The sequence below is a fragment of the Chelonia mydas genome, chromosome 9 (genome assembly GCF_015237465.2).
Source record: "Chelonia mydas isolate rCheMyd1 chromosome 9, rCheMyd1.pri.v2, whole genome shotgun sequence".
In the NCBI taxonomy this organism is placed as follows: domain Eukaryota; kingdom Metazoa; phylum Chordata; order Testudines; family Cheloniidae; genus Chelonia; species Chelonia mydas.
Genome location: NC_057855.1, coordinates 19,835,468 through 19,907,556, shown reverse-complemented (window position 1 = coordinate 19,907,556; position 72,089 = coordinate 19,835,468). Strand labels below are relative to the sequence as shown.

The 72,089-nt window shown below is 42.2% G+C and overlaps 1 long non-coding RNA gene across 1 annotated transcript; it reads right to left on the bottom strand.

The window, feature by feature from the left end:
- Positions 1-26,155: 26,155 nt before the first annotated feature.
- On the bottom strand, positions 26,156-54,442 carry LOC119567148. Its single transcript, XR_005226942.2, has 5 exons — positions 54,411-54,442; positions 44,220-44,321; positions 33,838-33,883; positions 32,032-32,098; positions 26,156-26,259 (listed from the first exon to the last, which is right to left on the bottom strand). It is a non-coding gene; the product is annotated as an uncharacterized LOC119567148 (long non-coding RNA).
- Between the last annotated feature and the right edge of the window lie 17,647 nt (positions 54,443-72,089).

The following is a 72,089-nucleotide window of genomic DNA, read 5'->3' as shown; positions in this document are numbered from 1 at the left end:
GTTCTGGAAATGATATTGACAAACACACTTGAAGCAGATTCAACCTTAATTCTCGAGTATGTTATGACTTTGCAAAAGGAGACAAGGGTGAGAATTAGTAACCCAACAGAGTAAACAAAGGAATGCTGGATGCTGAATGATTCCGTTTTGATCCAGGTTGGGGCTAGCACTAGTTTTGTGGGGACAAACTCAAAAGTCTGATGCTTTTGGGGCCATACTCCAATAAACAAGAAGAAACATGTTGATTGTGCTGTTTTTACAATATATTTTGAGTACATTAATGGAGATTAAACACACAGATAACTACTATTTCCCTGCATGTTCTAGGAGATGCTGTGATAAACCCAACTGCTATTGAAATGATCAAGCTTTTCACATTTTAGCTGAGTTATCTATACTGCACAAAAGCTCTTTCATTAGGCAGGTGGAGAGGAGCCAGCCAAAGAGCCACATTAAGAAGCACCTGATTTTCACATGCAGACGTTCGCTACAAACAGCTGGTGAAGTTATAGATGTAATTACTATTCAATAAAGTCAATAACCAAGTTGCAGAGCAAATAATTTAGTCCTGATACTTGATCAATGGAGAAGCATTCTTCTTAAGGACTTAGGTTTGAAAGAGAGGAGATTCTTGAATACAAGAGCCTTTTATCTGTTTGCACCTGACACATTTTAGAAAAGGAGCAAAGACATCTATTGAATTATAAAATCATAAAAAGAAAAAAATTGCATAGGCTTATCTTTCATGTGGTTGTCATTGTAGAGCAAATGGAAGTTTTGGGAAAAGGCAGTGAGAAACTTTCAGAGGTGGCAAGCAATCCTCCCGAAGTAGAAGAAAAAAGGTTTGACTGCAGTACTGGGTCAGAAAAACTGAGACCATACCAAAACCATTGTCTGAGCCCAAAAAACTACACGGAGACACTTTGTCTGAATAAGTCTGCTACCCGGTAGCACACTCATTATTGCATGAATAAATTCCTATACACTCCTTATGATGCTAATGATTTTTATACCTATGCTGCTATGTGCAGCACTCCATATCTCATCTATGGAATAAAAAAAATGGTAATTTCAATACCTAAGAAAGCAAATCATCAAGCTAATGAAATATAATTTAAAAAACAGACATAAAAAAGTAAAGACCTGTTACTAACACACATCTCAAATACTCCTCATTTGATGGAATGGCAGTAATTTTTGTCCAACACTTGCCTTTGTTCCACAAATTTTTGGTATCCTTTCACTTTTGCAGTTGAAAAGTTATTCACATAAAAAATAAAGGAATAAGTAGCTGAGGTTACCTAAACTATTATTTTTACTATAGGAATGACTTTTTCAGCATTTGTTTCCCATATAGATTTCAACTCTCATTTTGGTCTGTGTCAGGCAGAGATGAGGTCCTTGGCAGCTTGGGAAGTATGCTTGCTAGTAATGTTCTGGAAGTAGTGATAGGATTACAGACAAAAAGGAGAAGAATTAAAACAAAAGAGGTTTGATGTCTGGGATGTTCCTGACTTTATGAAAAATACGACATTTGTGATAAGGATCATGTAAGTGGAGTCACACAACGCATATCTGAAAAGATTTTCTTTTCTGTGCTCATTTTCAACCTGTTTCTCCTTCAGTGGGATTTCCGGGCACTCATAGTTTTTCACAAATGTCTAAGGACCTCAAAGATTAGGGCCTTTTGCACTTTCTTATTTTGCAAGCATTGATTTTTTTCTTCTTCTTTTTTCTCCCAAACAAGCTGTAATTAACACAGCTGGACGTAAAAGCTTCAATCTACAGAACACCTTATCTTCCCAAAATATTTTTCTTTGTGTACCAATATAATCAATAAAGCTTGCTCAGCTGTAGGAATAATGTCAATTAACTTGCAAAAATGTAGTGTTTTATAGTGTCAACAGAACTAGCAGCTATTAAAATCAGAGAACCCCAGTTTCCTCCCATACTTAAAATAGGAAATATCTGTGGTACCTGTACGGTAACAGTTGGCAAATGTTGACTTTTTAATGACTATATGTGAATTGCTATGGAGAAACAGAAACAACTAATAGACATTTCTAACTAAGTGACTTTTACAATGGAAAAGCTTTCTACTTAGACTCTCTCTCTTTTTTTTTCCCCCAAAAAGGCTTCAGTTTGGTTTTTGAGTTTGCGTGCCCAAGTTAGCATCCCCAAGTTTGCATCCCCAGTCAGTTGCACATACAAGTTCTACGTCCATATGCATCTAATGGAGGATGGATCCAGCAATGGTTATTAGCCAGGATGGGCAGGGATGATGTCCCTAACCTCTGTTTGCCAGAAGCTGGGAATGGGCAACACAGGGGATGGATCACTTGATGATTACATGTTTTATTCATTGCCTCTGAAGCACCTGGCATTGGCCACTGTTGGAAGACAGGATACTGGGTTAGATGGACCTTTGGTCTGACCCAGTATGGCCGTTCTTATGAACAAAATGATGTTCATAACATTGTGCTCATAAGTCGTAGTATCTCCAAATTCAAAGTTTTGAAAATCTGGCCTCTTTTATTTTTAGGGCAGTCTCCTTATTTATGCAGTAATACATTCCAAAAATGTGTGTTTAAACAGGTATTGGAATAGCACCATGTAATGAATTGTACATTATGCACACACACATGCGCGCGCACACACACAATCACATTATTGATAACAGAATACCCCTGCCTGCTCCCCCTTCCCCAAAACCTTTCACATATAATACATTGTGGCATGGGATAAAGATTATCAGCAGTCTTTACTCAATACCCTGAGCTTGAGATGGTGTGTAATAGCACTGCCTCAGGAGGAGCCCAAGGAAAGAATTGAGACTCAGTATACCCCGCCAAACTGATTCAGTAGAAGCATGTGTAAACACACACACACACACGTGAATGGAGAACTTCACATTTATATGATTAAACAGTTCTGAGCCTGCCCCAAGGGAATTGTAATAGGGAATAGGGTTTCCTTGATGATCCTTACTTCATACTGAGAAATTCAGTCCAAATTGGTAGTGGTCAAAAGTTATTACGATCTAATAATTATTTCTTACCCATATGCAGTAAATTTTTGTGCTTATTCTAGCTTTTAATGGATACATGTTCATATCATAAAACCCAGAACTTCTATGACATTTGGCACTAATCAACACTTTTGTTAATTGTCCGAGATACCAACAAATGACTGAACATGGCAAATAAATTCCCTTCGCAGTCCTAGAAGCCATCCCTTCAGAATAGGATAGAGGAACTTTGGTGGGTAAATCCACACTGTCATTGTCTATGCTGTACATGTTTGGTGGATAAATAGAGGATTTAACTGGTTTTCATCAAGCAGTATTCAAAAGTAGTAAATTCTTTCCTTTCCTTTCCTTTCCTTTCTTTTTGTAAGTCAAATTTGGGGCCTATCCCTTGGTAGTGATCCTTTACATAATTTATGCTTTTCTGGAGATTTGTTTTGTTTTACTATATTTGTCACCAGTTAGGCAAAAGCTTTTTGGGAGCCCAAATCAAAAGTAAAGCAGAACATTGGGTGCTTTAATATTATGTTCTTCAAGATTGATTATGTTGTATATTTGAGAACACAACACTCAGCATAACTTGTGGACAGCCGTAGGCAGGGAGTTTTCAGTTCATACATCATTCGCAACTTTCTGTAGTAATTCAAAACATTTAATCTAACCTTATTGGACAAACACATTAACACAGATACTTTACCTTTCTTCCCTTCTGTTTAGAAATTCTCTACACTGCAATAAAACACCTGTAGCTGGCCTGTGTCTGCTGACTGCGGCTCATGGGGCTCAGCCTGAGGGGGTTATAAAACTGCAGTGTAGACATTGGGGCTTGGGCTGGGACCCTCCCACCTCACAAGATCCCAGAGCCCTGGCTCCAGCCCAAACCCAAATGTCTACACTGCAGTTTTACAGACCCCCAGCCTGAGCCCTGCAAGCCCCAGTCAGCTGACGGAGACCAATCACGGGTGTTTTATTGCAGTGTAGACACATCCAAAGTGACTTAATGCTTAAAATACAGCTGGCTTTTCCATCTAATAAGTATGCTTGGCTATTGTGTAGTATCACCTTAGCCCTATCTCAGTTGTTCAGGCATATACAATATAGTGGGCAGGGATTTCATTTCTTTATATCAGAAGTGAGAAATAAAATGTTGTCATTATTTTCATTTAAATCTCATTTTCCAAGCTACTCTCATCAGGAACAAAGCTTAAACTACACTCCCCAATCATTAAAAAGGCAGAGTCAAAAATATGAACACAGCTAATGTATGAGATTTAGATCAGCAAGCTTTTCAGTTCTATAATGGCAGCCCAAGAACCCCACTGGCATTGGAAAGTAATAGTAAAATTATGTGTTGCATAGTATTGTCTTCCTCATACCGGGGACTGAAATAAATTTAGTTCCAAAGTTGTGTCAAATAACAATTTGTTGAATTTACTGTTAATTTATTAGGAGTAAGTGTTCTGTGTTGTTATTTATTTAACCAGATCATTGTGTCCAGTGCTATGCCAATAGAGTGGGGGGAAATGTATGCTTTACCTCAGGAAGCATACAGTCTAAATCAGAGACATGGTGACATATGATACATGGCACAGATTTGGATTTAATCTAGTTTTCCTGAATTACCTTGAAACAAAGATAATATAATGTACTTGTCTATATGAATAATATTCATCTAAGACAGACTAAAAACAAAGATTCAGATCCACCAAAATGGTTGCTTTGGAGGTATTCATTATTGTGTTGGAAGTACAGTATTACTATTATGAGTGATGCTGCTGCTAGTGCAACTATCAATGCCTTATGCAGTCAGATGTATAAAATCTCTCTCACACCTTCTTGTTGAACTGTCCAACCTTTTGAAGATGAAGATAACATAAGGATTCTGTAATGTTTATAAAGTCAACTAGCAATTCTGCTATAGGTCAGCTTCTCCCATTAAAAAAGCAGCGATATAGAGACCATTGGTCTAATTTTCCTAAAAGGGGTTAGGATGACAGAGATTCAGTGAGGCGCACAGTAAAGAGTGCATAAGCCTTTATTCAAAGAGAAATGGTCTCATTGTTAAGGCTCAGACTTAAAGGAACAGAAGGGTTTTGTTTTAATAAAAATATGCATATGAAAAGAATCTGAAATACTTTTTTCAAACATTTTTTCTGTTTAGATATTTTCTTTGTAACGTCTTACAAATCATTTTAAGCACATTTAAGTCCATTGGGGGTATTTAATAAGACCATAACATAGCTGAAAAAGAAAACATGGCAAAGTATGTGAGTAGAACATATTTCAGTCAACCTTACGTGAGTACAGTCGGTTGTCTTTCCAATTACACATTTTCAACCTAGTCAGCCAAGGCAGTGTGTGTAGGCTCTTCACCGTATCTCCTGCAGCAAGCCATCTGACCAGGCACTCTAAGCATATTTATTTGCATCATAATTTTTAGAGTCTCTGGCTAGAGTGCTTTCCTTTTTAAGATATGGCAAGGTGCCTTCACATGCAAGCATTGTTGATTGGTCTATGGAGAGTTAAGGAGCCTTATCCAGGTGTTTGGCAGAGAAACCTAGTACAAAGGCATTTGTTACCATTGCCCAGGTTATTTTGGCCAGATAGTGTATTTGTTTTAACCACAGTGTGGTGCTATTTCTCTTGTATATCACCCTCTTGGATCTAAATGTTCCTGCATGGTTTGCAGATTGTAAGATACCAATTAAACAGTGTGCTAGTGACAGTTAGTGGTGGGTAGTCCTTGAAATGAGGCTAGATAAATTGGTCAAATCTGGGGAGGTTGGGCCTCCCAATTTATTTATTTTTTGTTGTTTTTGAGGTTGGAAGTATTGAATGAAACAAGAAAAGCATTAGGGAGTTGTCAAGGCTGAATCCCAACTCTGTCACTCCGAGTGCAGAAGTGGAGCCCTCAAGGATTTTAAAAATTAATACTTGCCGCTCCAGGCTTGTATGAAACTCCCAAGGTTACAGCTTTTCTCTGACCTTGGCTTGGTAAATGCTGCCACCACACAAATGCAAAAAAAAAACAAAAAAAAAACAAAACCTTTGAACCCAGGAAGGAGCACTAGGGAATTCCTCCCTGTGGGGTACCCTCAAGCCCTTTCACCCCCAGTGCAGGGAGGAGCTGAGAAAGAAAACACAGGAAATTAGCTGTGGCTACCAGCTAATCAAACATGCACAAACCTCTTAGGACACCAAAAATCCAATCCTGTTCTTAAAAAAGGTAAATTGTATTAAAAACAAAAAGAAAGAAAATACATCTGGAACTTAGACTTTTGCTAGATTTTAAAAAAGCAATTCCAAAAATCAAGCACCCAAAATAGCTGTCGTGGGGGGTTCAGCTTAAAGGTTACAAGGAAACAAAAGCATCCGGGATTAGCACAGAGGAGTTTGCAAGCCAAAAAGAAATAAAAGAATTAACCCTAATCATGTCTAGCTAAACATTCTGATCTACTTACACATTTGGAATTCAGAGAAGTAGTTCTAGGCATGATCTAATAATCTATGATCATACCTGGCTTAAGCTGCTTATAGCATGGCTGCTCAGCTCCTCCAGTGCAGAGACAACCGACAAAGGGAAAGTTTCTTTCCCAATTTTAAAAAGTTCTACCTTCTCATTGGCTCTTTTGGTCAGGTGCCCACTTTTTTTTCTTTACCTGAGGGACTTTTTAACCCTTTACAGGTAAAGCAAGTAGGGATTTTACAAGAGGGATTTTACAGCTAACTGGCTGGCTGGGGGTCCATCAAAGGGAGCTATCCCCCCCTTTATTTATCACCGGAGTAATGATAGATGTTGAGCTATGAGAGGGTTTACTCTCTCATTGTGAGCTGCGAGGCTCTTTGTTAGGTTTAAGCAAACACCTTTGTGGCCACATCATACTCAATTGCTATTGTGATATTTCAGCCATTCTGATGATGGCTAAGATCAGTTCCTCTAGTGAAATGCTCACCATTTCAGCCAAAATATCACACGTCCTCACAAGATTTCTGATTAATTTGATCTGGAACTGACCAATAGTCCTCATCTATTTGTGAATCAAATACAAAATTCATGGATTCAACTCTGCCCTCTACCTATTAATTATTATTAATCACGTTTATTATGGTAGTGCCTAAAGGCCAACCAAAAATGGGTCCCTATTGGGCTAGGCACAGAACAAATACAAAGTAGAAGATGGTCTCCCCCACCCCAAAGAGTTTACTACCTAAACAGACAAGATGGACACAGGGTTGGGGAAGGAGTATGACACACAAGCTGAATGAATAATGAGATGGAATCAAGTGCATGTTAGTTCCATGATTTTTTTCTTTTGGTGGGGGGATTAGTTAAGAAAGGTCAGTTGAATGGGAAATAAAAAGGGGGAAGAGAGTTGAGGGAGGCAGGACAAGGGAGAAGATGGTAAGAAGGGAAGGGGTGGTATGAAACGGAAGTGAAAACACAATGAAAGACAGGGTTGGAGCAAATAGGCAATTGGCACACAGCCAAGTAAGTCCTGTCGAAACTGTAGAAAGTTCTCCGAGTGTCTAGAGGTCTCTCCTTTGGCTGCTTTTGCTACTACCAGCTGGAATCTCTGGCTGGCTCCTCTCTTCAGTTTTTCTCCAAGGCTACATGGTGAGGGGAAGGGAAGCACAACATGGATCTGAATGCCTCCAGAGGTTTTTCTTTTCTTTTCTTTGGGTGCAGGCATATCCCCTGCATAGTTCTGGGTCTGGAGTAGGGTGACCAGACAGCAAGTGTGAAATATCGGGACAGAGAGTGGGGGATAATAGGCACCTGTATAAGACAAAGCCCCAAATATTGGGACTGTCCCTTTAAAATGGGACATCTGGTCACCCTAGGCTGGAGGGAGGGAGGGACTGGGGAAAGAAGTGGCTCTGGCTGGCCCGATTTTATCACACTGTCCCCTACCCCCACTGCAGCAGACCCTGCTAAAGTATTGATTAGTTATTTATTTTTTAATATTGCAGTAACACCCAAAGACCCAATCAGGGGTCAGATTTCCACTGTGCTAGATAACAAACTTATAGGAAGACACTGACACTAAGATATTATAGTTTAATTATTGTTGTTGCGACACCTCATGTCCAGTATTGTTCATAAACTGGCTTGATGGCCCCAAGTTTTACTGACCCTTTAATGTGCGTGGGAATCATTTTTGAAATAGCCCTTTTTAGTTTCCATAATTAAAGTGATTTAAAAGTTATAATTAGGAAGTATATCTATGGCACATGAACTGACAAAGGAAAATGGAGCTTCAAAACCTATTCTTTTCTATGAAGAGCTCCTACTGTGTCAGAAAATTACAGTGTCCATCTTTTAATTTGGCTCAGCGACAAAGGATTTTCTACCTGCTCAGTTAAAGCCTTTTGTATTTTTATTTTTCAAATGGATGTTCGGGGGTGGGAGGGGGGAAGAAGGGGAGGGAAATGTGCTATGCTGCGTATAACAGTGTTCTGGTGTTAAACAGGAACAGAGGAATGAAGGAAAGTTTCAAATAGAAGGAAGCCAGGGATCCATGTAAGTCCATTCCCTCTCTTAAAGTGCAGCAGCAATTGTGCTGTAATGTTGTTTTCCCTCTAAATATAGAACTTGTCTAATTAGTCTTTAAGGATGTTTGTACTAGTTATTCCTAATGACTTGTTCTTTTCATTTGGATTTTAATTGCTCCCTGCAGCAAGAAATATTTCCTAAATCTCTTCAGGATTTATCCTCATCCCTTTCAGATCTTAATTATGACTCTTTGGCTTAAAAGACCCAACAGATAAATGTAAATGGACAGGGTGACAAAGATGTTTAGGTATCTAAAGATGTATGAGGTTTTCAAAAGGGCCTAGGTGCCTAACTTTAATTGATTTCAATGGGAGTTAGGTGGCTAACCACTTCTGAAAATACCACTGGATGACTATCTGCATCTTTGCTGCCTAAATACCTTTAAAAATCCAGCCCTAAGTGTCCAACCTTAGGATTTTATATTATGCTATATCATACTGGATAATGCAAGGGCCAAATTGTGCAGTGCAGGCATTGGCTCTCATTGGGGATATTGTGGATCCACCTCAGAATGAAGGATTATGCTTCAGCATGTAAGCAGAGAGGCAGATGGATCCTGACAAGTGAACAGGAACTGTTTGGCAGCCATGTTTAATCCATTACTGTATTGGGGTAAATTATGAAAAGTACCCATCTGTGTAAAGTATCCGTGTATGGTATCTGATGCATTTTTTGTTCACACTTGATAGGACCATGGACTTCCATGTAATATAGGTGCTAGAATTCAAGCCCGCAAAACAATATTTATAGGGCCAGATCCTCAGCTGGTGTAAATCAGATGAAGTCAGTGTTTACACCAGCTGAGGATCTGGCCCATAATATTTAATTTCGTTGTTCATACAGATTATAATGAATGAGGGTTTAAAAAAAATCTGTATGTGATGGGCTGTTCACCCCACCCTAGCATAGCAGGGGTTAATGAGGCTGATAAGGAGCCAGTTAATCAGATAGACCACTCCTGAGGGGAATTAGTGGCCTAAGTAATCCCTGAATGATGATGGATCCCACCTGACAAGGAACAGGAGAGGCTACTATAAAGCCAGGAAGCTGGCAACAGAAAAGGGTTGTAGTGAGGAAGCCTATGGTCACTCTCTAGGCATCAGAAAGGGAAGGAAGGAAGTGGAAACCCTGGAGATTCAGGCCCTGCAGAAAGAGTTTACCCAGAAGGGTGGTGGTGTAGAAGCCTGAGAGAGGAGGAAGGGAGAGGATCAGGGAAACGGCTGCAAGGTGGGACATTGTAGACCTTAAATGCTGATTAGAGGGTCTCTAAGCTGGAACCTGGAGTAGAGTGTCAGTCCAGGTTCTCCTCTCAGTCACTGAGGAAGTGGCATAGTTAGGGCAGTGGATTTGAAGACTGTGGAATGGTTTGTCCTGTGGGACTTTGATACCCCTGGAAAGGCAAAACAAGTAGTTACATGGCTGGAGGACCAAACTGTGAAGAGGGAGCACTCCGAGTCACACAGAGAGAGGGTGCATGAATGAGTGATGGAGGGGGATGTTGAACCCGGAAGAAGCTAATTCCCAGAACAACCAGGATGCGACACCACAGTGGTGAGTGAATCCCCTCCTGGTCTAAGATATCATATGACAAGATTCAGTGCTTGGGAGAGGCTTTTTAACACACGTTTATTTTGTAAATACTGGAATATATAGGTAAAAAATAGTGTTCACAAAGTGTGACAAAGTTCCTGCTCTACCTTGGTGGGTCTTGCGCTTATTGGTGGATTTGCTCGCCTTGGAGCTTCATGGCAGCCCTCAGCTTGGCCATTTTTCTGAACCCGCAGTCCAGGTCGACTCCTCCTGTGTCTGAACAGAAGTTGGGAGGATTTGGGGGGAACCCGGGCCCGCCCTCTACTCCGGATTCCAGCCCAGGGCCCTATGGAATGCAGATGTCTAGAGTGCCTCTTGGAACAGCTGTGTGACAGCTACAACTCCCTGGACTACTTCCCCATGGCCTCCTCCCAACACCACCTTTATCCTCACCACAAGACCTTCCTTCTGGTGTCTGATAATGCTTGTACACCTCAGTCCTCCAAAGATTTGCATTCTCACTCTCAGCTCCTAGTGCCTCTTGCTTCCAGCTCCTCACACGCACACCACAAATTGAAGTGAGTTCCTTTTTAAAACCCAGGTGCTCTGATTAGCCTGCCTTAATTGATTCTAGCAGCTTCTTGATTGAGTGCAGGTGTTCTAATCAGCCTGTCTTAATTGTCTTCAGAAGGTTCCTGATTGTTCTGGAACCTTCCCTGCTCCCTTACCCAGGGAAAAGGGACCTACTTAGCCTGGGGCTAATATATCTGCCTTCTATTACTCTCCTAAAGCCCCCTGGCCTGGATTTTTCTTACTTTTGACCCTGCTTTAGTTCCCCCCCCCGACCGGGCCAGACGCTTTTTTTTTGTTTTGGTTTGGTTTTTTCGCTGTTTTTTTGCTGCCGTTCGAGTGCTGGTCGGTTGCCAGCTTTCTGCCAGCCCCCCCCCCCCCCCCCCATGCCTGCTCTCGGACACTGCTATTTGCTTCAGCTGAAACCCCCGGAGGAGAGGGGGAGGACTGCCAACCGGCTACCCGGAGGAGGGGAGTGGAAGCCCCCAGACCCAGCCATTCTACTGTTATTTCTAAACCCGTACCGAGCTAGGAAGATTCTCCTTATCTCTGCAACATTCTTGGCCTGCTGAAAGCCTCATTACAAAGCCGGAAGAGAAGATAGCCGACAGAAAAAATCACCCAGGGAAGCTACGAACCATCGTGGAGGGGGCCATAAGACTGAGTAACTTTTGAATTGTACTCTCGTGTGGGGGGAGTTTGACTGTGTTTTAATTGCGTTCGTAGGGGCACGGGGGTGTGGCATGGAGCTGCCCCCCGATCCATCGGTGCCCCCCCCAACACTACTATGACCGTCACGCCCCCCCCCGCCGTCCGTCCCTGCTGGCAACTTGCCATCTGCCTTTAGATTCAGCTGTTTGCTTTCAATTTTGCCCTTTTGGACCAGTCACAACAGCCGCCCAAACGAGACTCTTTGGACTAACGTGCGTGGGTCCACGTCCCCCCCCCCCCATACTGTTTACCCCACAGTTTGTCCCTATTACCGGACCCCAATTCCTGTTCTCCTCCCCCATCCAGTCCGACCCATTTGGCACACACCCCCCGGCCTGCAGCCCAGCAGGGAGGAGTGGTTAATTTGCTTCCCCCTCCCCCCTCCTCCTTCTGGTGTCTCCCCGTCTCTCCCTGCTCACAGTGGTGGGGAATGAGAGGGGTGAGGCCCCTCTAACAATCTCAGTTGCCCCTCCCTCACCTACCCCCCCTAACCAACCCCCAAGCCCTCCTCCCCCACTGCTGTCAAAACATCTACCACCGCCCCCGCTGGGGCATCGGCAGCAGGAGGCACCCGGGCGATTACTGCTGCTGCAATGTCCACCGCCCCCCCCAGATTCTAGGAAACCCCGCCCAGTTGTCCGGAAAGGTCAGGGTGTGAAGAAAGGAAAGGGCCCCGCTAAAACCACCAGGCCCCCCATGGCAGGGGCTGCCCCCACTGCTGTAGCCTCGTCCTCGACCATGGCATCCCTCCCCGCTGTTCCTTCCACCAGCTCTGCGAGCGTCCCTCCCCCGGCCCCCGGGACGTATGCCCGGGCGGTGGCACCCCCGCCCCTGTCTGCCGCCTCGTCATCTCGCCCACCCACCGCTTCCGCTACCATCAACAGCGGCCGGGGCCCCTTCCCACCATGACCAGGAAGCACGGTGTCCGTTGCCTCCTGGTGCCCGCCTCGCCCCACGTGGAGACCTACGTGCAGGCGTTGTCGAGGGTGGTAGGACCCACGGCTATTGTGGTGGCCTCCAAAATGTACGGGAAGGTCGTCTTTTTCTTAGCATCGGAGGCTGCCACCCAGGAGGCGGTGGAGAAGGGCCTGGCGGTGGGGGTGGTGTTTGTCCCCCTAGAGCCGCTAGAGGACCTGGGTGTTCGCCTAGTCCTCACCTCCGTCCCTCCCTTTCTACCCAATGCCGCCCTGTTACCCGCTCTCTCCACCCTGGGGAAACTCGTTTCTGTCATCAGCCCTCTCCCGTTGGGCTGCAAGGACCCCATCCTCCGTCATGTTCTCTCGTTCCGCTGGCAAGTGCAGCTTTTACCGCTGCCGGCGGCGCGAGACGGAGAGGCGCTCGAGGGGTCCTTCCTAGTCCCCTACCAGGGAGCCCGCTATCGGGTCTTTTACTCCACGGGAGAAGCCCGGTGCTACCTCTGCCGCTCAGCGGGGCATGTCCGAAGAGACTGCCCTTTGACCCAGCGGGGAGGGGCACCCGAGACCCCCGAGACCCGGCAGGACATCGGCTCCGTCGTTGCCGACACCCCAGGCCGCCCGGCACCTGAAACCACCTCCCCTCCTGCTCGATCCACCGCTGCTCCCATCCGGGCCCAAGAGACACCTCCCCTACAATGCTCAGACGAGCAAGGGAGTCCCACCCTTGCTATTAACAATCCAGCAGAGCCTACGGAGGAGGGTGCAGCAAAGATATTACCGGGTATAGGAGAGGGCCCGCCCCAAGGAGAACCCCCCACCCCTCATGCTGCTTCACCGTTACCCCCCTGAACCCCTGAACCATTGCCTCTGCCCCCCGACACAACCCCGCTAACCAACCCTCAGATGACGCTATGGAGGGCTGGACCCTAGTCCAGGGGAAGCAAGGCAAGCGGAAGGCTCGAGCTCCGCTGCACCCATCCGATGCGGAGGCCCCCCGGAAGACCAGGAAGGGAGGCACTGATACTGAGCCTTCCGCTATGCCCAGGAGTCAGATCCATCCGCCGGCGTCGGGAGGGGAAGACAGAATGGCATTGGAGGGTAGAATCTCCCCTCCACGGGAGACCCTCCCCTCCGAGACCCCTGAGGAAGCCCCTTCTACCCGGATACCACCCGAACCCCCCATGAACCCCGAAGTGACCGTTGAGGCAGGCCCCAGAGGAGGGACCCCCGGGGTAGCAGAAGACGACCTCTCCTCCATGTATGAGGAGACTGAGGCCCTAGGTTTGACCCCGGTCACCCAGGGAGAGGATGATCTACTGCCGGCTGGCCTCGATCTGGGCAACCTCACCCCAGTCCCCCTTTCCCCATGCTCCCTCCCCGTAACCGCCTTCCCGGGTGGGCACCCTACAGAAGGTGGTCCACCACCTGATGCCATGGCCGCCAAATCCACCACAGAGCCTGCGCCTAGCATCACTGGGAGCCCCCTCCCCCACCCCTCAACCCTTGAATCTGCTCAGGAGGCACCACCTTTCAGCTGCTTGCCTCCCAAAGCCCAGAGCCTTGTCTCTGCCCCCGCCCCCACTCCCACTCCTGTCCCTGCCCAATCCACCTCCTCCTGCAATGCTATTGCCACCCCTGGGGTTATTTCTTTTCCGTTTTTTGCAGATTCCCCCCAAGGAGCAACCTGCTGCGACCCATTAGGAGTTGCAATTTTCCCTCCACCATCCCCTTCCACCCCAAGGCTTGAGATGGACCTAATAACTGTAGCCTGTCAGACGCCCCGTCGGTGGTCCGCACCCTGCCTGCCCGCTTCAGTGGACCATGAGGCTGCATCAAGAGCCCCACCAGGGAACAACCCGGAAATCGCAACCCCACCCCCCCATGAGCTGCGAAATGCATTGCGGAAGTTTTTAGAAAACATCCATGGCGCCCGCAACAGGGTACAGCTGGCTCTCCAGCTATGGGGGGACTTTGATCAAATCCTCCAGGCCACAAGGGCCCTTATAAAGGAGGGTAGAGGGCAAGGAAAGCGCGGTGCTGTGGCCTACGGGTGGGCCCGCGGCATCCGTAATGATCTGCTCACTTAAGGGATGGGTCACGGATTGCTGCGCAACCCGCTGAGGGCCGCAAACACCCCCGCCAATAAGGAACCCCCAGCCCTCCGCATGACACCTCTCATTATCGTAACTTTGAACACCAGGGGCTGTAGGATGGCTCTCCGCAGGTCCCAGGTGCTCTCTTACCTTCGGGAAGGGGGGTACTCTGTAGTTTTCCTGCAGGAGACCCATACGGATCTGACCGCCGAGGACAGCTGGCGGCTGGAGTGGGGGGACGGGGTCTACTTTAGCCACTTCACGATGTGGCAAGCTGGAGTGGCGACCCTGTTCTCCCCCAACCTACGGCCCGAGGTGCTAGGGGTCACTGAGGCCGTGCCGGGCCACCTGCTGCATCTCCGAGTCCGTATGGAGGGGCTCGTGGTCAACCTCGTTAACATCTATGCCCCGACAACGAGCCCGAAGCGGCCGCAGTTCTATCAGCGGGTGTCCGACTTCCTCGGCACCCTAGATTCTCACGAGTGTCTAGTCCTGGGAGGGGACTTTAACACCACCCTCGAGGAACAGGACCGCTCAGGGGCTGAGCTGAGCCCAGCCGCCGCGAACATTCGCCGAGGAATAGTCGAACATCACTCCCTAGTGGACGTCTGGCGTGACCACCACCCAGATGACGCTTCCACGTTCACCTTTGTCCGGGTGGAGGCCCATCGGTCACACCACTCTCATTTGGACCGTATTTATTTATCCCGTTTCCATCTTTCACAGGCCCACTCCTCCAACATTCGGCCGGCCCCATTTTCCGACCATCATTTAGCCACCATAACAGCCTCCCTCTGTGCAGAGAGGCCGGGGCCGGCCTATTGGCACTTTAACAACAGCCTGTTGGAGGATGAGGGCTTCGTGACGTCCTTCTGGGAGTTTTGGCTGGCCTGGCGAGAGCAGCGGCGTGCCTTTCCCTCGGCGCGGCGATGGTGGGATCTAGGGAAGGTGCGCGCCAAGCTCTTCTGCTGTGACTACACCCGGGGCACCAGCCGACGGAGGAATGCAGCGATAGAGCAGTTGGAACAGGAGGTCTTAGAGATGGAGAGGCGTCTGGCCGCCAGCCCCGAGGACCCGTTCCTCTGCGGAGCGTGCCGGGAGAAGCGGGAGGAGCTCCGGGCCCTCGAGGACCATCGGGCCCGAGGTGCCTTTGTTCGATCCCGCATCCGCCTCCTTCGGGAGATGGATCGCGGCTCCCGTTTCTTCTATACCCTGGAGAAAATGAGGGGAGCCAAGAAACACGTCACCTGCCTTCTAGCAGAAGACGGTGCCCCCCTCACAGATCCGGTGGAGATGTGTGGGAGGGCCCGTGACTTCTACACAAGCCTTTTCTCCCCGGATCCGACCGATCCTGGCGCTTGCAGGGTGCTCTGGAAGGAGTTCCCCACTGTCAGCATGGGTGACTGAGACTGGCTAGAGCTGCCTCTCACCCTGCCCGAGTTCTCGGAAGCCTTCCATCGCATGCCCACCAATAAATCTCCAGGCATGGACGGGCTGACCGTGGAGTTCTACCGCGCGTTCTGGGACACCCTTGGCCCAGATCTAGCCACTGTCTGGGCTGAGTCTTTGCAGGGCGAGGTCCTCCCTCTTTCGTGCAGGCGAGCAGTGCTCGCCTTGTTGTCGAAGAAGGGGGACCTCCGCGATTTACGAAACTGGCGTCCCGTCTCACTCCTTAGCATGGACTACAAAATCGTAGCGAAAGCAATCTCGCTGCGGCTAGGGTCCGTGATGGCGGACATGATCCACCCAGACCAGACCTATACTGTCCCGGGTCGCAGCATTTTTTGACAACCTATTTCTAGTCCGAGACCTTTTGGAACTCGGGCGTAGAGACGGTCTGTCGTTCGCCCTCCTGTCTCTCGATCAGGAGAAGGCATTCGATAGAGTAGACCATGAGTACCTCCTGAGCACTCTGCGGGCATTTGGATTCGGACCTCAGTTTGTGAGTTTTCTCCGGGTGCTGTACGCCTCCGCGGAGTGTTTGGTTAGGATCGACTGGACCCTGACCGAGCTGGTCAGCTTCGGGCGAGGAGTGCGGCAGGGGTGCCCCCTCTCGGGCCAGCTGTACGCTCTGGCGATCGAGCCTTTCCTCTGTCTCCTCCGCAGGAGGTTGACAGGGTTGGTGCTGCGGGAGCCGGAGCTGCGGCTGGTCCTGTCGGCGTACGCCGATGACATGCTCCTCATGGTCCAGGACCCAGGCGACTTGGCGCGGGTGGAGGCTTGCCAGGCCATCTATTCGGCAGCCTCCTCCGCCCGAGTCAACTGGGTCAAGAGCTCTGGCTTGGCGGTGGGGGACTGGCGGCAGGAGAGCTCCCTCCCACCCGCGCTTCAGACCATCCGGTGGAGTGCGGGTCCACTGCTCTACCTAGGCGTTTACCTTTCTGCCACGCACCCTTCCCCGCCGGAGAACTGGCAAAATTTAGAAGGCGGGGTGATAGAGCAGCTCTGGAAATGGACGAGGCTACTCCGATGTCTCTCCCTCCGAGGGAGAGCACTGGTGCTTAACCAACTAGTCCTGTCCACGCTCTGGTACCGGCTCAACACCCTGGTCCCGGCCCCGGGTTTCCTGACCGACCTCCGGACATCGATTCTAGAGTTCTTTTGGTCAGGAATGCACTGGGCCCCTGTTGGGGTTCTTCATCTACCCCTGAAGGAAGGAGGGCAGGGCCTGAAGTGTCTGCACACTCAGGTCCGTGTCTTCCGCCTCCAGGCCCTGCAGAGGCTCCTTTATAGTGCAGGTAGTTCGACGTGGAGCATACTGGCACACGCCTTCCTGCGCTGCTTCCAAAGGCTCCGATACGACCGGCAGCTCTTTTATCTCTGTCCGAGAGGTTTTCCGCAAGACCTCTCCGGGCTGCTGGTCTTCTACCAGGACCTCCTCCGGACCTGGAAACTGTTTTCAATGACCAGGTACGTGGCGGCCACCGTGGGAGCAGATCTCCTCCCGGAGCCTCTGCTACACAACCCCCAGGTTCGTCTGCAGGTGGCGGAGTCCCGCTCGGTGCGCCAGAGTTTGGTCCTGGCGGAAGACCTCCTGGACTACGACCGGGGAGACTGGCTGGATCCCCTGATGCTCGCTTGGCACATGGGGCTCTCCAGACCTCGTACCCCCCCGGCACGTATTTCAGGAGGTGAAGGCCGCCTTGACGCCCGCTGCTCGGGCTTGTCTCAATCGAGCCCTGCGCGAGGGCGCACTCCGCCCACCTTCGACCCCAGGCCCGCCGGACCTTTCAATTGGGTCCTTAAGCTGTAGATCCCAACAAACCCCTCACCCTTTCACTGAGAGCCGGCTGCATGAACTGCAGCTGGTCAGCTTCCAAATCGCGCCACGGAAACATCTATACACACTCACGCTTCACACCCTTCACGCCCACACACTGGTGTCCCGCCCCGATACAAAGTGGCGGGACCTCCTGCCACCTTTGGAGGGTGAGCAGCCCTGGTGGGCCAGCCTGTATTCTATCCTGGTCCCGAGGCCCGTCGGGGACATTAGTTGGCAGCTCCTTCACGGTTTTTGGTTTTTGACGTGGTTCACCCCCATCCCGGATACTTGCCCTTTTTGCAACGTGAGGGAAACCCTGGCACACGTATATTTAGAGTGTGCCAGGCTGCAGCCCCTTTTCCGGCTCCTCACGAATATTTTATTATGCTTTTGGCTACACTTTTCCCCTCACCTTTTTATTTACACACTCCCCATCCGTGGCCCCACAAAGTCGCAGGATCTCCTGGTTAACCTCCTCCTAGCCCTAGCTAAAACAGCCATTTATAAAACCAGAGAGGGGAGGCTGGCCAATGAAGCATCCTGCGACTGTAGGGCCGTTTTCCGATCGTCAGTACATTCACATATCCGGGCGGAGTTCCTCTGGGCGGCGTCCACCGGACTTCGAGGTTCTCTGCTCGGTGACCCCGTCTGGTTCCCTCCGTCTGACCCTTTGATTGAGGGGAAGAGCAAGAGACTCCAGCCCCAGCCGTTGCCGCTGTGGATACCATCATCACTGTCACCTAGGAGGGGTCCTATCACACGTGGGTGTACATCCCCCCCCCACCCCCAAACCGCCCACCCCGCAGCCGTGCCCATCTTGTTGGGCACTCTCAGGAGAGGAATAATCGGTGACACTGGGCATGGCACTAGGTAACTCGAGGGACTGGAAGACCATGAGTGTCGAGGAAGCCCCCCCGCTCTGGGCCCAGGCTAGCCTGAACACTTCTCCCTCCTGAAGGCTGCTGTGTCATACCTTGCGTTTGCGTTTGCTTTTGTTTTGTTGCATAGTTTTGCTTTATCCCTTTTGGTGATTCTTTGTAAGTGTTCCACAGATAAAACTCTTTTCTGCTTTAAAAAAAAAATTACTCTCCTGTAGCCATCTGGCACAACCCTGTCACAAAAGATACATCTACTATAAATATTACCATATACTGTAGCTGACCCACAGCTTACTTAACAGAGATTCAATATAACAAATACTCAGTGACATAAGATTCCCTTTAAGAATACGGTAGAAACATGCTTTCCTGTTTTGTCTGTAGCTTTCCACCTTTGTAAATTATACTGTACTCTAAATAGCAATTACGCAGCTTCACCATATATATAATTAAACTGCATTCATTATAAGATTATTAGCCTATTAAAGCCATCAACTTCTCACTGATAAATAATCAGTATAACTATGTGCACTTGCCTCTTGGTTATAATTAAGTAACAAATGGTACATTATTACTGTGCATCAAGATCTTTGCAGTCATTGGAAGCCATTAGTATGGTAGTCAAATGCAGCCTTTTTGTTTGTTTGTTTTGATGCAACAATACCAATATTAACAAATACCGGGCAAGTGTGTGTCTAACTATAACCATAGATGAAATCCTGACCCAGCTGTAGTAATTGACTAACTTCCCTTTAACTTTCATGTGGCTGGGATTTCACCCCAAGAGTGTAGGAAGATGATTTAAAGAGCCTAGCCCTTCACTTACTCCTCACTCATGGGAGCTGAGCACAATAGTAATCCATGTGCTGGGAGAAAAATCAAGAGGCCCACCACAAATCATCCTAAAGGGGACAGGCATAGAGAGGGAGAAAGGAGGGCCTTGAAGCCACTCTTCCTACATCAGCCTAAAGAACTGGGTGGTTATGAAGGAACGAGTTCCAACAACCAGTGAATGATGCAGCATGCACATTCCACAAGGGGGCCTGGTGGCTTTAAAGTGAATTCTGAAGCACAGTCCCTCTCAGCACCTGGCTTCAATCCAAGCTGAATTGTCAATTACAGTGGTCATTGTTTTTACTGTACTTAAATGTTACAAGAGTGAATTCAAAAGCACCCAGAGTTGGTCTCTTCTCCCACTGAAGTCAATGATTAAATTCCCATCCTGCCTGTACAAATCTATAGTAATTGTACGTCTAAATGAAAATCTCTCCCTCTTTTTAGAATATCTGAACGCTAAAAGCTGTAATTCTAGGGCTTGTTTATAAGCCTGAGAGATCCATAAGTCTCTTGAATTATGTATTATCTTTTACAATGTAAGAATTGCTATATCCAGAAACTATTATTGCATCCCAAAGCTCTTAAAAAGCCCAAAATAAATTAACCCTTGTTGCTGCCACAGACAAGGCTAATGGACACAGTAGCCAAATAAGGTGCCTTGAATATGGGGTGCTTAATTCACTCAAAAGACAGACAAATATAAACGTGTAGCTTTTCCTTGACTAGGAACTTCACAATTGCTAATGTTTCTGCTCATGGCATGTACAAGAGCCAGTGTAGAATTTAGCATTCCTTTAACTCCTAAATAAGAATATTCTAAAAAAGAGTTAATACAAACAACTGTGGTGATTCTTATACCATTATCTAAACCATTTTGACTTTAAAAACAAAACACACCCCTTTGGTCAAAGTGCAAAATCATCTTCAAGTAGTTTTGTTCTTTTCTATTTTATGTACTGAAACTACTTTCAAAACCTAAAATTAAACCGCTCTTTTTGGAATTTCAGGATTATATTGTTAGCTCTCTTTTAATTGTAAAATCTAGGTATTATATACTTTGGCTGAAAATATAGGAGAGAACTTTCTCTAAAGCTTGATTTGATCTGTTAAAACATTGCTTTCTAAGCCCTCTGGGTGAATTTCACTTCCATGCAGAGGACAACACAAAGCCTATATGGGACTTAAATCCTATTTTGCTGGTATGAATGGGATTTAAATGGATTATGATCTTTGTGAATTTCACCCTTTTAGAGCAATGGACCCTTAGTGAGCAGAGATGATGCTCAAAAAAATCTGAGGTCAAGATAGTGTAGGACAAATATTAAGATCAATGGGGCTATATATAATGCAAACGTGAAATGAAGTGCTAAATCAACAGCTATATAATTTCAGATATGGGAATTTAGTCCTAGTGATATAGCTCACCCACTATTATTGCAGTTGTGTCAGAAATCTGTTGTATTGTTCCGCTTATATGCTATTCTTACTAAACTCGTATTGCTGCTTATGTATGGAGATGCTGTCAGTTAATGATATCAGTGCAAATAGAAAAGGAGTACTTGTGGCACCTTAGAGACTAACGAATTTATCTGAGCATAAGCATCCGATGAAGTGAGCTGTAGCTCACGAAAGCTTATGCTCAAATAAATTGGTTAGTCTCTAAGGTGCCACAAGTACTCCTTTTCTTTTTGCGAATACAGACTAACACGACTGTTACTCTGAAACCAGTGCAAATAGAGGAAATGAAGGAGGACTGCTGCAATATGGTATAGATAGTAGAAGAAGTTTCTAGTAACTCCTGCTACTAAGGGAGGCTACAGAGCTGGCCCATGAAGTAGAATCAGTAGAGGTACTAACATCAGGGGACATGTCTCTTTAGATAATGAGAAGAAGCCAATTTCTACTACAGCTGGTATCACTAGCTACAGTGAACTTAATCAAATACAAAAACTTGTAATATAAGGATACATGCTAGAAATCTTAGTTGAAATTAGTAATAGCCCTCTTCCTTAGAGCAGCTGTGTGGAGGCTGAGGTATTGTTAAAATGAACTTGAAAGATGTCTTAGTAAGTATGGTGGGTTTTCCATAAAACATGGCCCCAATTTTGCAAAGCACATGCTTAAATTCATCCCTATTTAGCACAGCATTTAAGCATGTTTAACTTTAAGCACAGACTTAAGTGCTGTCCTGAATAGGGATGCTTCCCTAAATCGGGGCTCAGTCAGCAATATTAGTGAGCTTGAATTAATGAAGACCAAACAAACCAGCTGGGGACAAACTCTGAAAGGCTTAATCAGTCAAAATTCCTATTGAAATCAATTAACTTTTGACTGAATAAAAAACAAGTAAGGGTTTTGGTTAGTTCTATAAAACTGACATTCCTGAGAGAGGGACATGATTACTCTTTAGAGCACTATAGATCCCAATAGACTATGGGCAATATGTATAGTTTAATGGATAGCAACTGTTCAACAGATGACATCAACTAATGTAACTGCAAAATCTTCAGTTCTTCCAACAGATTAAAGCTAATTGGCTAGACTGTTTCAAGATTTTGTTGTACTAACTGATCAGAGGAAGTTAATTGCAGTTGAAAAAGGAAAATTCTTTAAAAGTTTAAGATACTTCCATATTGTGAAATTGTTCCACTCAGATCCCAATCCTGGAACCTATTCCATGCATGGCGGACCCTTACTCTGAATGGGGCTTCTTGTAGATATAGGTTCCACATTATACATGGAGTAGATGGCAGAATTGGAGCCTCAGGGCACTCAAGCACCCCATCAAGGTGGTGATGTACACACTGCCCTTACTGTACACTGTGAACTGCCTCCTAGGAAACAAAGCACTTAAGACTGTAGCTAATGAAGTCCCCAAATGAGGGAAGCCAATCTGGCAAAAGCTGATTGATGTAGCAGAAAGTCATACAAGAGCTGCCTTGACTGAAAAGGATAAATCTGTTGTATTGCAGACATCAATGTCAGTGTGTCTAGAAAGGAAGATTTCTGTGGAGTCAGAGGAAGTCAATAATTTCATAATGAAGAAACTGTCATCTGGCTCTTTACCAGCTGCACACCATTCATTTGCTTCACTGCAGTTATTCAATAGTTGACAACGTTAAACATGCACCAAATGAAATAGGTGGAGGATGAACATTTGTACATCTTAGAACAGACATTTAAATACTTAATTTTTGTTTGTGTTCCTTCTGCAGAGTGTAAAAGAGGATTTCTGTCAGAGTTAAGTAATTCTGGTATAATGAGAACACTGTTTCATGCTTAATGGCCTCGCCTTGAGGTTTCCATTTAGACTGACAAGATTTATGCCCTTTGTTGGGGAATAGTGATTGGAATTCCTTGACAATTAACACATTGCTGATCATGGGGTTAAGATAAGATGACTATTTAGGTATTTTTTGTGAAACTTTAGAAGGCTGAGTCAAATTTTCTGCTTGTTTAACTCCAGCAATGGAATTATACCAGCAGAGGATTTGGACCATTGAATTTATACTGGAAGTGAGATGAATTGGAGTATGTAGTACCATAAATTTGTTCTGTGAATCTCTGATTGGTAACTAATGACTAAGAACTAGAGATGGATTTGTTTAGTGTACTTATATGGTAAGAAGATGAAGTGGCTCAGGAAGAATAGTGAGTTTCTGTGCATGTTGGAAAAAGTTAAGCTTTGCTGGGTCTCTCTATGAACTAAACTCTGCAACAGGAATGAACTACTGGACTTCATCCCATAAGTCAGTAAAAATATTAAGTCTCTAAAGTAGGTAAAAAGAGTATATTCATTTGAACACAGTGATTAAAATTGGATCATGCCCGTCTACTGGTTAACACAAGGAAACATTGGATCATCTTAATAAGAAAACCAGCGTTATTTCTAACCTCTCTGATGTCTGAGTCTCAAGTTTTTCTTTTTGTTTTTTTGTTTTTGTGTTTGTTTTTTTTTGGGGGGGGCAGTATTTTCGGAAGCTTTCCAGACAATTGATTGTCAAATCAAACAAAAACCACCTTCGTTCATTTATTTTTCTGTGCTAATCTGTTTTATTTCCCTTCCTTTCCCCACATAGCAACAGTTTAGCCAGTTGTCATTTTTAGTAATATAAACCTCCATCTGAATTATTATTTTTGGGCTTGTTGGTGTTTATTATATTGTTTATAAGGCTGACACGAAAACATTTGTAAACAGGAGCCACAATGCTGCTTTTCTAAGTCATTAGAAAGCTAGTCTTTGACAGGCTTACTGTGTTAGTAGATGGGGGGAAGCAGTAAATGTGATATTTTTGATTTTTAGTAAGGCTTTTGACACTCACGTGACATTCTCACAAGCAAACTAGGGAAAGGGTCTACATGAAATTACTACAAGATGAGTGCAAAGCTGGTTGAAAGACCATACTCAGAGTAGTTCTCAATGATTCACTGTTAAACTGGGAGGGCCTATCTAGCAGGGGTCCCACGGGGTCAGTCCTGGGTCTGGAACTAGTCAATATTTTCTTTAATGACTTTGATAACAGAGTATATGCTCATAAAATTTAGTTGACACCAAGCACTTTGGTTGTAAGCACTATGAGGATAGGATTAGAGTTCAAATTGGAGAATTGGTGTGAATTCAGCAAGATGAGATTCAATAAAGACAAGTGCAGACTTGCAAAATAGGGAATAAATGGTGAGGTGGTAGTGCTACTGAAAGAATGTGGGGGTAACCGTGGATCACATATTGAAAGTCAACAGTATAATGCAGTTGCAAAAAAATACTAATTGTTTGGGGGCATATTAACAGGAGTGTTGTCCCACTCTACTTGGCACTGGTGTGGCGACAGTTGGAATACTGTGTCCCGTTCTGGACATCAAACTTCAGGAAAGATGCAGACAAATAGGAGGGAGTCCCAAGGGAGGTTAAGAAAACTAGGCGTGTTTGGTCTTAATCTATGGCAAGTGAGATTAAGATTATATAGTAGGAGAAACTTTCTAACTATAAGGGTAGTTAAACTCTGGAGTAGGCTTCCAATGATGTTGTGGAATTCCCATCATTGGAGGTGTCTAAGAACAGGTTGGACATACACCTGTCAGGAATGGTTCAGTTTTACTTGGTCCTGCCTCAGCACAGGGAGCTGACCTCAGCTTCTCGAGGTCTCTTCCAGCCCTACATTTCTATGATTCAGAGAGCAACAGCTCTCTGAACTTAGAAATAGTTATCAACGTCTCTTCACAATAAGCCTCTGGAAATCCGTCACACTAAGCCTCTGGAAATCTGTCAAATACTGTCTGGAAATCAATAAAATGTTTTCTGCCCTCTCTTTATAATAAGATGCTGTAACGAGATAAGGTCATGTGAACTACAGTGACCTCTGGTCAGTGTTTAAAAATGATGTATGAACACTATCAATAACAAAAGAGGCACTGTGGCCTAGAGCACTAGACTGACACTCTGGGTTCTATTCCTGGCTCTGCAGCTGGTCTGCTGAGTGACTTTGGGCAAAGTTGATTTCCCTTCCCATGCCTGAGTTTCCCCTTCTTAAAATGGGAATGACAGTACCCTCTTTGCAAAGTTCTCTGAGGTCTACTGAGAAGAGCTAAATAGTATTAATATTTAAACATGTATTATAGTGAAACCTGAAATAATCACTTCCATATTTTAAACCTTCAATTTAAAAACATATTCCACAAGAAGTTGATCATTTTAGGGTAATAAAAATGCAAACTCAGCCTGCTTTCATCTTGTACTAATAAAATATATTTTATGGGCGACTTAGTTTTTATGACATGACTGTACCAAAACATTACAATCATGAAGCAGAGAAGAGGTCACCTGGCAACCCTCAAACCAACAGTGGAGTTGAGGGTCAGGGGGGCGGGGGGCTTCCAAGATTGCAACAGAGAATTTGGAGATGATGCAAAGCTGCCTATGGAAATACTTGTTCGTAGATGAACTCAGGCCACCAAATTTGTCTTTGGATTGTGAACCGCAAAGCTTGGAGGTGTTCTCAGTTTTGGGCTTGGTATAACTCATTATAAAAATGGATCAGGATCTGAGTTCATATTGCTTAGGGACTGATTTTGGCTATTATGGCAAATCCTAAAATATACTGAATTTCTCCCGTCACCCCCACCCCCCACCCCGAGTTCATGCGTGAGATACTGACCCCACTGAAGACAAAGGGTATTTTCCAGTGTCTTCAATGGGGCCTAGGTTTTTCTCCATCTGTTTTTGAAAGTAGTGTTTGGGCTTTGGCTCATTACAACATGAAATACAGCCATCTGATTCTACCACAGTTATTAAACATAGCATTTTTCTCCCACTAGTTGGCAGTTGGGATTTTTGCTATATCCATTAAATATATCTGTACCTCTGTTACATTTACAATTCAACTCACTTCTTAAACAAATACCTGTTAAAAGAATAAACCTGTCAGAAAAAGCTGCTTCTTGTGCACAAAAAATATAAACTACAGTATGCCAAAAGAACAGACCTGCAATCAATTTTCTATTCTGCCCCTAAAATTACAGAAAATAATGTAGTGGAACTCTATTAAACAAAATAAATCTGTTGAATCAATGACTTCTCAGGGTGATATACAGACATATATAAACCATAAGAAATAGCATGCAGAGCTTGAATAGAAAGGGAAAAATATAAATTAAAATAAACAGAAGCCAATTGCAAATAAAATCGCTCCCCTCCACAGCAGAAAGTATAGCTAAAGAAATCAACAGTATATTTGGAATAAGTTTAAATACTCAGTAACAAACGTAAGGAAAAGCGTAAATACCAGCAGACCACAAAATACAGGTTGTCGCTTGATGCATGTAATTTTCATCCTACAACTACAGTGGACTTGGTGTGGGTACATGGGTCCATCAGTACAGTATCAGCTGTAGGAGAGAAGCCATATATTTAAACGATGAATTCTAATATACAGGCAGAGGACTGGGCATCCAGGTGTTATTAGGACATGATACAGAAGGTGATGAGCTCCTTCTGTGAGATTCTTTCATCAACTTTTGGATCAGGTCCATCATAGGCGCTGACTTCACCTCTACCTGGGGGCTGCTCGATTTTTCCCTCAGTCCCTGCCCCCACTCCACCACTTCCCCAGCCCCGCCTCTTCCCACCCCGGTTTCTTTTAAATTTTAAAATGTACTGTTGTAGTTTATGCATCAGATTGCAAGCAAAGGAACTCTCATCTTGCCAGAATGCAGCAGAGGAATGAGGCATTCATTCAAGGGAAGCACATAATTAGGCAAACTGGTCAATAGGACCTCACCTTATTACATTTCTTTAAAACAAGGTGACATCTGAAAAACCTCTGGATGGGACCTCACTTTATCATAACCCAATATCCAAGTTGAAACTTAGTTGCTAGGAAGTTTGTTTTAAAACTGTGATTCAGAAGGTCCCTAAAAGGGAGGCCAGTTAAAATGCTAGATCACCTTATGTTGGCTATAAGGCAGGCATTTGAGATTTCACCAACAATTACTGGCCATATTTCATAGATGCAAAATTCTGCTCACCTTACTCCAAACTATTAGTTTAATGGAAGTTTTGTGTTAGCAAGGCAAGCAGGATTTGGCCCAGAATATATGGTGACAAGAATATAATTAATGTGGAAGCAATGTGACATGAACTGTTGTAGTCACGAATGGATTTTGATCCAGCACTAAAAAGAGAGCCAGATTTTCAGATGGCATAAATTGACATAACTCCACTGAAGTCAGTGTAGCTCCACTGATTTATACCAGCTGAGAACATAACTCAGAATATTATATTATGGGTAGAGCTGGTTGAAAATTATTCCTTCTGAAAATTTTCAATTGGAAAATGCTGACTTCACAAAACTGAAATGTTTCTCAGAAATGTATCGACTTTTGTCAAACTGTTCAATGGGAAATTACATAAATGTCTTGTTTCAACCTTATTTCCACTTTTATGTTGGGATAAAACCAAATTTTGAAATCTTGATTTCTTATGGGTTGGGAATTCTTTTTTTTTTTTAACAATATCTAATTGTGAGAGTAATAAACTATAAAACAGAATGGTATTAATGTATACTTAGCTGATGGATTCGTTTTAAAATCCCCTTGAGGAGTTTATACCTTTTTTCAAGGTGATGGGCTTTAAAACTAAAAAGGTGCTTTAAAAGTTCATGCATGGCTACTGCTGCTATGCAATTGCTCCTATTCTCTACTTAAAACTTCTCTTGTAGAAATTATGTGGGAGAATTATGAATCCGGCCACTCCCACTAGAGGAAGGATTGGAGATTTTACTCTCTCATACTGTAAATATTCCTGCTCAAAGTGAGATGTTTGATCTTCCTACTGTTATTGGGAGGTTTGATTTATTTAATTTTCCCTATTTGGCTGCCTCCTAATCTAGGATTAATGTATGTGGGTAATAAACAGTCTCGGTTTACTCCAGACCCAATCTTGGAACAAATGTTTTCTTCAGGAAGATAAAGATGTTTTTCAAAATCTCACTTGGTGCTTTTGGGCCAGTTTTCCCTTCTCTTTTGTCCTATTGTATAGTACTGGGCTCCACTGTTAGTCCCACTAAGATCAAAGGAGTGTTGCCAGGGTCAACTATGGATCCACATGAGTAAGAATCTGACTCCTAGTAAATATGTAGAATATTTAGACTCCTCTTTATTTGCTTCTCATATTTGTGAGAATATTTATTTGCATTCTTGAGATCAATAACCAAATATTAGAAAAATCTCTTGTCCTTACCCTCAACACAAATTGTGTCTCTTGTACCATCTCAATATGCATAATTTTTTTACAAGACTCCATAATCCCTTACCAATAATGTCCCTGTGCCTCTTATTTCATTTTGTATATCCCTTCAGTAAACTCCTGCTGTTTTAAATCCCCAATCATTTTTCTCATTCAGCCGTGTCTGTTTATGTTCAACAATATGTAACTCCCATTCAGCAATCTTACTGTATAAGATGTGCAGCTTTTCTCTTGGCTCTCCTTTGATTTATATTTCACTAGAGGTATCTCCTACTGAACATTGTTAACCAGTGGATAAATTACCTTGGGATTTAGGCAGCAACATCTAAAACTCTTTCCACCTTCATTATATATAATAAAATATGGTCATGTAATTTTCCATATTATCATTCAACTGGTTTGCTCCTGAGCTCTTGAAAGAAAGCCTTTTTCTTTTTTTCACATACCACTCTGTTTTTCTCCCAAGCCTGACTCAGGTGCCTGATAACTTGCTTACAAAGCAAAGGCAAGGTCTAACATTTCCAAATTGAGAGTGCAGGTGCTCTGCACCTTTTGAAAATCAGGCCACTTACTTAAGCATTTGGATTTAGGAAACTGTTTGAAAATTCCAGCCAAGAATTTCTGGCATGTGTCACTGAAAATTAGGAAGGAGCAATGACTTATTTTTCTTGCAAATCATTGATAAATCTAAAGGCGTAATGGTATCCATGTTTCTTGTGCTGTGCTACAGTGGTAAGACTTCAGGCAAAACACTGATTTTTCTGTGAGATCTTCACTGCCATGTAGTGTATTGTGATACAGCTCTTCTTAATTTCTATACAGTATCATACATAGTCTGAAATTGAATCTACCCACATAAAGCTTCAGTATTTGGGCTCTACATGTATAGAGTGTGGGGTGGTAAAAGCCTCTTCCCACCTCAGGGCCAGGTGGTTGGGATGCTGTGCAGCCTTCACTATAGCTGCTACCCCAACCTATGGACTAGCTTAGTTACTCTACCTTGGTGCATGGGATCTCCCTAAAACATGCCTTCTATGGCTCCGGATAGACCTGCACAGAAGCCTGTTCTGCAGGGGGTGTATAGGAATGACCTGCATGACTGCTCACCTTGCCAAGACTTGGAGAATGTCTTTGCATGTCTTAAGTGGTGCAGAGCGCTGTCCACCGACGTTCCATACCAGGCATGAATTTCACCTGGATTTTTACAGTGCACGCCAAAACTTCTCAACTGTACTATCACTGTATCCCCAGAAGTTTATTTACAAATCGAAATCTACTGACAGACTCTCCTCCCCTCCACCCCAAAATGGTAATGTGTAAGGCTAAGATTTTGTCACAGATATTTTTAGTAAAGGTCACGGTTAGGTCATGGGCAATAAAGAAAAAATCATGGAAGCCCATGACCTGTCCCTGACTTTTACTAAAAATATCCCTGACAAAATGGGGAGCTCAGCTGCAGGGTCCCCATACCGCCTGCAGAGGTTGGGCAGCTGCGGGGGGCCACTCCAAGCTCCTGAGGGCTCCCACTGCCCTTGGAGACTGGGAGCTCCAGGGTCCCAAGGCTCTGAGCTCCAGGGCCCCAGGGGCGGTATTCACAGAGGTCGCTGGAAGTCATGGATTCTGTGACCTCCATGAAAAAATTAAAAGGAGTACTAGTGGCACCTTAGAGACTAACCAATTTATTTGAGCATAAGCCTCCGTGAGCCACAGTTCACTTCATCGGATGCAATTGTAGCCTTAGTCTTGCTTACATAAATATGTACAGTGATACAATATCTAATAGGTTAAATAAATACCTAATTGAAAGCATCCCTGAACTGGCTACCTTGCAGTATAATAAATAATACATACTTACAAACATGTATTTTTAATTGTATTTGAGAGGTGATCAGCAAACAGATGCATTCCTTATGTAATGAGGTGCTTAGGCTGCTTGGTAAATGCATAGCTTATATTTTTCACTCATAGACTTCAAGTCAGAAGGGACCATCATGATCATCTAGTCTGATCTCCTGCATATTGCAGACCACAGAACCTCAACCTGCCCACTTACTGTAATAGACCCCTAATCTTTTTTTTTTCTCTCCTGTGATCAAGTAATTCCCTCTCTCAAACACCCAAGGAGCAGTAAAAGGAGACAGTCTAATTCCTGTTCAGTACAGGAAAGAGTTAGAGCTCAAGAGCCAATACTTCCCTACACAGAATAAATCCAAAGTTGGAGCAGGAACTTTCCATCATGACTTTGAGCTTTATTTCCTCCTGACGGTGCTAGTGATCCTTACCAGTGTTACATCTAATTTTTCCCACCCACGTGCAGAATGATTTTTGTTATGTGCACCAATATGGAGGTGATGTGTCACACATCACCTCCATATTGGTGCACGTAACAAAATTTGTGGGATGAGGTGGGGCAGAGGGATTCGGAGTGTGGCAGGGGGCTCAGGGCTGGGGCAGAGGGTTGGCGTTCAGGGGGGTGAGGGCTCCGGCTGGGGGTGCAGACTCTGGGAATGAGGGGTTTGGGGTCCAGTGGGGCTCCCCAGGGCTATGGTGGAGAGAGAGGACTCCCTACAGCAGCACCTGGGCTCAGGGGAAGAGGCACCTCTTCCCCAGCTGCGACAGGTCCGGGCTGGGTTGGGACCCGGGGTGGGGGGTGCCTGTCCCCTGGCCATGGCAGGTTCAGGGCCAGGTGGATCTGGGGCTTGGGGACAGGTGGCAGGGAGAGATGCAGTGCTTAATAGGCAGCTGCAAGGCCCTGTAGCTTAGAGGGAACTTTCATCCTTACTCCATTTTTATGCAGGCAAACTGCATAAAATGGCAGTTTGCCTGTGTAAAATCTGAATAAAATCTGGGGACCAAATTGTGGAGCTCATACTCAAACTGAATAATAATTAATGAAGGTTCTTAAATCACCATTACTTCCTCTAAAAATGACACATCAAATTGTCATACGCTGTACTGCATTATTTAATTTGAAACTCTTTTTCTGGTCTCCATGTCACCCGATATAAATGCCATAGAACTGTGATGGCACAAGATAAAACACTCCCTATACTCTTGAAATATGTTCCAGAAATACATGAGGGCAGATATTTGTAACTTTCCCTTTGTAGATTTTTGCCTTAGACTGAGGAGTAGTTTAAAATGATACATAAAGATTTCAAGAGAATGCTGTCAAGGGTGGTTACAAAGCAGAGCAGCAAAAACTTTTACTTCTCTGTGGATTCACACTACACTCCTGGGGTTTTTGAACTGCCTATTGAGAATCAGGAGGAAATTTATTAAATCTTCACATTTGTTTCTCCCACAGTGGATTTTGGCTAAATTCTGGTTTCCCATGCCTCAGGACTCTTAAAAATAGAGTTCCCCTTGTAATTTTTATGATATGGTTATAAAATGTAATCATCACAGGAAGTTATGGTGTATCTGACATGTTCTAATTTATAGAGCTGATTGAAATATTTTGAATTGATTTTTACAACATTTTCATAGAAAATTCAAATGTTGGGGGAAACAAACCCTGAAAAATGTTGATGAACATTTGTATCAATGCGTTAGCTGATTAAAAACCCTATTACCAAAATGGTGTTTTTATGAAAAATTGCATTTTAAAAAAAATACACTTTTTTTTTTTTACCGGATCTAATCTTTTTACTCTGGTTGTTCTGGGTACTCAGGACTATTCCCGCACAGGCCCACCTTGAACCAAGCTAGTGGAGACTTAATAGTGCAGTTGCTAAGGGAGTTTCCTGGAGGAAGTCAGACAGAACAGTGGCAACTGAGGGACAGGAAAAGATGTTTGAAATCAATGGAGTTGATTCAATGACAGTGTTACTCATTTTGACCTTGTGGGACTACTCCTGTGAATAAGAAACAGGATTTCACCCAACAGAGAAATTAAAAAAATAAATAAATACCTGCAGTGGACAGTTTTCTTAAAGCGTGGATTTGCTCAAACTCTGCTCCTCAGTCTCCAGGCCCTTCCTATAGATGACAAACTAGTTGCACATTTCAAAAAGAACCAGACCTAGAGCTCAAGGTTTATATTGAGCACCTCAATTTAGCTCTTAATGATACACGTGGAGCATACAATACAGTTGGTTCAATCAAAAGAAAAAAAATCACCCTTTCATTTTCCTTGACACAATAACTGTGTAATAAAGTTGAAAATTGAGGTGGTAATCCCTGATTCTAATAAAATGCAACTGAAAACCTTTTGCATGGTGAAGCGGACAAAAAGTCATACTGCGGTGCTTAAGTTTCAGGAACCGTTTTCCCCCTCGAGCGGAATCGACTACTTTGTGCAAGGCACAGGCTGTGCAACTAGTCTGGCAGCACAAACACTGGGTTCATCCACCTTCTGTGCTTGTTTGATTGGGGCACTTTTTATTTAGAAAACTGTAATGTTACTTCTGCCACAATGTAAAGTCCTGTAGTCATCTAATATTGATCAGTTTGAGGCTTCTGAATCTGTAAAAGAATGCCTAAAAACTACCAAAGACGGCAGAATCCTAAGAGCATGAAGCTAGTTAGATCTTTCGGAAAGAAAAAATGTTTGCCTGAGGAAGCTGACAATTCCTGTTTTGATCCCTCGGATGGTATTGAAACAGAGGCAAAGTTAACAAGTCAGCACAATTCTGTCCACATGCCAGACAAGTTATTTCAAACGGCAGTTTATATCGTGTACTTGGACCATATCATTCAAGAAATACATGTGAAATTTGATCAAGATGATGATGTCTGTTCTAAACTTCAATACTTCATCTCTCAGCTTGCTGTCAAAGCTAATTTCATCTATATACAAGAAGTTATACAGTTTTATGCAAATGATATCCAGCAGCCGTATTCAGCAATTCTAAGTGAATATAACTGCTGATTCAGCAAGTGGTCTTGTCAAAGATATCCAGCAGCCAAATGAATTTTTTTAAGTTATGTTTAGAAAAATCTACACCAGTGGTGGGCAACCCACGGGCCACCCGCAGCCCGTCAGGGTAATCCGCGAGTGGGCCACCAGACAGTTTTTTTACATTTGCATGGCCACCTGCAGCTCCCAGTGGCCACAGTTCACCGTTTCCAGCCAATGGGAGCTCTGGGAAGCATCAACCAGCATGTCCCTGCAGCCCGTGCCACTTCCAGCAGCTCCCATTAGCCGGGAACAGCGAACTCCCCAAAAAACTGGGAGCTGCGGGAGGCCTGGTTGCCTCAAACAAACTGTCTGGCAGTCCGCCAGTGGATTACCTTGATGGGCCATGTGTGGCCTGCGAGCTGCAGGTTGCCGATCACTGATCTACACTGTTCACTGTTTTAAATACTTGGGATTTTGCCTGAAAATGTTGGGTGCTTTTGGAAGGCTTAAAAACCTCACTTTACTCCAGCATGGGTTTAAAAAAAAAGTTAAATGGTCCTAAACACCTTACTATGAAATTGAGAGATTAAAATTTTTTCCCAAGGCTATTTTTGATGGGTTAGTTCAAAACCCATGATGCCTACATTTTATTCTCTGATCATATAACATTCATATAGCTGGTAAAGTGAGGAAACAGATTTCCCACCAAACTCCTCCCTCTTCTTCTGGTCACTGAAATAGGCTGTCAAAATACCTACCATTTGGATTCCAGTCATTTAGATGATTGGTATAAAGTGGTTATATCTCATTTAGGAAGGGGGAAGGCGGGGGGGGGGGAAGGAAATGATGTTGCATTATACATGATGAATATATTCACTTGTTCTGAGGTCCAGAAGGAGGTAAGAAGCAGACAAGTTGAAAATCTGTGTGAAGATAAAAGAGGAAAAACAGGGGTGATGTTATGGTAGGGATCTATGCTAGACCACAAAATCAGGAGGAAGAGGTGGATGAGGAATCTCTAGAACAAATAACAGAAATATCCAAAACAAAAGACCTGCTGGTAATGGGGGACTTTTCCAGCAAATGTCTGGGTAGTTAAAATAATATGGCAAAACACAATGTCCAATAAGTTCTTGGAATACACTGGGGGCAAATTATTTGTTTCTGGTGGTGGAGGAAATAACTGGGGCAAAGTCATTTTAGACTTGATTCTGATTAATGGGAGGAATAGGTTGTGAATCTGAAGGCAATTTGGGTGAAAGTGGACAAATTGGAGAGAGTCAGTGACAGATATGGCAATTTCTTGCAATATCATTGGGGGGAAAAGTTACTGAATCAAATTAAGTATCTTTGGAGTCTAGTGCATTAAATGCAAAATTTATGTATTTTGGGCTGGGCTTTTGTTACCTCCCACTCCCACCCCCAAGAGGTATGATGTGACCGCAGGAAGTGTTATGAGCTTCAGAGGACCATGTCATACAATAATGGACTTATGGGACAAACAGTATCAAGTGGTTTGACTGGGAATCTCTAGGGGTAGTTGAATGCAAATTCCCCACCTTCAGTTATGCAAAAAAACCCCAACTTTTGAAGCTACCCCCTGTGGAGATAACTTATCTTTTGATTAACTGTTCCTGGAATATCAAGGTCAAAGGCCCAAGCTGAATAAAGGAAAGACTGACCTATTCATGGGGGTGCTAGTTCTGATGTAATGCTGCTGTGAACTTGTAACAACAGGAAAAAGTCCTTTGTGGTATTTGAAGGACTGACGCTTACTAGATGCCTTGTTGGAGCTGGGGGATGATTTCTGGTAAGCTTATTAGCATGAATCTAGGGTTTTGTTTTCTCTGTAAAGCTTCATCTTAAGGATAAACTGCTTGCTTAGAAATAGTTGTGACCCAAGGACCTCTTGATGCCAACTGGCAGAGGATACAGAGATGTACATAGGGGTAAAGTGATTCTCTGGGCTCATCCTAAAAGGTCATGTAAGGTCTCTACTGAAAGCATTTGCCAAACTTGCCTTCATAATCATTGAGGTGTATGTCAGCATATATACATTCCTTACATATTTTCCATTTATGTTCTCTAGGCCTTGTAGGTAAAGGTAGTGTAACTTGAGACTCACTTCTCCATACAGGAGGTGGGAGACACTTACCTCTCTGGTGGACCATTGTATATTTTGTGTCTCAACAGAAGTCTATTAGAATACTGAGTTGTGCTAATGAAGACCTTGCAGAGACTTCAGAAGGGAACTAACAGGAAGAGATAAAGAACGGGAATGGGGAAGCCTTATTTTAAGAGGAACATCAAAGGTCTGGTATATCTGAAGGTGCATGCGGAGAGACACCCTGGCATCCTCCAATCTGAGGACAAGCTGCCAGTGATCTTGACTTTATGAAAGGAGGATCTCAGCAAACCTGACTGGAAATCCTGGGAAAGGACCTGTGCTAAACTGCCATGTAGGAAATGGCAATGTCTTGAGTTAAGTTTAGGCTCTAAAAAGTGTTATGATTTTATTTTATATGTAACAATATATTTGCAGTATTCTTTCATTTGAACCTCTATTCATTGATAGCACTTGTATGTATAGTGAAAACCAGAACATCTATGTTTGTGTCAAGTGGAAAGGTAATCCTGAGTTGAACCTAGTAAAATGGTGTGTATTCCTTTGGGAACAGGAGATTTGAGAGTGTTTAGTGAAGCAGGAACTGAACACTCTAGGAGGATGCTTGGAGGGTTTAGGTTTTGGTGTGTGCCTATCTCTAACTTGTACAGAGAGAGCAAGGCCTGCGGAGGCCTGGAAGTTCACGTGTGTTGCCAGATACTGATGAAGTCAGGGAGGTGATCTACAGAAGGCACAAACGAGACTTCCTCTCAGTAAAGGTTGATTGTAGTTGGGTGCCTCACAACCCTGGGTATCTGTGGCAAGTGTCACAATAGCTCAATGGTAACTTGTAATTGTGGCCAATTACAGCTGTTCATAGTCTTTGAAGAGAAAGCCAAGTGCAGACGCTTACCCACTTAGGCAGCCTGGCATGCTGGGAATATCACATGTAGGCAGGGTTCTGTGGAGCCTAGAAAAGCCCAGTCAGGGAGAGAAATGTGGATCTTTGCCCAAGAGTGCTGACTGCTGAGGGGCCAGGAGCGTGGACAAGGTGCCCTTGGTAGACAACAATGGGGGAATAAAGGTGCAGTTGCCTTGAACAATGACAGTCCGGAGAAGGGCAACAAAAATTATAAAAGGCTTAGAAAATCTGACCTATGAGGTAAGGTTGAAAAAACAGGGCATGTTTAGTCTTGAGGGAAAAAAAGGGCTATTAGAACAATTGATCACTGTCCTCTTTATATGTCCACTGAAGTCAGGACAAGAATGACTTAATCTGCAGAAAAGGAGATTTGGGTTAGATATTAAGAAAACTTTATAAGTATAAGGATAGATAAGTACTGAAATAACTTATCAAGAGAGGTCGTGGAATCCCTGTCACTGGAGATTTTTAAGAACAGGTTAGACAAAAACTGGTCAGAGATGGTCTAGGTATATGTGGCCATGCCTCAAAACAGAGCGCTAGACTAGATGATCTCTCAACTCTTCCAGCCCTACACTTCTGATTCTGTGACATTGCATGAATGTTGTTGTGATGGAATTTACTGACTGTTGGTCCATGAGGTGGTTTTTTTGCCTATCCATATGGTAATGGACTACACCACCATTAGCTGAGTTGCAGGTGAGCATGGTTGGACAGGCTTTGAATAGATGGTGCTGCCTGTTGCCAGCTATATGGAAGAAGTGCTGCTGTGTGAGGGCTCTGGCTGCATTAACAGTTTGTTGGATTTTTAGACAATGGTATCACCTCATTCCTTCAGATACCCCTGTTACACTAGTGTCAGAATTGCAGGATGCTGATGAAATTAACCCAACTCAACAAACAGAAGGCCACATTAAGCATCTTTGACCTGGAAGAACCAACTTGAAACAAGGTGGGTCATAGGCAGGCTTTCAACAGCTGGGGGAAAGCTATAATAGTTCTTTTTGAACGATTGAATAATTGAATTGTATATCTCAGCAACTGCTGATTACCTGAATTTTTAAATTGTGCGGCTCTAAATTAGAATCTACCTAATACACTGGAGTTGAGAGATGTGGTGGAATTTCAGTCTGGGCAGAGCACTAACCTTCTGGAGGTTGTGGGACACTACCTCATCAATGAGGAGAAGACACTTGGGACATGGGTTTTCTGAAAGGCATGTCACTCTGAGTAGTGACTGCCTTCCTTACTGAACAGTTGCACTGTTGACATAGCTGTTTGGGGAGAGCAAAAAGAGACGGCTTTTGTCTGCTTTTGTTTTTCCTTAAGCCTGGTTGGTCAGGAAGAAATCATAATATACTCCAAAACAAAAGTAGCACAAACAAATAAAACAGCTATTTATGGCCTCAGGTGCCTTAGTAAGGGCTTAGTTTCTAAAGCTGCACAAGATATCTAAGCGAGCAAGGTTTCATATAGGGGAGGAAAGACCATTTCAGTTTTAAGGGACAGGACCAGGAGCAGGACTAAGGCCAGATACTCAGCGAGTGTAAAATGAGTTATCTCAATTGAATTCAATAGAAGCTAGATCAATTTACATTGTCTGAGGATCAGATCTCTGGAACTTATTCCAGACTTGTCCAGATTTCCGCTGTGTATTTGGGAGAATCACATCACCTATATTCCTGCAGTCTCATCTGTTAAATGTGAGTAGCCTAGTGGATAAGGCACTGGACCTTAGGAGACTTCAGTTTAATTCCAGGCCTTGAACTGGTTTGCGGGTAATCTTAGGCAAGTCACTTCTCCTCCCTATGCCTTTATTTCTCATCTGTAAAATTAGCGCAATAGTGCTGACCCCTTTTGTAAAACACTTTGAGATCTAATGCTGAAAAGTATAAGAGCTAGGCATTATTATAACTCCTCACCTTTCCTCTCCTCCTCTTATTGGACAATCCTATTGAGTACTGATGTTTTTTTCCAGTCTCTAATCAAGAGCAAAGAAACCTCTCACTATTTCCAAGTTATTGTAAGAAACGAATCTGAGAGGGAGAACTATTGCCCTGTATGTCAGTTCATCACTGCCGAACACTTCGCTGTCGCTTGTATTGGGTTATGGAGAAGACTGATGGATGCAGTGCTGTGACTGATGATCTGCATCAGCACTTTACTGGATGATTTTTAACCTATTTCAGAACATCTGTCCAGTTAATGTGGTTTGAGAGAGAGAATGCAATGACTCCCCAGTTAATGAAAATGAACTAAATTCAGACCGGTAGAAATGAACAACTGGAGAGTCTAAAAATTAGCTATTCTATATGACATTAAAATAGCATAAATTAACTTTATAGAATGGTTAACATATAGAAGGTGATGTTTTGGTGGGAAAAATTCATCTAATGCAAATAAGTCCAATCATGATACTGAGAATAAGTGTGTGTGTGTGTGTGTATATATATATATATATATATATATATAAAAAGATAAAAAAATCTGGGCTCACCATGCACATTTCTGTAAACTCCATACTGCAAAGAGGAATTAAATATAAACTTCATAAAAGGATACAGTAGAAGGATACAGTTAATCACATAAAATATGTTTAAATGACATAAGCCCCACAAAAAGCATCAAAATTACAATTAACAATCAGGAATAGAGAGACAGATTGAATTTTGGGGTCAGGGAAGGGGAAAGAGCATAAGAGAAATGGTGTCAATGACAAGACAGAGGCAGGGGAAAAGCTCACCAGATCAGAAAAATGAGTCCCTAGAGCAGTGATGGCAACCTGTAGCTCATCAGGGTAATCCGCTGGCGGGCCATTTGTTTACATTTGCAAGGCTGCCCACAGCTCCCAGTGGCTGTGGTTCACCATTCCCGGCCAATGACGGCCCCCCAGTGGATTACCCTGATGGTCTACATACAGCCCACGGGCCACAAGTTGCCCTCCTCACCCCCCACTGCCCTAAAGGATGGACTCTGAGAGTTGCATGGTACTTCAGCAGATGACATCAATTGAGGTAAATGCAGGACTAGTACTTTCTCTGAATTTGTGAAACTAGGAGTCTATTTCTCATTATAGATCTCAGTAAATCATCCCTCTCTTGCTTTCGCTTGGAAATTGTCACTTGCTGCTTTTACTACCATTCTTCACTTACGTTCTTTCTGGAGGAGCTGCACAAGGAAAAACAAATAAACCTGACGGCCCATAAAAATCAATTAGGCGCATAGATTTGCAAAGCATTTCTGGGATGTTTTCAATAGCACAACTTAACTTCGCCTCATGATTTCTGAGGTTTCAAACTCTAACAATGTTCTTCTATGTATTTGTCTTTAGCAAGATCTGAAGGCAGTATTTCTGGGCAAACCACAAGTCTGAGTTCAGGTTCCATTCAAATATCAAAAAGTCTGAATGTTTCTGACCAATTCCTACCTTCTGTCTGCCCCTGTACTAGCAAACTTTTTGCAGCAGTGCTTCACCACCACACAGCTATCCTGGTGGCAGCAACTGTGGAAACTGTAGTATAGATGATGATAAGGTTAGATGACATGGTGATAAATATCTGAGTTGCATAGCCAAGGCAAAATGCTGCACTTCCTCTGATCTATAGTATTGAATCAGATATCTTGAATCTTTAGGCTGATGTTTTAAGGATGCTACATTACATCTTCCATCATTGGTCCAGTCTTGGCAAATTATGCCTATAAAATCTGAGCATGGAAAGAAGGCCTCTTTGGCAAAGAACAGCATTAGCCATAGGGTTTTTTTTAGCACTTCCAGACAATATAGGCTGGAAACAGGAAGTAAAATAACTCAAAATGTCTCAAACTTAATAAATGCTTAAACTGTGTTCTATTTTACAAAGAGCTAATGGTTTATTTTATTTGTTTGACAGGGAAGGGGGTTGTATGTCGCCTCAGGCTAGTTTCTCCTTCCCCCGCTAGATGGGTATTCCATATTGCAGCAAGGCAGAAAAGCCATGTCTCTCTCCCTCTCTGCTACACTACCCAGCCATTTCTCTCTACCCCTTATCAAAAAAACTATAACCTTTTGTTATAAAACTTTGGCCACTGATTTCAATGTAGGCAATGGAGTTGACCACCTGACTCAAAACAGCAGCGCTGCACTTGACACATTTTCATCAGGCATGGGTGGTGGGTCAAGTTGCAAGATGGACCAGTCTTAATGGTATTCAGTTTTGGCTTCTCCCTATGAAACTATCAACTGGGACCAACCATCATCACCTACTTTCATTACAGTAATGGAAATGTAAAAGTCACATTCATGGAGATAGGCCAACAATGCTGACTTTGTACAACATATGTGAGTGAGTTCTGATGCAAGCTATTTTGCACTTACAATTCTAGAAAAGTATGATGGGTTGTGAAGAAATTGCTAAACTAACAGTGTTTGCCAGTTGAGTCACAGAAGCAGTTGAGTTGAAAAATATTTGATTACATTATTTGCCAGCTGTTGGAAAATGTCATACTTTCACACATGCTGAGTTATAATCTATAGAATGGATTGAGTAAGGGAAAATTATTTTCAAATACTGAGTCTGACAATTGATGGGGAAAATTTATTGAATAAATTGTACATAAATATTATTCAACCAGCCCCACAAATCATAGACATTCAAATTATGGCAGCTAGAAAAAACATGGCACTTTGACAAATCCTTCGCAGCTGATGCCTCATTATCAGATATGATAAAATTAACATCTGTGGGCAAAGAGTGATATAATGAGCCATTTATTGATCTTGACATGCAGTTTTTGTGACCTAGTGACTGTGGAGTGAGTTCCCCTCCCCCCAGATGTCAATGGCATTTGCTGATATTCATCAGATGACTTTTCTGTCAATAAAGACCTGAGATGGATTTGATCTGGTAGTTGTAACCTAAAGGTGATGTGTCCATAAACCATTAACCTGATTACCTAAAACATCCCATCCCTTTTCATTGTCTTTTCAGATGTATTAATAGGAGCGTTGTATGTAAGACATGGATGGTAATTGTCCTGCTGTGCTCAGCGCTGGTGAGCCCCTCAGCTTGAGTACTGTCCAGTTCTGGGCAGCACACTTCAAGAAAGATGTGGACTAATAGGAGAGAGAGTCCAGAGAAGGGCAGCAAGAATGATAAAAGGTTTGGAAAACCTGACCTAGGAAGAAAGGTTACAAAAACTGGGCATGTTTAGTCTTGAGGGGTGGGGGGAAACTGAAGGGGACCCTGATGTAAGTAAGGGCTCAGCTGTGTGATGGGGTGTATTCCCCACAGGGACCCCTGAGAGGGTAAGTTAGGCTAGGCAGGCCTAATTAGCCCATTAAGCAGCAAGTGGGGGGAGAGGCTACAAGGAGGCTACTAATGAGAAGCCGACTCACCTGGGCAGGAACAGGAGGGGTCTGTATAAAGCCCAAGAGCTGTAGGCTGTAAGAAGGCAGGTTGTAGTTACTCCCTGAGAGGAGGAAGCTGGTGTACTTGAGAGGGTGAGAGCCAGTGATGTAGGCAGTAGCTCAAGGAAAAGCAGTAAGGGCTAAGATAGTACAGGCCTTAGATGTATGTTATAGGGTGCCTGGGCTGGAACCCAGCATAGAGGGCAAGCCTGGGTTTCCCTACTGGCCATTGGGTAGTGGTGCAGGGCATTGGAGACATCAGATGGATGGCTAGCCTGAAAGGGCTGTGTTTTCCCCAGAAGGGGAGGAACTTGGTGACCTGGCTGGAGGAGCAAGCCACAGACCAGAAGCTGCTGCTTCAAGAGTAATAGGGGCTGCGGACTGAGAGAAGAAGACTGGTAGAGAGACTGCTGAGGAGGGTGCAGCACCTGGCAGAGTTAATCCCCAGCACAGCAGCGAGGGAACCATATCACAAGCTGTGATAAAGAGGACTGTGATCAATTGTTCTCCCTGTCCACTGAAGGTAGGACAAGAAGGACTTAATCTGCAGCAAGGAAGATTTAGGTTGAAAACTTACTTACTATAAGGGTAGTAGAACTTTGGAATTGGCTTCCCAGAGGTGATTGTGGAATCCCCATGATTGGAGGCTTTAAAGAAAAATTTGGATTGTCATGGATGTCCTAGGCTTACTTGTTCCAACCGAAGTGCAGAGGGCTGGATTTGGTCTCTTCCAGCCCTATGTTTCTACTATACTATGATTCTATATTTCTTTCAAGCATTTGTCATCTTCTTTATTGGTAGTTAGGTATTTTAAGTAGGATTTTCAAAAGCTTAACTCTAAGAGTAGTAAAACTCCCATTGACTTCAGTGGGAGCAGAATTAGGCCAATGCTGAGTGCCTTTGAAAATCCCATCTGATGTGTATTTCCTCTTGTCTATAGTGCTGCTAATGGGTACTAAATGCGGGGAAGGGCTAAGGGAACCATTTACCTGCTGCAGATGTGGTCTAACAGTTTTTGTTGCTTGGGGGGGGGGGGGACAAAGTAACAGGGACTGTTTAATGAGTCTGCAGTATTATTCACTTATCCAGTATAGGTCCCTTCTACCATTTGAAGAAGGACACTCAGAGCCCCTCCCCCCCCCCCACCCCCTTTGAAACCCTTAAACTTGGCACCATTGCTGATGTGTTACCAGTGCCTGATGTATGTTAAATGCAGCAGCAGCAAGTTTCTCTGAGTAGACTTTTTTGTTGCACTGAGCAACCTTTTTACAAAAGACACCAATGCCAGTTTCTAGTGAGTGACTCATCCCCAAGAATTGACACTAGTTAGAGAAATTAAGGCAAACGGACAGCTCTCTTGCTGCTTACCGCTGACACAGCATTTCTAAAAGCTTGCTTGCACACTGAAACCTTGTATAACTGTTACAATACCATCTAGTGACCCCTGCCATAATACTGAACACTGCATAAACAAACTCTATCAATTGGGTCTTGATTGTCTTCAGAAGGGTCACGACGACTGTTTTTTCTTTTAAGGACACTTATGGGATGATTTTAAAACACATTCAAGAACATGCTAAACTCTCAGTAAATACAGCTTCTACTTGCAACATATAATTTTGAAGCTAAAAAGGGTCATTTAGCTAGTTCTGAATACTAGGATTCAAATGCATGGATTTATATTGCAAAAGTTGTGCTATTTTAGGCAGGGTGTGCTGACTATTCCTAACGCAGAAGCATAAATACTGGGATGAGAATACTAGAGTTAAATGATAGTGACTAAATAGCTAGGGTGCTTCCATAGCTTCTCATAAGTGTGTTCAGCTTTCTGTAAGGGGTGGTTGCATGCAAAGGTCAGTGAGAATGTGGGGTCTCCCAGCAGGTTATGGGAAAACAGCTATGCTGCTTAACGCTGACAAATACCCATGTGTCTGTAGATTCCAAATGCTTTTTATGTTTAAATTAGCTATAATTTATGACTGTCTTAATTGTAATTACCCTATAACATTAGCAAATTTACTATTTCTGCAGCTTTAAAAATGTTTCCAATTGTTAGATACAAATGGAAACCATATCCCCCTGGGGCCAGGAGCAGCAAGCATGAGACACTTAGCATTCCATGCTTCCAGAATATTTATACCTGAAAGGGACCAGAGCTCAGGTTTCCTAGGACCATTAAGCTAAGTGAATTTTATTGCCGTGATATTAGGCATTTTATTGTCAGGCTGCTATATAGGAAAAGCAATTTATCACAACCCAGAGCATGTCACTTTAGAAAGATAGGTATGGGGCCCATTTCAACAAAGTGCTTGACTATAAGCATCAACAGGACTACTTCTGTGCTTAGTCAATCACTTGCTTAGGGACCTTGAGCTTTCATGCATTTCTGGGTATAACAGTAGCTGGCCCCTAAAATGAAATTGAGCCTAGCTCTCCTGTTCCAGTCCAGGGGCACTTGAGCTTGGGTTAATGAGGAGGATATGGCTGCCCCCATAGGTGATGAAAGTAAGGGTGTGGGGCTGCGGTGAGGCGCCAGAGTCTTCTCTGGTGTGTCTCAGCCCATTTAGACACTTGGGTATGTACCTGATGTGTTGCTGGGCTGTTGTGATGGGTAAATATTCAATGTACTGTTCAGACTATGCTGGAGGATTGTGGTTGTGACTTTTGTAATAAATTGACCCCGCCAAGTGCTAGTGATATCTCCAAAGTCACTGGGGCCACCAGAAGAGGGAAAGTGACACAAGGGCTGCTTGTAGGGCCACTTTCCCTCTAACAGTGAAATTCTGTTTCAGGCTCATTGCTAATCCCAACCTCTTGAATCTGGGAAAGTTTGGTGGGAAATCTTACAAGAACATGAAATCTCCACTTCCATTTCTTGGCTGTGATAGACTTTCTCATTGTTTGGAATTTCTAGCTCTGATCATTTCCAGGAGGTAGAAGGCGAAGGCACTGTGAAATGAAAACAACAAAATAAGGTAGTGGTTTTAGAGTAGTCTATAGAGCATAGAAGTCATAAAAAAGAATCATGAGTTTTCTTGATCTGCATTTCACAGAGCAGTTGTCTCATATAAGACACCCACTAAAAATATCTAAGATTCCTAACAGCTTTTAATTAGTCTTCTTACAGAATAAAATGATTTTAGCTTATATTTGCCTGAAAAAACATTGAAAACATCTGTTTTCAGCAGGATATGTATTTTTCTAGTTGCGCTAGTTTAAAGCCTATTCTGAGTGTCATCCTTTCAGATGTGGGTGTCTTGCAGGTCAGCTTCCTGTTTGAAGGAGAAATCAGTGACAGTATCAAGGTCTGTTTTTAGTGCAACTTGTTTGTTTACACATCTACACCCATCCTAGAACATAGGGAGCTCATAAAAGGAACGCAGACAACCCCCTCTTCCAGAGATCTAAGCCTAGATATTGTTACAAAGTGGTCATCAGGGCATTAACTGTTACTCAGAATATTGTGGGTTGAAGCCATGCTCCATTCCTTCCTTACTGCTTACCTCTAGCACAGGGAGTCCTTCCATCACAAGAGTAACCCTTGTCCCAGTAGTCCTACCTGCCCCAAACCTAACCATAAACCCAAGAGCCCTACCTACCAGCCTCCTAAAAGTAGATTAGGGAGTCCTAGCCACCTCAACCCTAACCATAGTACATGGAGCTCTACATTCCTAAACCCTAACCCTACCTTGGGGAGCACTATATGGCACAATGCTAATCCTGACCCAGGGATGTTTATCTTCCATAAACCTAATCTGGTGAGGCAGCCTGAAACCTGCACCTCTAGTCCCAGGAGGCCTTCACATCTTAACCCAGATCCTAGTCCAGGTAGTCCTACCTTCTGCAATTTTTATCCTAACCTGGGGGCTCTACTTTCCAAAAACTGAACACTATTTGGGAGAGCTATATCCACTTGAATCCTAATTCTAGCTGCAGGATGCCTAACTTGGGAAACGCTACCCTCTGCAAACCTAGAGCTGGGCCAATCTGTGGTTTGGTTTCGTTTGCTGTGGTGGTGGCACTTCCAATAAATGAAATGTTTGTCTAAATGAGTGAAATTTTTCAGACTTTGTTGAATTGAAGAACTCAAAACCAAGTCTGTTCCATAACAGAGAATGGAACCTGGCTCTTCCGCATCTCAACTGAGTCATATTCACGAATAAAGAAAAGGAGTACTTGTGGCACCTTAGAGACTAACCAATTATTTGAGCATAAGCTTTCGTGAGCTACAGCTCACTTCATCGGATGCATACTGTGGAAAGTGTAGAAGATCTTTTTATATACACACAAAGCATGAAAAAATACCTCCTCCCACCCCACTCTCCTGCTGGTAATAGCTTATCTAAAGTGATCACTCTCCTTATAATGTGTATGATAATCAAGTTGGCCCATTTCCAGCACAAATCCAGAGTTTAACAAGAACGTCTGGGGAGGGAGTAGGTTACCTTGCATAATGACTTAGCCACTCCCAGTCTCTATTCAAGCCTAAGTTAATAGTATCCAATTTGCAAATGAATTCCAATTCAGCAGTTTCTCGCTGGAGTCTGGATTTGAAGTTTTTTTGTTGTAATATAGCAACTTTCATGTCTGTAATCGCGTGACCAGAGAGATTGAAGTGTTCTCCGAATGGTTTATGAATGTTGTAATTCTTGACATCTGATTTGTGTCCATTTATTCTTTTACGTGGAGACTGTCCAGTTTGACCAATGTACATGGCAGAGGGGCATTGCTGGCACATGATGGCATATATCACATTGGTGGAAGTGCAGGTGAACGAACCTCTGATAGTGTGGCTGACGTTATTAGGCCCTGTGATGGTGTCCCCTGAATAGATATGTGGGCACAGTTGGCAACGGGCTTTGTTGCAAGGATAGGTTCCTGGGTTAGTGGTTCTGTTGTGTGGTATGTGGTTGCTGGTGAGTATTTGCTTCAGGTTGGGGGGCTGTCTGTAGGCAAGGACTGGCCTGTCTCCCAAGATTTGTGAGAGTGTTGGGTCATCCTTCAGGATAGGTTGTAGATCCTTAATAATGCGTTGGAGGGGTTTTAGTTGGGGGCTGAAGGTGACGGCTAGTGGCGTTCTGTTATTTTCTTTGTTAGGCCTGTCCTGTAGTAGGTGACTTCTGGGAACTCTTCTGGCTCTATCAATCTGTTTCTTCACTTCCGCAGGTGGGTATTGTAGTTGTAAGAATGTTTGATAGAGATCTTGTGGGTGTTTGTCTCTGTCTGAGGGGTTGGAGCAAATGCGGTTGTATCGCAGAGCTTGGCTGTAGACGATGGATTGTGTGGTGTGGTCAGGGTGAAAGCTGGAGGCATGTAGGTAGGAATAGCGGTCAGTAGGTTTCCGGTATAGGGTGGTGTTTATGTGACCATCATTTATTAGCACTGTAGTGTCCAGGAAGTGGATCTCTTGTGTGGACTGGACCAGGCTGAGGTTGATGGTGGGATGGAAATTGTTGAAATCATGGTGGAATCCCTCAAGAGCTTCTTTTCCATGGGTCCAGATGATGAAGATGTCATCAATATAGCGCAAGTAGAGTAGGGGCGTTAGGGGACGAGAGCTGAGGAAGCGTTGTTCTAAGTCAGCCATAAAAATGTTGGCATACTGTGGGGCCATGTGGGTACCCATAGCAGTGCCGCTGATCTGAAGGTATACATTGTCCCCAAATGTAAAATAGTTTTGGGTAAGGACAAAGTCACAAAGTTCAGCCACCAGATTAGCCGTGATATTATTGGAGATAGTGTTCTTGACGGCTTGTAGTCCATCTTTGTGTGGAATGTTGGTGTAGAGGGCTTCTACATCCATAGTGGCCAGGATGGTGTTATCAGGAAGATCACCGATGGATTGTAGTTTCCTCAGGAAGTCAGTGGTGTCTCGAAGGTAGCTGGGAGTGCTGGTAGCGTAGGGCCTGAGGAATGGCCCAACTTGATTATCATACACATTGTAAGGAGAGTGATCACTTTAGATAAGCTATCACCAGCAGGAGAGTGGGGTGGGAGGAGGTATTTTTTCATGCTTTGTGTGTATATAAAAAGATCTTCTACACTTTCCACAGTATGCATCTGATGAAGTGAGCTGTAGCTCACAAAAGCTTATGCTCAAATAAATTGGTTAGTCTCTAAGGTGCCACAAGTACTTCTTTTCTTTTTGCGAATACAGACTAACACAGCTGTTACTCTGAAACCTGTCATATTCACGAATAGTTTCAGGTCAACTGGAATTGAATTGTTTGTCGAATAAATTATTAGTCCAGAAAGTCACTAAGTACATCACAGTTACTGCTGCCAGGTGCAACTCTAATAAAACCTTTAAAGACCATATTGTACCCTTTCGCTTCCATGGAATCTCCTATAATTTATTTTTAACACAACTTTTGTGCCCTGCTTGTTTTTTGTATGTGTATTTCTTGACTTCCTTCTATAAGTACTTTTTAACTTTTGTTCTCACCTTTATACTATTTTCATAGCTGTGGTTTTAATATGCTATGAGACATGTGGTTAGGCTCCAACTCATTCTCTTTCCTAAGGTGTATGTGGCCACTGAGGCCATGATCCTGCAGCCAGATCCCTGGCAGTGGACCCTGCAGCCTTCATGGAGCCCTCGACCTTCCTGGGGATCTGCATGGGGTCAGGGCTGTGGCTGCATTTGCAGAATGGGGGCCTTAATTTGTTTTACGTTATTGCAGGATGTTATGCTCTATCAGACATAAGCATTCACACCTCAGGATGTTTTATATCGACTGTTATCCCAAAATAAGAATGTTAAAGTAATAAAAATATTAGTCTTGGTCAACTAAGAGCCTCATCTTAAACCCATTGATGTCCATCTTTTCATTGAGTTGAGTGGGCTTTGAATCAGGCCCCAATGAAGTCTCATTCAACAGCTACTGCTGGAGTAATTCTGCACCAAAAAAATTAATTCTGTGCACAATATTTTAAAATTCTGCACATTTTTTGTCAAAATAATGCAATATAATTATGCCAGTTTCAATTATTTGGGTAATTTATTTGAAACACAATGGATGGAGAATGAGAAAGCATTGGTGAAAATCCCCAAAGCCCCTTTGTCTAATAGTAATGTAGCTACGTTTGACCCTTTAGTTTTAGTTATTAGTCAACAAACACATGCAGCCATTTGCTCACTATTCCATCATAGGCAACTGAAGAGCAAGTGAGTGTTTGAGGAATCAAACTCACAATTTATATTGGCTAATGCTTATCTTCAGAAATGTCAGTAGTAAACAGTTCATGGAACACATCTTGGAAGGAATTTTTTTTTTTCAGTCCTAAAAAGCAGACCAGTTCTAATCACTAAAGTACAATAAGCATTTAAAAGGCCTTTTTGTCATTTTCAATAAGTCTCCTTTATGTAAATGTAATGTAAAGGAGCCTTAAAATTTTTATACCTGTTTTATGCTCCTGGGGGAATTCACTAAGAATGGGAACAATTCACTAACAACAATAGGAACAACTAAGCAGGCAGGCTGCAACATTATGCTCTGCCTGAAAGGACAAAACCTGCCTCTCACTTACCTCCAAACACCCCGAAGCCCTGCCCCTCCATGCTGGGCACACCGCCACAGTGAGCCAGAGGGACATCTCCGCACGCACGGACACACAGCCCCCTCATCCCCACATGATTTATGTCTCCTCCAGCTGTTCCCAGCTGGCAGGGAGGAGCAAGTGACTGCCCTTGCAGCTTCCCTTTGATTCCCACCAGCAGTCATTTTTCTGTGGGTAAGCAAAGAAATCTGTGGACAACAGATAAATTTGATGTACGTGCAGAATTCCCCCAGGAGTAAATAGCCACTCTTTCTTATGATTTGAGTTCTTTCAAAGCTACAGCTGAGTGAAATTTTTGGCCAGAATTTTTTTCTCAGAAAAATGCAGATTTGGATCTACCCAAATATTTTGCAAATTCATGTTTAATCTGGCAAATAGTTTTAGTGGAAAACACAATCCGTGTTTAATTTCAGCGTTTTCAAAATGAAATGTTTTGATTTAAAATGACTGCTTAAAATTTTACTTCAATTTTAATATTTAAAATGTTTTAAAAACCTCAAACTAAATGCAAGACTTTGTTGGACCTGAAATACCTTTAGATTTTGGTTCAGCCATTTAACTGAAAAATCAGTTGTTGGCACAGATATAATCAAGGCACCATGATGTCTAGATAAACTCTGTCAACACATAGATGCCTAGTCAATCAGAGCATGAAGTACTGTTCTACACTATTTCCCGTCATTATTTATTAAACATTTGTTAACATCAGTATGTTGTAATTCCAAGGTGCCCATCCTCATTAATGTCTCTGTAGCCTACATGGCCAGTAAGTATAAAAGATTCTCCCTTTCTGTGAAATGGTTACCAGCTGGCTTCAAACTATAGCCATTCATCCCTTTTTTTTTTTTTAAACTTTTAAAGTATTATAAAAGCTCTGTTAGAGTATGTGTGTGAAAGCTGTGTTTCGTTAGATGAACAGGTCAGGCTTGATCTTTCCTCAGGTGATACAGACAAATCTCAGGAAGTGAGCAGCTCATTTGAACTGAGAGATTGCAACATGGTATATGGTTTTACAAGACACTGATAGTACAGAGGGAATGTTTCACCAATTACTATGCACATGTGTACTGCTTTAGGTTACCACAGTGTTAAGATTTTTCCATGTATGAAGAGCAACCATATATTTTCAATATAAATTACTTTAATTTTGGAATCTAAAATGTTTGAACCAACATCTTCACTACATCTTGTATGAAGACTGACGGAGCTGTTAAAGAGGCCTCTGGGGTGATGTGACACACATTGATACATATAGCAGAAAATGTCCTTAAATTGTAAAGTATGTTCATGAATTACTTTAGGTCAGCACCAGCACTTCTCTTCAGAAAGTATTAGCTGATACATTATTGAAAATATATAATAAATAGCGTTGTCCCCTTGTAGTGGGACTTAAATATTATACCAGTTTTTATTATATTGGGACTGTATTTTAAAAACAATGTCTCAGGTTCCTGGATGACAAAAACATTGGTGATGTGTTTATGGATCCTTTGGCGTCTAGGTTGCCAATTTGCATTCAGTTAATATTAATACAATGGCCAAAAGTAGTAATGTTTGGTTGTCTGTTAATTTCAGTACTGCCTAATGGCTTGGCTGCTAAGTGCTTTAAATACAGTTTAACATACAAGCAGGAATACAACAAGACTGTTCAACTTGAGCACTGACCTAAAGTCATAACATTTTATCTCAGGTAGATTTGCGTGAAGAGTGAATTCCAAAGCTTGGGGCCCTCCAATTAGAAAATTCTGCTATGGGACACTAGCACCACCATTTTCGCATTTGGGAGTAGCACTAATCAGAAAATACTGGTTTTTTTCCCGCCTAGAGAAAATTTCAACAAATTAGTTTCTAGTGAAATTTTCCACAGAAGATTTTGACTTTTCAGAAAACAAAAGAAAAACTAACAGAAAATTAGGGTTTTTTTACTAAAATTATTTTTGTTTAACAGTTCTGATGGAAAACTTTTCACCAGCTTGGATAAATGGTAACGGGTGAGATCGCTCATCCTTGATGGGACTACTTGAGGCTTTAGAGGTCATTACCAACTACACCTAGAATCTAAAAGGAATCTAGGGTACAGATTAAAAAGTTACACATAATAATTTGGGTGGTAATCATTTATCTCCTCATGAATCTGTGACCTTTGTTACCAGGCCTTTCAATGGGTATGGAGAGTGAACTGCTCTCTTTTTCTGAGAGCTGGTCCCTCCACAGTGGGATTGAGACATACTGGTGCAGCAATGAAGTGAAGTTTACACTCTTTATACATGAATTAGCTATTTTGATGAAGGTTTCAATATTTAGCATTTCTTACTGTAATAGCATCCAAGAACATTAAACTTAGTAACAGTATCTAATCAAAAGTTATTTATCATTACTTTTATTAGATGTATTTTATTGTAGGTGCAATTGGTATACATATAAAGATTTCCCCTACCCCCTTAATTTTAGAGCTGTATTTATTGGCATAAGTATGTATTTATTAACTAGTGAATGAAAACATTTATGGTTAGCTTAATTTGAGTTATTTGGTAAGGAGATACAATGAAAAGCCTAATAGGAGCCTGAAAATACAATTAACCCATGTGTGGCACTTGGAGAGGTGTTACGGTTAGTTAGTAGATTCACCTGAAAAGGAGTGAGGTTTCCTTTAAAGGACTGAGAAAGCTCAGAGTTAAGGAAGAGACCTAAGAAAGTAGATTGGGAGTTCCTGTTTGCTGAGAAGGGTCTGATAGAAGCCAGGAGAGAGGAGAAATGGTAAAAACAACAGAAGGGGAGTTAGTTCCTGTGGTGGGTCTCAAAACGGACAAGACTCTAGGGCGGCAACCCTCTGATGTTGGTGTTCAGTTGAGTAGTAGCATATTACGGAAATGTAGTGAACTTCAGTTCACACCCATGAAGGGCAGAAGTGGTTTAAGTTTGTACTTTTGATTTAGTATTTCTTGGAGAACTCTAGAGGAGAATCCTGCAAGCCATGGCCTTGAAAGAAGGGTGGAGCCTTAGAGGAATGCAGGTACACAGTGAGCCCAGGAAGGAGCTGGTGAGAAAGGTCTGCAGATAGGCTGAGATGGGAAGAATCAGGGGAACTGTTTAGGTACGCTTGCCTGCTTATTACAGGTTCCCTGGGCTAGAACACAGAGAAGAGGGAGGACCTGGGTTCACCTACTGGCCCCTAGAAACAGTGGTGTGGAGACCTAGAGACCAGGGGTTAGAGGACTACTGAGTTAGCACTTGGGCTAAAAGCCTAGTTTGAGGCTGTGGGACTACAGTTTTGTTGGATTTTCAGTTACCCTAGAATGATGGGACTAAAAGTGACCTGGACAAAGGGCCGAGTCACAAAAAGAGACAAACCACCATAGGGTCAGAATGGCTGTCAGCAGGGGATGCTAGATGAGAAACTCTCTACCAAATTAAGTCATGAGAGGGCAAGACCAAGTGCACTCCTCTGCAGGAGGAAAGACCTAGAAAGTGGAAGATCATCAAATCGGCTAAATAGGCTCAGACAGACATACGCTCAGCACTTGAAGTCACAGTATTGGTTAATCAATGCATAATACAACTTTAAAGCCTAGGTGTTGCACACAAGTATAGATAAGGGTGTACATGTATCCCCCATTGGAAATGTAAAGTACTAGAAGTCTCATCTATTCCCCCCCACCACCACATACATTCAAAAGAGAGGTGCTTGCAGTGGAACAATTTTGCTAGTCCTGTTACCAGTAGATGACAAGAAAAGCTGCCTGCTTGGCTTTTGTTTTGTATGCATTGGGTCAGATCTGTACATTGAGCAGATTTACTTTCTGAACAGCATGGCAACTGAGTCACGCCAGGGCTGAAAATGTTGGGCTTCTAGATTCTGTGTGAGATCAATCAATTTACTACAAATATAAGATGACCACCATCCTGAGGCTTAAAATTTTGAAGCTATTGCCATTCCACAGGCAGAATTAAATAACTTATCAATGGCAGTCTCAGTTCTTCCTGTTTTGTTTTTTCTGTCCTTTCCATCATAGTTGTCCCTGTGTTCCTCCAAATTGTGATGAATAGTTTGACACAATATGAAAATTTGCAACATGGATAGATTCTATAATATGACCAGTTATACATGACATTGTCTTCAGTGTTGACACTGGGCTAGGAGCAGAAGTAAAAAATGATACATGTAGTCTCACTTGAAGGAAGGTTTTACTCCCCCTTCCTCCTCCCCAACCTGAAATGGTACTTCCTGTATGTTTGTATACTAGTGTAGTTTACTCAGGTGTTTCCTCACTTACTTCATGGGGCATCTATATACAGTATAGTTCATATAGATATATTACCTGCTTGGGTAGAAAAATAGGCTTTACTAGGTCTTAAAATCAAGAGGAATCATTTGTGTGTCTTTCTACAATTAATAGTGAAAAGGATGAAAAATGTTTTAATTTGTATGGTGGTGATGCTGTCACCCCACATTCTGCAAATTTGTATAGAAATAAAGCCAGAACCTCATCTGGCATAAATTGCCATAGGTCCATTGCCTTCAAAGCTATGCCGATTTACACTAGCTGAGGATCCAATCCTGAAACTACACTTTATAAAGCGTGCAATTATACTCCTTCTAGTAATGTAGTCTGGACTAACCCTGCTGAGATGTTACCTTCTACGACACACGATGTTGCAAGAAACTAAGGGAGCATAAATCCCTGCATGAGAACTGGAGAGCAGGGAGAAAAGTTCCTACACTAACTTTGATCCTTATGAATCTTTTAACCTTTTTAACAATCAGAAGGTGATTAAACTCCAAGCATCCAAACTGTATAGACAATATGCCGCACTTTGCTGGATGTTTGAGATGTGGAGGAGAGTGTAGAATCTTCTGGATGGAAAAAGGAAGCGTATGCAGGGAGAAGTAGCAGCAGCTTTCATTCAGATGCATCTGTTCTATAACAGGAATTTTTCTCAGTTTGGTAAAATACAGGATTAATTTCTTTTTTCTGTCATTCTTTCTTCCCTAACATAGACTTACTGCTGGAAAAAAAGTTGTATAGCATACTACAGAAAGTAATTTCATCAGCTAATTTGCTTGTATTGCCTTTCAAGGTGCCCTATCCACCCGTTCACTCTCCTAGTTGGTACAGTGAAAACTAAATGTTCTCATTACTATATTTCACTCCACTGAAGCTAAAAGTGTCTGGTTGTGATATTTTCCTTGCACTATATTGGGTTTTTTTCATTTCCAGTATTTAAAGAGAATTAATTTAATCCAAGACACTTTCATCCAGTATCAGGACACTTCTTAGGTGTCTGATCACTTTTTGGCCAATCATAGAGCTTCAAGTGATTTAGATGTGAGGGTCTCCCTTTGAATGAACATTGGGAAATTCTCAGTGCTTAAAAAAAGCAAGGTGGAATAATCATTGGAAGTGCACAGCAGGATACTGAGATAAAAGACTCAGAGAAGCACCGTTAAAGGTTCAGGGGAAAATGGAGATAGTGTACCTGAATCATGGTAAGAGCCTTGCTTTCTCATGGGACTCCTTCCTTAGTTCACCCATTGTGGCAAAACCATATGTTGGCCCTAAGATTATAAAGAATATGGTTCTAAAACTGAAGCAGACTGATTTTTTGAGCCAATATTTTTAATTTGAGTGACAGCAGCAGCTATGGATACTACATGAATGGCTTGGGATTTATCAGCCATTAGAAATGAACTCTCTAGTCAGTAGTCAATTGGAAATGATCTGATAGTCTAATTCCTAATGAATGAGGGTCTACATTACACAACACTTTGCAATTAATTAATTTATACCACGGTTTTCAGCAGAGAAACCAAGGACAAAATGGGCAATGAGATCGAAACACCTTCCCATCCCACTTAGCCTAGTTGCAGTTGCATCAACAGGGTGATGTGGAGAAGCTTTTTCTGAAACCATCTGCACTAGACATGTCAGGCTAAAGAGAAGACATTAGTCTCTGGCAACTTTCATAAGCTATACATTATTTAATATTTTCAAAGGAGTGGAATGCTGTGTATTTAAAGACCTGGTTTACAGTCAGCTAAGATTGCTCTTAGTGCTACTTAGGAAGTATCATTACAGAAGATGAAAAATCAGATATTGTAGTCAGCTCCAGAATAGCAAGAATGAAAGACATCCTGGAAGATCAAACATCTGATGAGAAGGGACAAAAAATTGAAAACTAAATTCCAGCACTTGAAATTACATTTGCTCTGTGTTAAATTATGGCTGTGAAACATGGACACTCAAACAATTGATTTAAAAAAAAGTCCTTCAAATTGTGGTATTATAGAATTCTGGAAATTATAGATCCTGTAACTAATGAAAAAGTATTGGAGATTATTGGAACTCTGCAAATGCTAGTCAGATCTTATGAAAAGAGGGATTTGATTTGCAGGCCATATTTAAAAAAGTTCAGTGAACGATGCACGTTTATGGGTACTGGAAGAGAAAATTGATGACAGAAGAAGATGAGGCAGAAAAATAAGATTGTGTGTGGACAATGTGAATCGAAGAAATGTAGAGGTGGGTGGATCAAAAGGATTATTCAGCCACAAAGATTAGCAGGGTATCGTACAGTATCGGCTACCATCAATCCAAACCTCTGATAATGGAGATGCTACATAAGAAGTTTGGTGGTGGTGGTGGTTGTTGTTGTTGTTTTTTTTCTTTTTCTAGTTCACACTTATCTTTTTTTGTAATTAGGTTCAAAACTCCTCTTTCTTGTCTCTCCTCCTGTTAAATCAAAGAAAGTCTTGCTGTTAATTTCATTGGGACCAGGTTCAGAACCTTCATAGTTTTGAGGCTGAAGCTGTCAGTAACCACAGTGTGTATTTAATGAAGATCAATGCAGCACTACTTGTTAGGGATCTGTGTAATCAAAGAGTAATAGAACACTGCTACTTGGGTCATAAGAGTTTTTTGAAAGCTAAATTCGGAGAATTTAAAACTGACTGGAAACCAAAAAGTCTTAAAATAATCATTCCAGATTTCATCTATTTTTATGGCTACTTAGAACAATAATGTTAAAATGTTATTGAGCTGGAAGTTATCCAGGTCTCATAATCAAAAGCACTTTGCATATTTATAACTGACTTGTTTAAAATTTAAAAGCATTGTGTAGCATAATTCTTAAGAGTTTTATTTGTTTTGGATAAGAATAAATCTGATTTTACAACATGCCTGTATAAACCTTTCCATTACAGTACACTACATACAGTTTTTAATAGTTTATAGTATTTTGGCCACTGCTTTCTAGCACTTCACCATGCTTACAAATATTCATGTAGTGGAAATCAGATTTTCACCACTTGAGGATCTGACTCACGAAGTACAAATAAAATAGAAAAAAGATGTTGACCATCATTCTGCTCTCAAATGATGTAAATTAGAAGTAACTCTATTAAAATGAGCAGTTACTCACTGCCATTGGAAAGTCTCTCCAGTGACTTCAGTGTTTGAATGCTAAATTACATAAGGGCTACACAGTGACCAGTGTGAGTGTACACAGATCACAGAAGAACACAAGCAAGAGTACAGAATGGAATTCTTCTTGCACATTTTTATGTTGTACCAGGTTCTGATCTCCGTTATGTCACTACAGACCTGCACCGCTGTAAATCTAGAACAGCTGGATTGCAGTCAGTAGCATCACTCTAGATTTACAGTGATTTAATGGATCAGAATTTTGGTCCAATAATTGTCACAACAAAAATTTGTGCTCAGGGAAAACCAAAATGTCTGAAGAAAAGCCTGGGTTTGCCTTATAGCAGGGATTGGCAATCTTTGGCACACGGCCTGTCAGGGAAATCTGCTAGCAGGCCGGGATGGTTTGTTTACCTGCAGCATCCGGAGGTTTGGCCGATCACAGCTCCCACTGGCCATGGTTTGCTGGTCCAGGCCATGGGGGCTGTGGGAAGGGGCTTGGGCTGAGGGATGTGCTAGATGACACTTCCCGCAGCCCCCATTGGCCTGGAACGGCAAACTGCGGCCAGTGGGAGCTGCAATAGGCAGAACTTGCGGACGCTACAAGTAAACATACCATCCCAGCCTGTCAGCGGATTTCCCTGAAGGGCCGTGTGCCAAAAGTTGCCAATACCGGCCTTATACAATTAAGAAATCAGTCAGACAGTTTATCCATGTGAAAACACAACCCTCTAATGCTGCCAGGGTCTGTCCCCCATCCATCATGTATTGATATATCACTAGTAATGGTCAAACAAGTTGAAGCTGCCTTCAGGCTCCTCTAGTTTATGCTCAGAATTTCCCCAAGTATTCTGGCAAGCACATGTGCTAGCTTCTAATAACTGTGATCAGAATATGGCTTTGTGGTTAAGATTCATTTAAGCTATTTCTCACCCTCCTGGTTTCTCAACTCCATTTTGTTTCCCTGCAAATGTCTGTAGATTTGTATCAAATGCTACATGCAGGAAGAAAGTGATCTCATGCATGTGAGTTCAATCCTTGAGGGGGCCATTTAGGGATCTGGGGCAATTTAAGTATATATGTCACTTTTCATCTCATCTACACAATCCGCCAGTATTAGGGGTGAGTTACTAATGATATCAGGACCCCTACTTTATATATATTCTCCATAAAGAAATATACACTATAGCAGTTAAAATGATCCTTCTAAAATACACTAGGCTAGGTTTATATATAGCAGATCTTTTTTATGGTTTCATAAAACATGTTACATAATATAAACTGAGAATTATTAAGATAAACACATCTTTTTGTTAAAAGGTGAAATAGAAAAAACACAGTTGTAATTTAGCTTTAGATTTATTGACTAAGTCAACCTTTCTGACATATATTTCCCCTTCGTTTTCATTCAGCACTCCATATTAATGTTAATAGGAGTGGAGTTGACATTCCTGAGCACATCAAGGAGATGCAATGCGCCTAGGACTCGATCCAAAAGCTTTTCATTTTTGCTACCAATGACTCCACCAGGTCTGTCCTTCCATTTTCTCCACTATTAAGTCACTAGCTTCTACATAATTTTCAAATATGTCTCTAAATATAAACCATTTAGTACACTGGTCATTTCTCAGACCCAAGACACATATCTGAAAATGAGAAATAGGAATAATTTCTAAATTAATCACTCTACTGGATCATGGATAATACCAAAGCCAACAAACCCAGAGTTGTTTCTGATCAGAAACAAGTATGCTTGTTTGTCTCATTTTTATTGAGTAGTATCTGATGGACAGGAGAGGACAGGACAAGCCATGGACAAGAATGAGTGGTGACACTCTACTGCTCTTTCTGTCTGCAAAGATGCTCTGGGATAAGAGAGAAAGATCATCTATTATCTCTTTCCAGATATCTATCTGTCTCTCCTTATTTCTAGATTGTCTGTCTTGCCAGTATTTTTCACTAATATACAATTCTTAAATTTCTCATGGTCCAGCTGAGCACATTGTGTTCAAGGTGTTGTCTACTCCATTGTGATTATTTTTTTCTGTGGTACAAGTACCAGGAACAGGCTATTGTGGCTAAAGATAATAAGGTATTGATTAGCACACACACAATCCAATTGAAAAGGCCCCTTTTTTTTTCATTGACAAGTGTTTTTGAATTAGTTAATTGAAATCCAGAAGCTTTAAGTGCAGATGCTTCAGTCCTATGTTATCCTTGATTATTACACGACTTGTTTCTTAATGGACATTGAGCTGACATTTGATGTTAGACCAAAACTAATTTGGGAAAAGTGACCGAGAATGTGCTTTGTTTAAAAAAGGCACTGTTTGTAATTGCCACAATCACATTCAGTTTTTTTCTTTCAAAATTTAATTTTTAGCATAACGTACCTAGGGTTTTGTTCTCAGAATGGTTTCTGAATGTCTGGGATAATTATAACATTCACTGTTGTGCAGCTCAGATCCTACCAAATTCCATGTTGTTGGGAAACCGATGTTCCCCATGAAAATTTCATCATAAAGCTTAAAAGTTAGCATTGAAAATGTTTTTATTGAACTTTCAAAAATGGTTTTTTTGGGTTTTTTCCAAATAAAACCCCCCAAAACTGTCATTTTCCTATAGAAATATCTATTTAGACAAAATGTTCATCTCCCTTTTGTGGACTTTATCACAAGATGGGAAAACAGGTTTCCAGAATCTCTCCCCTTTTCTTTCTTCAGGGCTTCAATTCAGCAAGGCACTCACTGGGTAGCATGAAATATAAACATTTCTTCCCACAGAGGCAAAACTCCTCCTGATCTGATCATGAGTTTTGCCCAAATACTGAATGAACAGCTTCTGTTTATAGATCGTCCGTTTATGCAAACTTCATTTTCTGTGCTTATGGTAAGCAATTAAAGCAGCATTATATATACACTTCACCTTTCAATGAGTTCTGGGGGGCAGGAAGGAGCTACAACATATTCATCACGAAAGAAGAAAGCTAAATCTACTCTAGTGTGGGAAGCAATGATACCTTTACCGACAGGTGGTTATTCAGGCAAAATTAATCAATAGGCATTGAATTCATGAAAAGTAGAAAGGAACAGTAAAAGGAAAGAGAACCAGACAGAGGCAAGGAGACAAAGAAACTGCAGATTTTATTACTCTAATGGCTAGTGGTGGTTCATGCAACCTCTACTGCATTTATTGCTCATTGATTCACTTTAGTCATCATTAGACTGTGATCTAAATATTTTGCTGTCTATGCATAATTACACACAGAGAGCTGATCTAGCATTTGTTAGCTTCAGTGGAAATTTGTCTGACATAGTCATAGTATTTAAATGTTCATTATATATCAATACTTGCATTAAATTCTAGTATTTAGTCAAACTTAAAGCTGCATGGTAGAAGTCCACTGATATATTGATTATTTCTTTTTCATCCTTGTAACTTCCACTGCACAATTGCATGTTGGCTAAGGCAGATCCATCCATCCACAAGTTCTTGAATTTATACAAATAAATATGATTGAAGGATCAGTATTAAAGAATCCTCATCACATAAGTGCAAATAATGTGCTTATATATTCTATATAAATCTGTACCATTGCTGATTCAGCTGCAGCATATCTAACATTGAGCATGGCATCATCTAACCATGATTTTCAGGAGTAAATGTTCTGTGTAACCATTAACACATCAACTTCTCTCTTTCTATCTCTTCAGTGAGTTAAGTCTATTTTATCTGAGCCTCAACACATAATAATTGGAAGTGTGTTGCCACTCCTTATGTTTATCATAATAGTATCTGTTCCTTCTCAATTGATTAAAATTATAAAAAATATTGACGAGCAAGTCATAGGCTCATTAACATTATCACTAATCATCAAGAGAGAGTAAAGATGTGTCAGATGGCAAAGGATCAAACCCTCACATAATCAGAAAACAAAGATTTGTCAATATCTTAGTGGTTAATGGGGTATGAAACACAAAGGACATGCCACATTGTTACCCGGGGTTCTTTCAACCCAAAGCTCTTGCTAACTTTTACTCTGTGTGAGGTGGTGTCAGAAAATAAATCAGGGGAGACATACCGATAGATGGCTGGCACAAACAGGACAACACAAGAGTACTTTCACTTAAAGCTAAACTTTACTTAGTCTCAAACACTTATACACATGTCTGCAACAGGTTAGTAAAACATCCCCAACCCTTGATAATTACCAGAGCTGAGTGTGGCTCTCGAGTGGCATGGCAGCAGCCCGTCTGCTAGTGGGGAACACAAGATGCATCCAGAGGGAGAGTCCAGTCCTGAAGAATCCCCCTACCTCAAACTTTTCCCCCTTATTTATACATTAGTAATAGAATGACATGTCCCTTAAAGCAAACTTGTTAAGTAAGCAGTTTCAATGGTCAAGCCAGAGGTTCCTTCTGATTATCAATTAACCAGGTGTGGGTTTTTCCAGAGTTTGCAGTCTTGAGGCCCCAATACACATTCCTGGGACACATCCTGCTCTTCTAAGATGCATGTATCAGCAACTTCAACACAGTTCTTATCAGGAAGGATGTGGGGTCAAGCTGCCCTTTCTGTGGCACCCAACCCCCCCCCCCCCCCCCCCCGCCTTGGTTAAGCTGAGCCTGCTGACTTGGCTAATTTACAGCCTGCTGACTTGGCTGTTTTTAGCAATAAGCCATAGTGATTTCAGGCACTTTACTGGTTTGCCTAAGTCTCCCCGTACAACATGTTTAAATATTCTGTCTTAAAAACTAAAATGGACTGTTAAAAACCGCTTATTTTGTTAACTTTAAAGCATTTCCTTGAAACAAGGTTTACCTAGTATCATATGCCCACTTTGTAACAACCACTCATTGTAGACCTTTTTTAAACAACAAATTATTTTAATACAAGACTCTACAAGGAATTACCAATGCTACTTTACTTTGTGGAAGATACCTTTTATTACACAACTTCTGTGACTGACAGTCAGGCTCACTAAACTTGTATCTTCAGACAGAACTTACAGTTACTCCATGTCAGAGGGACACACTGTGTTGTAAAGCACCCATAAAGTGCTGAAGTCCTGCAAAGTGTGGAAAAAGTCAGAATCTCTGACGTAAAGAAGGAGAGGTTGAAGAATAAACCAACGGTTCCCAGACTGAACTGGTGGCTCATGGAGCAGTTGTTGGTGCTCCGTTGAGAACAGTCTGGTCACAGGGCATTGGCTTCTTTTCCTTATTTTCATCCACTAAGTATTCCTTTGTAAGACAAATATATGTTAAGGGTGGGATTTTGAAAAGCACAGAGCGCTAACCTAATTCTGCTCTCCTTGAAGTCAATGATAAAATGCCCATTGATTTATACCATCTTTCCATGCATATATTTGCTGTGGCTTATACAGGAATGTTATATGATTGTGAATAGGAAGGAAGTTGCCCATGAGACAAGCTGTCTATTGAAATGTGGTGCACACCATGAAAAAGTTTGAAAGTCCATGAATTTACACTATTAATCATGTAAAATAAAATATAACTCAGAGGGATAGTGTGAAGAGAAGCTCACCTTTCTGAGACAACTTGCCTCTCTGATAGTGGCAAAAGCTCAGCAGAAGACAAACACTGACACCAGTTGCATGCATCTTACTGGAAAGGAAGATAGGGCCAGGGATCTAGAAATGGGTGATGACCAATCTCTTATAAATTACATGCTAAAAATCACAGGAAGATGCATATTCATGTCACAATATTGTGCTTATGTGTGATCATTTCCCTCCTTGATCTCAGGTGTGCTGCATCACAGTTTGCATTTTATTACCTTTTCAGAAAGAGAATGAATTTTTGTAGCCTTTGATGGGCATCCAATTTACTGACCATGTTTGTTTTAGAAATGAACACTCCCAGTTTGTCTGGCTCTGAACAATCAATACCTGAACCAGTTGAGGACAAAGACTGTAATTCCCCCCTCCCCAAAAGCATTCTATACTCTTGTGAGAAGCTTAAAACAAAACAAACTGCCAAAAAATTGTGCATTATTTAGTCCTCTGAATTCTATGAGTTGGGTAAAATTAGTATCTGTTCCAACTGTTACTTGTTTGTTTGCACATTGCCTATTTTCTCCATTTCCCATATTGTCTTTTGTTCTGTTTTGGTTTAATTCTTAGTTACGTGTCTACTTTACAACTTATGTTTCTTATTCCTATCCCAGCTCAGATTTTTTGATCTCTCGATATTGAGTGAAATAGACTTTTGAGCAAATGATCACACTTTTTTGTCCTATTTACATTAATTTTAGATATTTATTTTTTTGAACCAGTCTCCAATCTCCTTTTCATTTTTCAGGTTGGGGACTGAAGTTCTAAGTAGGAGACCTTTGTCACTACTGCCACATAAGCTGAAAAATCATGTGAGAGCTAAGAAATTTTAATATTTCATTAATGGTATTTGTTACAATGCGAAAGATTATCCTATGTTTATCTTTTTACAGAGAGCGTCAAACTTACAGTTAGTTCAGTCCTAAGAACTCCTGTAAACAAAAGATTTGAAGCCACAGTCTGTCCTAATATAAAGACATCTGAACTCATCCTAAGTCATTGTAATTTCCCGTGTTTTATACCAGAGCTGGATTTGTCCCTGTTTGAGTTTTTTTAAAAATAACATTAGCCTATCCCCTTTAAGGCAGAAAGCTAGGGATGTGACTTAGAAGCATAACTCTAGACTGGTACTTCTAAGTCAATTAGACACATTTGAAAATCCCACCGTAAAATATTACAGAAGACTCAGTTGAAGACTCAGGGTCGGTCCTCAGGCCGGTTTTGTTCAATATCTTCATAAATGATCTGGAGGATGGTGTGGATTGCACCCTCAGCAAGTTTGCAGATGACGCTAAACTGGGAGGAGAGGTAGATACGCTGGAGGGTAGGGATAGGATACAGAGGGACCTACACAAATTGGAGGATTGGGCCAAAAGAAATCTGATGAGGTTCAACAAGGACAAGTGCAGAGTCCTGCACTTAGGACGGAAGAATCCCATGCACCGCTACAGCCTAGGGACCGAATGGCTCGGCAGCAGTTCTGCAGAAAAGGACCTAGGGGTTACAGTGGACGAGAAGCTGGATATGAGTCAACAGTGTGCCCTTGTTGCCAAGAAGGCCAATGACATTTTGGGATGTATACGTAGGGGCATTGCCAGCAGATCGAGAGACGTGATCGTTCCCCTCTATTCAACATTGATGAGGCCTCATCTGGAGTACTGTGTCCAGTTTGGGCCCCACACTACAAGAAGGATGTGGAAAAATTGGAAAGAGTCCAGCTGAGGGCAACAAAAATGATTAGGGGACTGGAACACATGACTTATGAGGAGAGGCTGAGGGAACTGGGATTGTTTAGTCTGCGGAAGAGAAGAATGAGGGGGGATTTGATAGCTGCTTTCAACTACCTGAAAGGGGGTTCCAAAGAGGATGGATCTAGACTGTTCTCAGTGGTAGCTGATGACAGAACAAGGAGTAATGGTCTCAAGTTTCAGTGGGGGAGGTTTAGGTTGGATATTAGGAAAACCTTTTTCACTAGGAGGGTGGTGAAACACTGGAATGCGTTCCCTAGGGAGGTGGTGGAATCTCCTTCCTTAGATATTTTTAAGGTCAGGCTTGACAAAGCCCTGGCTGGGATGATTTAGTTGGGGATTGGTCCTGCTTTGAGCAGGGGGTTGGACTAGATGACCTCCTGAGGTCCCTTCCAACCCTGATATTCTATGATTCTATGAAATTAACAACAACAACAAATCAAAGGTGACCAGGGAATCTGAAAAGGAATTCTTAAATTGAAAGACACATGAGTGCTACAGAGAGAAGAACATTAAACAGAAGATCCCAATTAGGCCTCAATCTTGCGATGTGTTCCTTAGCGGCAGACCCCTGTGCCCAGTTATAGCAGAATCAGCATCTTAGAGTCTGACAATTAGTCTGGCAAAACAGCAGTCTCTGCAATGCTTTTTGCCTGGGTTTTTCTTTTTTTTAATAAAATATTAAAAGAAATAGCATAATGCCCAAAAGTCTCACTGGTAGGAAAGACTCCCATTAGAAATAACAGTGTGCTTTCTTAGTTTAATTTTAAAATTAGATTAGATTAGAAATGAACAGAGGGAAAAAATATTTGAAAGTGTTTCCAATTAGTGACCATTGATCTCGTATAACAAAAGAAAGGATTGCTATTTGTGGTTGCATTTAAAGAGTAACTGGTGAAGACTGTCTGCTTGACAATGAGCAACAGTACAAAAAGAAGCGTTATGCCTGTTTCTGAGAGTGGAAAAAATTAAAGCTTTTGAATATATTGCAAGTATTATTGCTAAAGTATTATTTTATTAAATACCATTTTACATGAGCATGTCTTTCGTTATAAAAATGTAGAGAGAAAGAAACATATGAATATTGCCAGGTTCGTTGTGATTGACCGAAGTAACGTGTCTGATTTGGAAAGCAGAAGAAACAGAGGGTCAGACGGTCCACGGTTTTTCATGGCTGAGCTAAAATCTAGATTGTGCAACATCCCTCACAGCCCCAAACACAGTTAAAGAGCAAATCCCTGCTCCAGAGGGTACACACTCTATTTAAAAAACAAAACAAAAAAATAAGCAGATGAAGGATTGGGGACAGGGATGTAACAGGCAAGCAAATTAATATGATGACAACCTGGCATTGCTTTGTTGTTTGCATGAGTTGGCAGCTGTCCTTTTTGGGAATATGTATTAAATACACTAAAATAATAGTTGGGGGGGGTTATGAATGCATTTATCTTTCCCAAATAAAAACTCACAGAAAAGAAGAAAACCTTGATGATCTATAACTAGTTGAGAAAGTCAACCTTTGCCCCAGAACACATTTACCTCAATAATAATAAAATCACAATGAAAATCCCTCTTTCCACCATCAGTCACATTGAAACCACTATGGGTACTTTATTAAAAAGAAACAAAAGAGCAAAGTACATTTAAGGCAGCAGTATTCAAGTCAGCCCTGGTGGGAAAGGAGTACAATGTTTTCTTCGAGTCAGTGATTATGTTTTAAATAAATGGAACTACACAAGCATGAGACCCTGGGAGCTTCTGATTTTAGAGTCTCTGAATTGATAAGATTTAATAGTGAAAAAAGTTTTTCCAGAGCTCCATATTTGAAAACTATTGTAAATGTTGCATTTTTCCCCCCTTAAGGGAAGCTTTTAATATAATTGAGAAAATGCCACAAGGAATGTTTTATTCCTTACAATTTTTAAGCTATTCTGGTACAAGCACCTGCTTTGGTAATGGGGGAAATGGTGGCAGCAGCAGCATTTGTGCTTACCGCAGTGGGGTTTGGGTGGCAGTAGCCCAGCCCTTGACAGCTAGATATGCAGAGGGCCTATATGCTGTACATTCATCCTACATACATTATACATCATCCAACATCCATACATGTACTCAGTCAAGCAGAGAGGGGTGAGTTAAGGGCAGAGTAAGAGCTTCCATTGTGATTTCTTCTGTTGGTTTGTGACATTTGAAAAACAAAAATCAATCCAAGAACAAGTGGGATTTTGACTATGCATGCCTCTGTTTTATTGTACTCAGCATCTACTAAATGGTCACTGTCAGTAATGGTAATTAGACTAGAGTTACAGATTTAAAACCCTAGAATGTGGGTGCCCAGTTTAAGATATCTAGATGTCATAAGTTGCACCAAACATTTTAAAATGTGGGCCTTAGTCCCAAATTCAGCAAGGTACTTAATATCTGCTGTTATGGGGCTGTAATGCATATAATACAACATAAAGAAAACACCTAAACTGACTTGATTGACCTATGGTCTGATCCATTGTGGCAAATTACATGGCTCACAATTTTAGTCTATAATCCCCCAAAAGTCACTTCAAATGAGTCCACCCTGTAATATTTACAGTGTCTAAAATACTGAAGCCCATCTTACCTATGGAATTGGAAGACCAACAGATATTACAGCAGACATTTTTCTCAGAAAAGCTGCTATACATCACTTGAACTGTCTTATTTTTATGTAATTCTTTCTTCTGCAACCACTTAAAGCAAAGTTAAGCAAAGCTTTTTGATTTATTGCAGTTGCCAACTCTCTTTGATATTTTTCATCCTTAATCATCGTGGCATGAAATCAGGGGCAGCATGCAACTGATCCGCTAAATGAGTCAAAATGGTGCTGGACTCCTGGACTCTGGATGAAAAATCAGTTATATGACAGAACTGTTCTATGTTAGCAGGTTTTCAGTGTGTATTATAGACTGTAAATCTGTTATGTTTTGTTCAGCTCAATATGCTTTGTATCTAATCTGTATTATTCAGTATGCTTTCTGTCACAGATGGCATCTGATTCATTCCGCTTAATATGGTTTATAGGCATTTGGCTATCAAGTACAAATTTAAAAAAATATAATTTATCATTTTATGGGATTAATTAGATTCAGACAATTTACGTCTATTGAATTAGGTGGAGATTTTGTGTAACTGTGATAAGAACTGAGTTGGCTTCGTATAAAGAAAATTTAAATATTGGTCCCTCGGGCTAAAGGAACAATACAAACTTCTGAGGACTCCTCACATGGAATTTGTGCTTTAGACATCTGCTCAGATAATAACAAAGCCCTAGATAAGTGATTAACAGTGTGTCAAGGATTGGGAAAGTTTTTGCTTTGATTAGAGCTCTTCTTACAATGAACCAACTATTTTGTTTTGGTACCTGATAGATAGCAGAACTATCTGGAAGCAGGATAATCCACGCAAAAAGCACAAAATGTGTTATTTGACAGCTGGTGGTTTCTTCTGTAATCTCCATCCACGGTGGATGTTTTATGCCATGTGTTTAACAGAGTCACAATGGCATAAAACATCCACTGCAGGGGGAGAGTAGTAGCATAATATGCATGCTGCCAGTTAACACTTCTGGTTTCCAGTAATTCCAGTAGGAATAGTGCTTTCCAGGTTTCTCAACTCAGAGATTTGGACACTAGTTGGAAATATAACTCTCCTCATCACTGGACATTAGTTACTTCACGAGTAAGTCTCTTGCCCTGAAGACGGATGAGCAATCCTCACAGAGAGAATTGGAGACATTGATCCAAATACACCAACTACAGTGTAGCATTTCTGGTAGTTAGTAGCATAATTCAGGAAAATGGGACTGTCAAACAGCAGTTTATTGGCAATAATTGCAACAAGTCAATGTAATAGCACAGTAAAAAAGCAAAAGCAGGATAATAAGGCAGCATCTGTTGGCATATGGTGTAGGATAAGAAACACTAGTTGCAAAGTGACAGTAATCGCATACACTGGTACAGCAAGTCAAGCAAGACTGGTGGCACGATAGTACACACAACAGCAAAAATGCAGAATGCAAGACTGAGCTCGCATGAGCAAGGAAGGTCAAACAAATGATGCCTCTCAATGACATTTGTAACTCAAGTATAAATGTGATAGATAGATGATTTAAGGTGATAGTATGTTTATCAATAGCCCTTAAATATCAGAGCAGACCGCAAACCACACAGGTTATTCACTTTTGCACACACAAAAAAAACATTCTCTGCTAGCATTCAGTGACTGACAAATAGTATCCAAGAATCTCCAATTGAGATGATATGCCATCTGCTTGTCATTCATTTCTAAGGGCTTTTTATACTGGGAAGAGGAGAGATCTGATACAAATGATTATGGCCCTGTATACCAGAAAAAAATACATATTTTTTAGAAAATGAAATGGAAAGCATCTGTCATTGATTTTAACACCTGTTTCAAATTCTAAAATAAGTGTAGTACTTATGGACTTTTTATGGATGAAGAATCTCAACAGATGAAAGACATTCTATTCTTTGCAAAACCTTTCAGGTTAATCAGCTAGATTTCACTAACAAATCTGATGCTTTTGTTGTTGACCGACGAGGTCTGTTGCTTCGAAAGCAAGGAAGTGATTGACTAAAAGGCACAAAAACAGACAAGCCGGGGAGCCGGCTTAAACTCAGACTACTGAAAAAAAGGGGGGGGGGGGGGTGGTACATTTCTCATGGTAAGATTCTTTCCCAAACTTTATATATACAAAGTTCCCCACATGTGTGTGTATATATATTAATATTATACTCTCTCTTGGAGAAGCATTTTGTAAAAATTTTAATGTACAAAGCTACACACTAAAAAAAATGGTTAATGTGAGGGTTGTCCAGTCCATGAGCAGCAGAGAAAGTGATCTCCCGACATATGTAATCACTTAAGTTTGCTAAGTATTATGGTGCAGTAGAAATAATTCCAGCATTATTGTTGCTGCTGAGTTTCCATTATAACCCTGATTTTGGTTCCCTTCTAAAAATTACCCCTAAGTCGTATCAGCCTCAAAATTAACAGGTTAATTCTGATGGATGGACATATACTGTAGATTTCTTTTCTACCAAATTTGAAGTGAATTTGACAAGCGGTTCTTAAACTAAATCCCCTTGGTCACGGAAGGTGGGTGAACCTCCAGCTAGGGGAGGTTAGGCCCCAGTCGGGCCTGCCCCTCCTTACCCCACTGGAGCCCAGAGCCCTCTCTCCTCCCCATGGCCTCCAGCCCCACCCCAATGCTGGGCGAGTGGCATGTGCCTCCCACAGCTCCTGAGCCATGGGGGGGCAGTGCACAGCACCAGTGCCTTCAGACCTCCGAGCACCAGGCAGAATGGCCCTAAAGCCCAGGGCTCCCCCTGCCCCTCCCAACGCTGGGCGGCCCCAAGCACCCCAAGTTCCAGCCACCCAAGCACCAGACCCAGCACACTTCCCGGAAGATGAGTTGCCTGCCTGAACTGGGGAAAAGGGGGAAGGGCAAGCAGGAGGGGGCCTTGGGATGGAGCATGGGTGGTGCCACGCCAGGCTGTTTGGGGAGGCATAGCCTCCCCCAGCCTATGATACCCGCCGCCCATGTCCTTGGTAATAGAAGCATTCATCACAAGTCCAAAATTTAGGAGAAACTAAAAATAAAAAAGAGAGCAAGCTGGACTCCCCTAGCTGAAAAATTATTAATACTTTATTGCAATGTGCCATTGACTCTGATAAGCATACTATAGGTGTCAATAGAATGCTGCTGACCTAAACTCTCATTTTAAAAAAGGAAGACTGTGGTCTCAATCTAAACTTTTCTGAAACTGGAGTTAATATTTCTGGTCCATATCTGTGATTTAACTTTAAAGGGATATATAGGTTTAAAATAAAGTTAAAAGGCCATGAAATTAAGTGTTAAGGTGCCTTTCTGAAACACATTATTAACACTCTCTCAGATAAAACTATAATTTTAACACTGTTCAGTTCAGGGCCAACACAAGTGAACTGATGTACAATCACAATAAGCCGACACATATTAAAAGAATAAATGAAAAAACTGCACCACTGTCCCAACTTGAGGTCTCTGTGAGTGCACCCCCCCAGAGATCAGGCCTTGGGCCTTTACCTCTTCTGGAGTGGCATTCTGCTATTTGCTTCCTCTCAGACTACAGCCTAGATACTAATTGTGACTAATTCAACAGGTCCAAGTGGGGTTGTACCCCTCAAAAGTTTCTCTTTAATAGTTTGCAGTGATACAGAAACAGCATCTGTAAAAACAAAGCACAATGTATTTTGCCTAAAAGGTACAATGCTCTTAGAAAGGTAGATTTAAAATAACGAAGACCTACATGCACCTAAGCTTATCCCTTTCTATCCATGGTTTAGGCAGATCCTCCTAACTTGGATGGGGAATAAGGAAGAAAACTTTACACTGTTTATAGCCTTCTATCTGTGTCTGTCAGACTGTCAGCCTTTTCACTGACACACACAGGCCAGTCACTCTCAGCTCACTCAAAAAAACCCTCCCTTTCTGCTAGGGCCCCTTTTTTAACTGGTTAGGGTTGTTTGAGCTCAGGCGTGGCCTTGGGAAGGGTTTAACTTCCTGTCCTGGATAAAGCCAGTTTGGTTGTTTCTCCTCCCACAGTTCATGACACAGCAATTATCAGCTTGATTCCTTTGAACCTGAGACACTGTCTTTTCTGTGTCATTGTTTTATCTGTCCTGGATTCCTCACAACTTCTCTTTACGGCCTCTTTTGATTTAACTATATTCATTCAGCAGGTGACAATACCAAATTGAACAAGGAAACAGAGTCACACATAATATAAAAGATAATACAGATGTTTCCCCAGTATATTACACAAGTTTTGTATGCATACAAACTTAGTTATGTTGTACATAAATTAACTAATAACTTATGGGCAATAAATTTGTGTGCTTAATGTTTACTAATTTATTTGCCCTCCTTCATGCTTCAAGTTAACATAAAACTTTTGAAAGACATTCTCCCATGGAATTCTAAATCATCTCATTAATGACCAGTTTCACTATACCGCCATATATTTCTTTATCTCCTGTAAACTTTAACATATCTCTCAACAGTAAGGCATACTCCATAAAACCAACTAAAAAGAAAAACAACCTTTTTCCATATTCTCTTTTCTTTTTTTAATTATGGTACATTGTGCTTACTCTACTGGAGCACAGTTAAGGTTGTTAAAATGAGAATCAGTTCCTTTGAGAATCATAGAAGGTTAGGGTTGGAAGAGACCTCAGGAGGTCATCTAGTCCAACCCCCTGCTCAAAGTAGGACCAACCACAACAAAATCATTCCAACCAGGGCTTTGTCAAGCCAGGCCTTAAAACCTCTAAAGATGGAGATTCCACCATCTCCCTAGGTAAGCCATTCCAGTGCTTCACCACCCTCCTAGTATAAGCGTTTTTCCTAATATACAACCTAGACCTCCCCCACAACAACTTGAGACCATTGCTCCTTGTTCTGTCATATGCCACCACTGAGAACAGCCTAGCTCCATCCTCTTTGGAAACCCCCTTTGGGTCGTTGAAGGCTGCTATCAAATCCCACCTCACTCTTCTCTTCTGCAGACTAAATAAGCCCAGTTCCCTCAGCCTCTCCTCATAAATCATGTGCCCAGCCCCTTAATCATTTTCATTGCCCTCTTCTGGACTCTCTCCAATTTGTCCATATTCTTTCTGTAGTGGGGGGGCCCAAAACTCGACACAATACTCCAGATGTGGCCTCACCAGTGCTGAATAGAGGGGGATAATCACTTCCCTCGATAGGCTGGCAATGCTTCTACTAATGCAGCCCAATATGACGTTAGCCTTCTTGGCAATAAGGGCACACTGTTGACTCATATCCAGCTTCTCATCCACTGTAATCCCTAGGTTCTTTTCTGCAGAACTGCTGCTTAGCCATTTGGTCCCCAGCCTGTAGCAGTGCATGGGATTCTTCCGTCCATTCTGCACTTGACCTTGTTGAACCTCATCAGATTTCTTTTAGCCCAATTTTCCAATTTGTCTAGGTCACTCTGGACCCTATCCCAAAGGACATTCTTAACTCTTAATTTCTTGGTTAACTTTTCTGATTGTTTTTAACTCAGATGTTCTTGAAATGCAATACACACTTAAATCTTCGCATGTGACTGAAAATTTAATTGAACAAAGTTTTTTTGGTTTTTTTTGTCTAGGAATCACTGTAATATAACATGAAATATGAGAAATAGTGTGACAGAGGTGGAATTGCTAGGTATTAATTTATAAATACTATTGTAATCATTGTACAAATATTGTAAGTTATCTATTCAGTGAAGTTATTGTGTAAGTATTAGGGGATATCAGAATTTCCTGTACGACTGAATTGATTGAACTTAATAGAGGACTATGAGAAAAGCAAACA